The 68802-nt window shown below is 48.2% G+C and overlaps 1 protein-coding gene across 1 annotated transcript; it reads left to right on the forward strand.

Moving 5' to 3' along the window:
- Positions 1-5347: 5347 nt before the first annotated feature.
- On the forward strand, positions 5348-48347 carry EIF1AX (eukaryotic translation initiation factor 1A X-linked). The gene is given in 8 exon segments (XM_075335417.1): positions 5348-5581; positions 14739-14822; positions 18032-18069; positions 18071-18134; positions 26064-26116; positions 44781-44862; positions 44946-45037; positions 47677-48347. Coding segments are annotated over 8 exon segments (435 nt in total). The 5' UTR covers positions 5348-5565; the 3' UTR covers positions 47683-48347.
- The last annotated feature ends 20455 nt before the right edge of the window (positions 48348-68802 follow it).

Here is a 68802-nt window from a genome sequence, read left to right on the forward strand (position 1 = left end):
AACGGATCCAGTGCAAATGCGTTTTCATTTCAATGCATTTGCAATGGACTCGCGTTAACATGCGTTCACCTGCGTTTGCGTGCGTTATAGTGAGGATCCAGCGACTTGCAGTTTTTTAACATCTTTCAAAAACGCTACTTGTAGCGTTTTTGAGCTGCGTCCAACTTCTGCAAATTGCTGGATCCTGACTAAACAGCACGCAAACGCATGTGAACGCTGGCATGCTGATAGACAGGATCCTGCTTGCTCTACTGAGCATGCCCAGAAGCCAGCCTCCGTGATCAGTCTATCTCTCTCCTACCTCTCTGTCTCTCTCCCCCTCTCTCCCCCTCCCTCTCCCCCACCTGAGAGCTGCGGACACTCGTAACCAAGGTAAATATCGGGTAACCACTTCTCTTAGTTACCCGATGTTTACGTTGGTAATGTGTGCAGGGAGCCCGGCTCCTAGCAGCTGCAGACGCTTGTAACCAAAGTAAATATCGGGTATCCAAGCAAGTATACCTGATGTTTACTTTGGTTACGAGCCTCGCAGCTGTCAGATGCCGGCTCCCAGTCTGGCACGTTTAGTTCCCCTCACTCCCGATCACATGACTCCAATGCCCGCCCCTAAACATCCAGTGACAGGATCCTGCAAAATAAGACATGCGTTTGCATGCTTTTTTTGCTGTAAAAGCAGGATCCGCTTTTGCAGCAAAAAACCGTTCAGGACGCATGTTAAAAAGACGTAGTGTGAAAGCAGCCTAAGACATATGTGTGTACTATTTAAAGGGTAAAATGCTAAATAGACAATATGAATCACCTGTGTGAGCAGCAAGGAGGTAGGACCCAGCATGCAATCTAGTAACAGAAAGAAGTGAAGGAGCGTTGCTAACAAATACCAACAACGCTGAAACAAACCACTCATGCGTTTAGGCCCACGGTCAAACGCATGCATGGAAAGTATGGGGAGCGCTCGTCATGGCCAGCCGAAAAGGGGGGGGGGATGAAGGTTCTCAATAAAGAGCGGTGTCTGTGGGAACAGAGGGCCGACTTGTAAAAAGGGATACGCTAATGTTAGGACTCATGAGCAGACTAAAGAGAAATGCCGAATAAAATTAACTACAACAATATATAGTCTGCACATGTGTCAGAAATAGGTAATGCCATGCAGGCAGCATATCAGGTTTCACATAACCTTATTTGAATGTTCCCAAGCAGTAGAATGGAGTACTACCCTTGGTTCGGGAATGATTAATCGAACTTTGATCCAATTTCTTGAAGAATTTCATAAGACTGCACATCAAGCCACCATGGTCGCCTTTTGAATGGCTTCATTGCTCTACTCACAGGACTTTTTTGCTGTCGCCTACCAATGTCTATTGGTGCCCTGCATCTCTGTGTATAATGGATCCGCCATTTGCAGGATTTTAATAGGGTACCTTCCCTTTTTCCATTCTCAGCATGTACCAGTGTGGTACACTCCTAAAATATTGTGGCCTGCCTTATTTTTCTCCCAACAGGTTGTACAAAATACAAAAAACCAGCAGAAAGCAAAAATTATTTTATTTTAAAAAATATAATTTTTTTTTTTTTTTTGTTGCCCACTAATGTCTATTAGTGCCGTGCCCTGCATCTCTGTCCATAATGGATGCGCCATTTGCAGGATCTTAAAATGGGGCACCTCCATTCTTTCACTCTCAGCATATACCAGTGCCAGTACCAATTTCTTTTTTTTTTTTTTTTTTTTCTGCGATAAATTTGCTGTATTTTTTGTGATCAACCTTTTGTCCCTCTCTTGGGTCTCCAAATATACTCTGCTGAATCTATATATGCCTGAATCTATATATACCTGGCTTCATGGGCGTGAAATTTGTGAGAAAAATGTGTGTGTTTTTTGGGGGGGGCCCTCCATTTTGGAAGTTGTGCGTTTGTTGTGACTCTGAATGGGATCATTGATATATGACAATTTCTGGTGCATCCACTTACCAACACAGTGTTTACTGCTTGTGAACATTCAAATAAGGTTATGTGAAACCTGATATGCTGCCTGCATGGCATTACCTATTTCTGACACATGTGCAGACTATATATTGTTGTAGTTAATTTTATTCGGCATTTCTCTTTAGTCTGCTCATGAGTCCTAACATTAGCGTATCCCTTTTTACAAGTCGGCCCTCTGTTCCCACAGACACCGCTCTTTATTGAGAACCTTCATCCCCCCCCCCTTTCGGCCGGCCATGACGAGCGCTCCCCATACTTTCCACGCATGCGTTTGACCGTGGGCCTAAACGCATGAGTGGTTTGTTTCAGCGTTGTTGGTATTTGTTAGCAACGCTCCTTCACTTCTTTCTGTTTCTAGACTGCATGCTGGGTCCTACCTCCTTGCTGCTCACACAGGTGATTCATATTGTCTATTTAGCATTTTACCCTTTAAATAGTACACACATATGTCTTAGTGGTGTTAATGTCTGCCCTTGAGAAAGCTACCAAGAGGTAGCGATACGCGTGGGGCCACCCATATCTGGTCCACCACCCTTCCTTTGCCCTGCCCCGGATGGTTTTTTAGCATTTTTTGCTGCACCCTCCTTGAGGTTTTGGTATGTCATCCTGAGGGATTTTCCTTAGTTGCTCTCTGGGCTTTTTTTATTATTCCAGCCCGCTTGCTTGATTATCTAAAACCTGTTTGAAATGCCTGCTGGGTGTCCTGTTCAGGTCTTTGTGAATTTGTGAACTGTACAATTTTTGATTTTTGATCTTGTTCATTTATTTTCTGCTGCTCACTTTCCCATGGGCCAGCCAGTTAATTTAATTTGAGTACCTGTGGGATCCTCGGCATAAGCTGCTATTCTATTTTGTGGAAAGTCCTCTCCTTGTGGCACAAATATAGGGGTATTTCAGGGTTTGTTCAATATTGATTACAGCCTATTGGCATTGGACCAAGTATATATATTTTTCAATGTGGGTATCTCTCAAGTGCATTAGTGATTTTAGATGTCCGTATTTGTCTGTGTGTTTTCGTTTATTGTTTTTTTTCACTTTCACTGTGTTTTTATGTGTGTTCTATTGATAATAAAACATTGATGATTCTTATTAATACTTCATAAGTGGTGATCCCATTTTTTAGGTATGTCTTTTTCTTGTTCTTGCCAAGCGATACAGCACACAACACAGTAACAGCTGCACTTGGGACCTATTAACTAGCAACGTATAGACCACGTTGCTCAGGCACCTCCCTTAAGGGGAAGGTGCCTTAAGTACTTGATGCCTCTCAGCCATAGCCTGAGATGCACTTCTGGGTTAGGGTGTACTGATCCTTTTAAGACAAAGTTCACGTGCGCTCTACGGCTATGTGCCCACGGGCGCTCGTACCTGCGGATGTATCCGCAGGTACGAGCGCATGTTTCCCGCAGCTCCCCGCCGGCGTCTGCAGCTATTTTTAGCTGCTAGATTACAGCGGAATAGCTGCGGGAAACATGCGAAGATTCATGCGGCTTACCTGCGGACGTCCCGGCCTCTTATCTCCATAGCGGAGGGCCTGGACATCCGCAGGTAATTCCGCATGAATAATTGACCTGCAATTATACATGCGGATGCCTACATCCGCAGCATGGTCGGCAGCCGCACTTTCCGCAGCGTGGACACAGCACTCCCCATGTCCCATAGGATAACATGGGGAGTGACTTGTACATGCTAAAACCTGCGGATTTATCTGGAAAATCCAGAAAAATCTGCAGGTTTTCCGCGGCAAAATCCGCAGAAACAAGGTCCCGTGGGCACATAGCCTAAGGCTATGTGCCCACGCTGCGGAAAATGCGCAGATTTTGCCGCGGATTCTCGCGGAAATGCCGCGGATTTTTCAGAAATCTGCAGCACAGCTACTCCCCAGCCATTTCTATGGCATTTGGGAAATGCTGTGCCCACGCTGTGAATTTTTCCGCAGCGGAAATCATGCGTATTTCCGTGTGGAAAAATCTGCAGCATGTCAATTATTGTTGCGGATTTACCTGCGGATTTTGCCTATTCAATTGAATGTTAAAAAAAAAAAAATTTGCGAAATCCGCACAAAATCAGCACCTATGAAAAGGTGCGGATCCCGGGGGAATGCTGCGGATTTAGCTGCAGAAAAATCCGCTGATACCGAGTCCCGTGGGCACATAGCCTATGATTCCTAGGAGGCCTGTGCAACCAGATGAGAGATGGCACCTCCACACCAGGCAGCACTTATCCACCTCCTCCATATTCTTATCAATAGATATCTTCCTTTCCTCAACAGTAGCAATGCCATTTTTTGTATCAAATGTCATACTGGACGGCTCCCTGTGAACCACAAATGAACAATTTATGCCAGAAACATTATGGCTGCAGTGCATTTGGCAAAAGTATCACACTCCCTGCATTGTAAGCAACATACAAAAAAAGCGGGAACAATAAATATAATGGAATCAACTCACTAAATACCTAGGCTTAAAAAAGAAGTACGGTAATTGCTTCCATGATTATTGATTTACTATCTTTCTCATTTTTGGTAAAAATGAGCATTTTGTGGGGATTGACAGGTGAGAATTCCTCTGTGCAGGATTAGTCCCCTGCGCAGAGGACACACACACACACACACACACACACACACACAGCAGAGGACACGTGCACACGCAGCAGGGGACACACATCCCAGAAGACACACACACGCAGCAGAGGACGCACACAGCAGAAGATGCACATCCCAGAAGACACACACACAGCAGAAGACACGCACACTCACACAGCAGAGGACCCACACACACAGCAGAGGATAGATACACACACACACCAGAAGAGACACACGCAGCAGGGGACGCACACACACCAGAAGACACACACAGCAGAGGATGCGCATCCCATAAGACACACACACAGCAGAAGACACGCACACACACACAGCAGAGGATGCGCACACACACACACACCAGAAGAGACACACGCAGCAGGGGACGCACACACACACACACACACACACACCAGAAGACACACACAGCAGAGGATGCGCACGCGCACACACACACACACACAGCAGGGGACGCACACACAGCAGAGGATACGTACACACACACAGCAGAAGACGCACACACCAGAAGACGCACACACCAGAAGACACACACACACAGCAGGGGACACACACACAGCAGAGGACGTGCACACACATACAGCAGAAAATACACACAGCAGACACATCTGTTTTCCACCACCACAGAGCCCACATCTCCTCCAATGATCCATCAGTTCCAATTGTTGTTTTGTATGAAATTGATCCTACAAATAAAGTTATCTTGGAAAAAAAACAGCGCTCATCTCATTGGCTGGAAGCGGCGTGATGCTTCCTCTGACGTCAGCTTGTTCTTCATCGTTGCTTCCGGCGTGAGGACGTTCCCTTTTACGCCTGTACACGCCGGTTACTTACGCACGCGGGAGACAGAGTAGAAAAATAAAATAATCCGTGTGTGTCCGCCGCGGTATCGTTGTCGCCCGAGCCCCGGAAAGCGGAGTCCTCGCTGCCGTCCCCGCTGGAAGCTCTGAACTCTCCAACCCGGACGGAACCAGCCGGTATACACCATGCCTAAGAATAAAGGTGAGGCCCAGGGCAGGCTCCGGTGTTATCAGGGTGTAGATGTGCCGCTGATCGGTAGCTCCGGGCCGGCCGTGTGTGTCCCGCGCAGAGGCCTGTACACGGACATGTGCCAGCTCAGGCCGCCGTGCTGCTGTGTTCCAGTATGCTCTCAGGGCTAACGGCTGATAACAGGGAGCAGTAACCTACACAACATACACTTACTGGCTGCCCAGGACGATAACAACAACGTGGGTGAAGGCAGGAGGTGTACCTCACCACTGAGCACGTACACAAAGTGCAGCACAGATTCATCTCAACTACAAGCCGAGATCAGGCCTAGAGCAGACATTTATAGGACATTTCAGATATGGACACAATCTCCAGCCCATTGGGCAGTGCCCGGCTGCACCCTCTGTATGATATATTGGAGGAGTCGGTCCGTTTTGTGCAGCCCCATAGAGTGGATATTGGAGGAGTCGGTCTGCTTTGTGCAGCCCCATAGAGTGGATATTGGAGGAGTCGGTCTGTTTTGTGCAGCCCCATAGAGTGGATATTGGAGGAGTCGGTCTGTTTTGTGCAGCCCCATAGAGTGGATATTGGAGGAGTCGGTCTGTTTTGTGCAGCCCCATAGAGTGGATATTGGAGGAGTCGGTCTGTTTTGTGCAGCCCCATAGAGTGGATATTGGAGGAGTCGGTCTGTTTTGTGCAGCCCCATAGAGTGGATATTGGAGGAGTCGGTCTGTTTTGTGCAGCCCCATAGAGTGGATATTGGAGGAGTCGGTCTGTTTTGTGCAGCCCCATAGAGTGGATATTGGAGGAGTCGGTCTGCTTTGTGCAGCCCCATAGAGTGGATATTGGAGGAGTCGGTCTGTTTTGTGCAGCCTCATAGGGCGGACGGAGCCGCAGCACCTCCTGCACTCTGCCACTTCACACTAATGGGGATGAAAAGCTTCCGTTATATGGAGGAGTGGGGGTCCCAGCATTAACCCTGTGCCGATCAGCACTTAACCTCTATCCTGCCGATTGGCATATTTGTTTTCACCGATGACCCCTTTAAAGTGAACCCTTGAGCCAGGTTGAGCACCTCTGAACCCTCATAGAGGACACTCTGCAATGCCGTATGTACGTCCCCAATCCACTCTGCAAGGCAAAAAACAAAATGAGCCTTTCTTACCCATCAGACTTGACTGGGGTATATCACTGGTCTTGACCTGACGTGTCCCCTCTTCTTGCTTCACGTGGATGATGTGTCCTATGTCATCCACATGGCCTCCATTGTGGTCCTGCGCAAGCGCACCTCTCTGTTCTGGGCAGAGCAAAGCACTGTAGTGTGGGAAGAGGCCAGAGTGCCGAGGCATGCACACTCCAATACTTTGCTCTTCCCTCAACAGGCAGTTATTCAACTGCGCAGGAGCGCGATGGGGGGGGGGGACTGTGGACGACGTAGGACGCATCATGCACATAAAGGAGGATGCAAGGAGAGGAGGCACCGGATCAAGACCAGATCTGTTCCTTTTATCACCATCCTCCTTCCCAACTCTGTGTGGCTCTGGATGATGCGTCCTACGTCATCCACACAGAGGTCTTCGTTGTGCTCCTGCGCACGCGCACTTCTTTCTGACCTGCTGAGGGCAGAGCAAAGTACTGTATCGTGCATGCAGAGGCGGGCTTTGACCTTTCCCCACTCCTGCACCTTACGATACTTTGATCTGCCCTCAGCATAGCTGAAAGTGCACAGGAGCGCAATGAAGACCTCTGTGTGGATGACATAGAAAGCGTCATCCACATGGATCTGGGAACAAGGAGAGGAGGCGCTGGACCAAGACCAGAAACGTCCATCAGACCCAACCATCCCGCAGTATAATAGTATAATAAAAGGTCTTTTTTACGTTATACAGCATGGCTTGGAAACATATATACAGTATGCTAGCATCCTGTATATAAGGGCTCACTGCTGGTGGCTGTGTGGCGCCCCTGGGGCTTCAGGACCACAGGGTACTGCACCCCCATTAGGGTGTAGTACATATCCTGGGTCCAGGGAAGGTCTGTACCGGTTTCCACCAACATCCACACACAGTAACAGTGGGTTGCCCTCCCCAATGGGGAACTGGGCAGGGTCGGGTCACAGTAGGGGGGCACTGCATCAGTGGGTTTACAGGACGCCACCGCACCAGGGGCTCCCCGATCCACTGGAACCAGGACCCAGGGTCAGGGAGAAGCAACCACCAGGAGGAGTCAGGAGCACACAGTGGGAAGGGCAGGTTGACCTAGTGAGAGTAGTGAACCAGCCGGTGGCAGCGATGGGGGCAACAGCTTGGAACACACAACTACAACAAGAAGAGGGGGAGAACAGCTACAGACGCAGAGCGGACGTGCCGCGGGCAGCTCTGTGGGCCAAAGCGTTCAACACTGTTGCTAGGGAGAAGCAGGCAGCTGCTTCCACAGGACCGACGCTGTCTGGGTACAAACCCCTAGGGCAGACATACTTCACATTGTCTACCAACTCTGCAAGGGTCACGGGGAACGGCTAGAAAAGTCCCCGGACCTGTCCCATCGAGTCTGCAGCCAAATAGCATGTAGGATCTGGGGCTAAGGTCCATGACCGGCCCCACATCAGAATCGCGCTATCAGCATACAGAACGGGACACTGTACTGACACCGGGATCCCCAAGAGCTTCACGCCACGGGGATCCGATACTTAGTGCACAAAAGGAGGAAGGGCCCATAGGCTGACACACACCGAACTTGACCTTTCACGGATCCAGGATCGTCTGGAGCCCATCGTGGTGGAGATCGGTACTCTGGGGCAGCGCCTGAACAACCTGTGAGTAAAAAGACCTGGAACTGCAGCCCGTCTCTGCCTCTCCTTTACTGGACCCGTCACCCAGTGCTGCAGCGCTAGCTGAGACTACCACCCCCCCCCCGTCCATCCTCCATTATCCTCCCTAGGGTAATCCTGTTCCGCCTGTGGGAGTCACACCATCCCGGCTGCGACTTTCACCATCAGCCCCGGAGAACAGCACCCGCAGCGGTGGCCATATCTGGCCGTGTACCACAGGTGGCGTCACGATTAGTGTTGAGCGAGTATGCTTGTCACTACTCGGTACTCGCACGAGTATCACTGTACTCGGGCTACTCGGCGGGGACCGAGTAATTTCACGATACTCGTGCTGTACTCGTGGTCTTCATGTTGGCGCTCTTTTTAGAGCCAGCCCTTATGCAGGGATTGGCTGGCAGACCGCAATGCCACAGCCCTGTTACTTGTGGAATTGCAGTGATTGGCCGGCCCTCACAGAATGACCGTGCCTTTAGCCCGACACTTCCCCGCTCGGCTACGGCCCCTCCCGCACTCCACTCCGCGTGTATATATATATGCACGCTTACACACACACGCACGTTTTTTTTTTTAATTTACAGTTTTATGGTTTCTACATGCTGCCGGTGGTCATTTCACAAAAATACTCGGGTCTCCCATAGGATAACATTGGGCTCGGTGCTCGGGCCGAGTACACGAGTATCTTGGGATGCTCGGCCCGAGCCTCGAGCACCCGAGCTTTTTAGTACTCGCTCATCACTAGTCACGATCTAAAAAGACTTTACTCACCATCACTACCATCCCCATCCTTCATCCTTCCTCCCATTCACCGCATTCCCTCCCTCCTGTACGTCTCAGGGTCACGAAACCGGGCCAGGCCACCCCGTGACATCGCAGAGGAATCTGCACCGCCGGCAGCGAGTAGGGTAAAACACCTGCCCCATGGGGCGCTGCAGGTTATAGGGAACAAATCTGGTGACAGGGTCCCTTTTAGGTGTTTAGATTTAGTGCTCTTTGCACACTGTCAGGATTGGGCAGGCTGCAGTCACGTCCAGTGAGTGCGGAGGTTTCATTTCAGTCCAAAAATCCCCTTTCAGCTGTTTTCAGTGCATTCCATGGTTGTTCCTGATTTCACAGGGTGGGGGGCTGAGAAGACAATGCCAGTCAGATAAGGGTGTTGCACATTCAGCTTTTAATATAAGTGACTGAGCGTTTTCCAGAGTAAATTGACAATGGAGGCCACAGAGATCCTTTGTGTCCTTCACTATATCAGGGCTTCAGTCCATCATTTCCACTAAGGTTAGTTCGTTCCTTATTATGTAGCTGCTTTTTGATGGCATCAATAATTTATCCCTCTTTGATTTTCATACTGTCCTGGTGTTTTCCAGTATATGGAGAAATGACATCAGTGAATATTCAGCCACTTTCTTGTGATGACCTAGTCTTGATCATGTTTAGGCCCTGTGCGCACTGGAAAATGGAATTTTCTCAAGAAAATTCCGCAGGCACTGAAAGATTACCGCACCCGCGGTAAAAAAACGCGGCAAACCGCACCTGAAAACCGCATGCAGTTTGCCGCGGTTTTATCGCGGTATTGTTCGCGGTATTGCCGCGGTTTTGCCGCGTGCGGGTTGGTACATGTGCTTATTGCATTCAATGCAATAAAGCACATTGAACAAAAAGAAAAAAAAAATCATTTCTTTCTTAGATAGTAGATAGATAAAGAGACAGAAGAATAGATAGAGGGATAGATAGAGGACAGATCGCTGCATTTCCCACGGTCAGCAGTGAGTTCACATTACCGGCCGTGGGAAATGACCGGTAATTACCTCTGCTGTCTGCTGAGAGGCTGCATTCATTCAGCGCTGTGTCAGTCGCGGCTGGATGTAAGCAGCGCAGGACCTGTGGATTACGCTGGACCTGTGGATTACGCCGGAGCTTTGTTTCAGGAGGGGTTAATAAAATGGTGAACGAGGCTTGTTTGTGTTTTATTTAAAATAAAGGATTTTTCTGTGTGTTTTATTCACTTTACTTACGGCTTGATCATGTCAGCTGTCACATAGACGCTGCCATGATCAAGCCTGGAGTTAATGGCGGTGATCCACCACCATTAACCCCTTGTATTACCCTGACTGCCACTGCTACACGGCTGCAGGAAGAGCCAGGGACATTCCGGTACTGCCGCATAATGCATGTGACAGTGCCGGGGCAGCTGCGGCTGATATTCTCGGCTGCGGGAGGGGGAGTGAGGCGGGGGACATTAACCCTGCCCCTCTCCCTCCCCAGCCTGAGAATACCGGGCCGCCGCTGTGTGCTTACCTCGGCTGGACGGTAAATATACAGCGGAGCCCACGTGTTTTTTGTTTTCTATATTTCCGTTTGCTTTCTATGTGTGTTCTATGTGTCTGTGTCTATGTGTTCTATGTCTGTGTGTGTGTGTGATCTGTGTGTTTGTTTACTCTCTGCACGGCTTCCTCTTCCTGTAATGACATCACTTCCCTGCAAAACCGCAGGCAAGTAATGTACATTACCGGAGGTAAACCGCGAAATACCGCAGGGAATAACGCAGGAAAACGCAGTAAACCGCACAGAATTTGCTGCCTGCGTTATTCCCTGCGGGATTTCACGATTACATTGGAGTCAATGGAGTGAAATCCCGCAGCGATGTGCGGAAAAGAATTGACATGCAATTGTTTTTGCTGCGGGAATCCCGCAGCAAAACATGCAGCTGTCAAAATCCGCCTAGTGCGCACAGGATTTTTTTTTCCCATAGGTTTTGCTGGTGATTCACTGCAGAGATGTTATGAACATTTTCTGCAGCGAAACATGCAGCGAAACCGCAAAAAATCCGCGGCAAAATCCGGTAAGTGCGCACATAGCCTTAAAGTGTTATTTCCAAAATAATAACTTGAGGATATCCATGGGATGGGGGAGAACCAGATGATTGCCGGGGATACAACTGGTAGGACCCCCAATGATTGAGCATGGGGCTTTGCAGGCCTGTTTTGAAAATAGTTGGTGTGCATGCTCGACCTTCGCTCAAAATGGGTCTGTAGAGCCCCAGTCTGGGGTTAATGAGGTTATTGGCTATCCTTTGTTTTGAGAATAACTCTTTAAGTATAGATTGATGGAAATATGAACATAGTGGAGGAATATTGGACCACAAGATAGGCCAGGACAATCTCTTAGAGGGTGTTTTTGATTATAGGCTTTGGTTGAGCACAAATGGGTCACTTGTGATAAGTGAACATCATTGACATGGGTATAAATCAGACCTAGGCAAAGTGCTGGCCACGTGTGGCCATTTTTGCCATTCCAGTGCCGCTCGTGGACCAGGACAGCCAAAGGGCAGGATACAATGGTGTCCTGATCCACGCATCTGCTCCCAGCTCGGCATCTTACGTTCATTGAAATCTGCATTCTCAGGATGCAAATATTGGTCAAAGTAATCAAGGACCAGCAACCTTTCAGCTCCCTCTTATGTCTGAGAGCGCAGCAGGCGTAATGACGTCAATACATCATGCCTGCTGTGCTTCAGTGCTCGCTTCAGACTGAAGCAACGGGGCAATGCAGTTAGGTTACATCAATGTGGGGGGGAGCACTCTGTGTGTGTGTGTGGGGGGAGAGCGCTGGTGTGTGTGTGTGTGTGTTGTGTGTTGTGTGTGTGTGTGGGGAGCGCGCTGTGTGTGTGTGTGTGGGGGGGAGCGCGCTGTGTGTGTGTGTGTGTGTGTGTGTGTGTGTGTGTGTGTGTGTGTGTGTGTGTGTGTGTGTGTGTGTGTGTGTGTGTGTGTGGGGACGCGCTGTGGTGTGTGTGTGGGGAGCGCGCTGTGTGTGTGTGGGGGGGAGCGCGCTGTGTGTGTGGGGGGGGAGCGCGCTGTGTGTGTGTGGGGGGGGAGCGCGGCTGTGTGTGTGTGTGGGGGGGGGGAGCGCGCTGTGTGTGTGTGTGGGGGGGGAGCGCGCTGTGTGTGTGTGTGTGTGTGGGGGGGGGAGCGCGCTGTGTGGTGTGGGGGGGGAGCGCGCTGTGTGTGTGTGTGGGGGGGGGAGCGCGCTGTGTGTGTGTGGGGAGGGGGGGGGGAGCGCTGTGTGTGTGTGTGTGTGGGGGGGGGGAGCGCGCTGTGTGTGTGTGTGGGGGGGGGAGCGCGCTGTGTGTGTGTGAGTGGGGGGGGAGCGCGTGTGTGGGGGGGGGAGCGCGCTGTGTGTGTGTGTGGGGGGGGGGAGCGCGCTGTGTGTGTGTGTGTGGGGGGGGGGGAGCGCGCTGTGTGTGTGTGTGTGTGGGGGGGGAGCGCGCTGTGTGTGTGTGTGTGTGGGGGGGGAGCGCGCTGTGTGTGTGTGTGTGGGGGGGGAGCGCGCTGTGTGTGTGTGTGTGTGGGGGGGGAGCGCGCTGTGTGTGTGTGTGTGGGGGGGGGGGGAGCGCGCTGTGTGTGTGTGTGTGGGGGGGGGGGGGGAGCGCGCTGTGTGTGTGTGTGGGGGGGGGGGGGAGCGCGCTGTGTGTGTGTGTGGGGGGGGGGAGCGCGCTGTGTGTGTGTGTGGGGGGGGGAGCGCGCTGTGTGTGTGTGTGGGGGGGGGGAGCGCGCTGTGTGTGTGTGTGTGGGGGGGGGAGCGCGCTGTGTGTGTGTGTGTGTGTGTGGGGGGGGGGGGAGCGCGCTGTGTGTGTGTGGGGGGGGAGAACGCGCTGTGTGTGTGTGTAGGGGGAGAGCGCACTGTGGGGGGGGGGGAAGCGCTGTGGGTGTGTGGGCAAAAAGGTGTCAAAGTAGTGGTTTTCTCTCTGCAATACTGCAGTGTTGTAGGGAAATACATACTTAATGCAATGAAATAATAATCCCACACTATTTTTTTCCCACGTTCCTAGGGAATACAACCAAGAGAAACCTCCGTATAACATTAGAGGCACGTGGGTGATACAAGCGAGTTCCCAAAGACCCCTATGGCAATCAGCACTATGCAGAATCAGGCAATAGTTCTGCATATTGCACAAACCGACTCACCCTACTAAGTCAGAGGAGTCTGCGGGGGGCAAATAGGGTCTTTTCATTGATCTAGTAGTGCTTTAATGTTAATGTGAAGGAAACATTACAGAATCTATATAAGCTAAAAGGAAACCCAGGAGCTTGACTTCTGCCAACAAGCGGAGTTAAAGGGTTTGTCTACTACTAGGACACTAATTGGGGAAACATGTCGAATGAGAGGGGTTGTCCTAGCAGTGGACAGCCCCTTTAAAGAAAATTTGTCAGTAGGAAAAGCCCTCCTAAGTAGTCTATATGGGCACGCAAGCCATAGGAAGCTGAATGATACCTTCATATGTCATCTAATTTCTTATTACCAAGAAATCCACATTTTCTTAATATGTCGATGATATATTAAGATCTAATGGCTGGATATCTGAGAATCTGCCAGCCAGGGTGTCAGCAGTGTGAGACATGTAATGACAGACAGTCTGCTTTTCAGATATACATGTCACACTGTTAATGCTCCTTATTCTCGAGAATTAGACATTGTATGTCAAGGTATCATTTTATTCATCTGATCTGCATGCCCATGTAGGTGATAGGTTTTTTTCCTTTTGGAGGGTGGTATATTTTACATTCAGGCTCTGTGCGGTCGGTTAGTCCAACTTTTGACATATTGTATAAAGTATGTGTAGTGTAATTTTAATGTATCCATAGGGCTTTGTTCACATGTGAGAGGTCAGTTTTGGCCTCTTGTCTGGCCAGTATACATTGGTATTCCTTTTTCAACTGTAAGGGAAAGGGCCGCAGCCTGTTGTTTGCGGTACAGTGTGCCGACGCTGCAGTCTGTTGTTTGCGGTACAGTGTGCCGGCGCAGCAGCCTGATGTTTGCGGTACAGTGTGCCGGCGCAGCAGCCTGTTGTTTGCGGTACAGTGTGCCGGCGCAGCAGCCTGTTGTTTGCGGTACAGTGTGCCGACGCCGCAGCCTGTTGTTTGCGGTACAGTGTGCCGACGCAGCAGCCTGATGTTTGCGGTACAGTGTGCCGACGCAGCAGCCTGATGTTTGCGGTACAGTGTGCCGGCGCAGCAGCCTGATGTTTGCGGTACAGTGTGCCGGCGCAGCAGCCTGATGTTTGCGGTACAGTGTGCCACTACTAACAAAATGTGCTGTGCTATGTTTTATTACAGGTGATGTCCAAGCCTTGCATTGAGGCCTACACCGGGAGATCTTCCCAGCATACACCGCCGACTAAAGGCTCCGCATGCTATTTATGCAATCTAGCAGTCAAAATTGTCACTTTCTAGTTCTGAAAGACCACTTTGTCCATTATCTATGGGCCATTGTGGCTACATATCTACCTGCTATGTGATAATTTCTCACTGCCTAACTTCCTTTTTTTATTTCCTCCGTCTTTAGGTAAGGGAGGTAAAAACAGACGACGTGGTAAGAATGAAAACGAATCTGAGAAGCGAGAGTTGGTATTTAAAGAGGATGGGCAAGGTGAGAGGTTCTACAAGGAGGTCATTGGTCTGAATAGGCCTTATAATGGGGAGCCTGTGATACCCTAATTCCCATCCCACTGGAATAACCCCTATGCAATGGTATATGATGTACAAATTGGATTTCTCACACACAGGAGCGTAACCTGAGTGTTCATTCCCACATTGGACGGTGTACTTCCACAGTGTGAAATCCACATAGATGTATGCTGTAGAGAAGTTCTGATTTTCTGTCCATGTCTCCTTACTCTTGGCAGAAGCTGAGATGCACTTTGTCCTGTAGAATTCACCCAGCTATACGGGGCAGGTTGTGCTATTGATTTTTTTTCTCCACAGTTTGGGAATGAGGTTTAGTTAAATCTCATTCATAATTCTGGTAAAGTAATATGCACCGGTTATTCATATAAGTGAATGGGCAGCAGCACGTCCGCTCAGTGTAGCTTTTCATACATGCCATGAAACCCTTTATGCTTCTCAGATTGCAGGTGTAAAATCTAACATCTAATATTCCTGTGGAAAATGATATAGCTGTTAGGCCTCCTTCAGACATCTGTATCTCCAGTACTTGTGATGTCCATTTTCTCACGTAGACCCATTAAAGTCAATGGGCTTGGTCACGCATTTGTTCCCACAGACCGTATGTCCTTGTGCTTTACACACTGCAGCATGTCCATTTTCTGCCTGCAGAACAGATGTCACACGGACCGCACACTGATGTGATCAGTGTGACATGTACCGGAGGAAACACAGGTCACATAAAAATAAAGAATTTTTGTACTTCCCTATGTCCGGCGCTGCTGATGCTTCTGAGTCCCACTCATTATACCTCATGCATATTCACTGCACTGACTGCGGACCCAGAAGCGACAGCAGGGACAGGTAAGTATACCTGCTCATGTTATCCGAATGTCACACAGATAGCACAGGGAACACGCACATACACACCTTCACCAGGAACCATGCAAAACGTTTGGATTTTGCACAGATGTGTGAAGTAAGCCTAAAGCTATGTTCACACAGGACGTTTTTGCAGCGTTTTTTCCTGACCAAAATCTGACCTTGTGGCAGGTTGTCTCCTGGGAGTCATCTACGGTTTTTGTTGCGTTTTACAGCGTTTTTTCTCTGATCTCAAGACCTGCAAGGGTTCAAGAGTACCAGTGCTGGACCGGGCCGGTATTGACCTGGATCTGGCACTCGGGTAGTAAAAGAGAAATACATAAATAAGGTAGTCAGAAAAAAAAGGAAAGCAAGCACGCTATACTTACCAATCTCCGGTAGATGCTAGAGTGTATGGGCTCCTTCCAGGTATGACGTCTTCAACAGGCCCCTATCACATGGGGGGCAGGGGGCGAAGTATGATTGTGGTAGAAGGGAGAAAACCTGGACAAGCTCACTAACCCACCTTGTCGCACCCACTAACCTGGAAGGGGCCCATACATTCTAGGATCATCTGTACCTGCTCCCGCGGCCCCTCCTACTTCCGGTGCCGCTCACTAACCTCATACATATTCACTGCTTCCCCCCCGCCCCCCCCACACTGGAGTCTGCGGATCTGTTGTACAGTATAAAATAAATAAATTAAATTACATTGGGTCTCCCCATATTATGATACCCAGCACAGATAAAGCATACAGGCTGCAACCCCCAGCTGTGGGCTTTATCTTGGCCGGGTACCAAAATAAGAGGCACCCCATGCTGTTTTCTTTTGTTTTTGTTTTTTTTTTTTTTTAAATTATTTAAATAATTAAAAAAAAACATGTGCAGTCTCCCCGAATATTGAAACCCAGCCAAGATAAAGCCCACAGCTGGGGGCTGGTATTCTCAGGATGGAGAGACCCAACCTAAAAATATCAGCCTGCAGCTTCCCAGGATTGTTGCATCCATTAAATGCGACAATCCCAGCACTTTACCCGGCTCTTCCCGAATTGCCCTGGTGCAGAAGCAATTGGGGTAATAAGGGGTTAATCGCAGCTCCTAGCTGTGACTAAGCCCTAGATTAGTAATGGCAGGCATCTGAGATGCCCCCATCACTAAACATGGAAAAAATACTTTATTTGAAATAAAATATAAAAAAAACCTCTTTCACCACTTTATTAACCTCATAATCGCCCCTGCAGGTCCGACGTAATCCACATGAGGTCCCACGGCGATTCAGCTCTGCTACATCTAAAGATCACAGTGAGCGGCCATAGAACTGGACTGCCCGCTGTGAGCTCCAGAGAATGAATGAGCCACACAATCAGCGGTCACTTCACTCGGGTGATTTCCGATCACAGCTGATGATACCTGTGACTGGGAATAGACTGAGTGAAGTCACCGCTGAATGAGCGGCTCACTGATTCTCTGTATAGACCCGCAGACTAGGTCTGTGATTGGTTGCAGTCAGATGCTGGGGGCGCGTCTGACTGCAACCAATCACAGATGAAAGCAGTGAATATGGAATGAGCGGGGAAGTTTTGGAGCCGTGGGAGGTACAGCTGCGCCAGGGATTCGGTAAATATACCGCACCTGCTCCAATCACCCTAACCCCACCACCATTTAAGTGCTGGCCCTATACCCTGGATCATGTCCAGGTATCTAGTGACAGGTGGACTCACAGGGTATCTGCGAGTCCAGCTGTCACTAGGGTGAAAAAACATAGCAAAAGCGCTGAAAAGAATTGACATGTTAATTCTTTTCAGAACGCAGCAAAAACGGAGGTGGTTCACAAAACCTCAGGAAAAATCCTGACTTGTTTGTCTGTGCATGAGATTTCAGAAATCTGATAATCTGAGACTTTGCTGGGACTATAAAAACCAGCGTTTTATTAGCATGGATTTACATAAAACCAAGGCAAATCCATAGCTAAAAAACGCCCAGTGTGAACATAGCCTAAGTGTGACTAGGGATTTTGTTTTTGTTTTACGATCTCCCTTCAGCATTTCCTAGACCTTGTCTACCTTGGAAACTTGTCAAGTTTCAGCTAGATATTGTCTTGATTTCATCAGGCTGATATGACCAGGGACAGGTGTGACAGGGTTATCTAACCATTGTGATTGGGCCTTGGGACTGCAGTGCACAGTTTACCTTTCTAGCCCTAATCTGCTCCTTGTACCAGTTTGTGTATACCTCGGATATGTTGATTATTTTCTGTATAAATGTCAGCTATATAATGTGTGGTCTCGCTTTTTCCAATGCTTAAGCATGTTTTGTATCTTTCTATCCCCACAGAGTATGCACAAGTCATAAAGATGTTGGGTAACGGCAGGACTGGAGGCTATGTGCTTTGATGGTGTTAAGAGGTTATGTCACATTAGAGGAAAACTGCGAAAAAAAGGTAAGAATCACCTTACAGAATGGAGTGTTGGCCACCATAAGCCTCTTGTGCACTGAAGCTGTACAGCAGTGGGCTCCGATCTGTAAGTCTCCAGCTGTTGTGAAATGACGACCTCCGGAAACATGACTATGCTCTGTACACATGCGCTCACACCACAATATGGCTCAGACGAGAGCAATGCGATGTTTTATCGAAGATAGCACTTGGCCCAACGTTATACTGTGGAGCAGTGCCAATCAGCGCTTTGTTTCTCGTGCTGGTTCGGCATGAGAAAAAAAAAAATCTCAGCATGCTGTACAGGGCAGTCTATATCGGGCGGCACTCACCCGTAACAGTGAATTTAGCAGACTGCTCTTGGATAATATAGAATGAAGAAGATGGAGAACTTTTGTTCGCCTCCTTCTCCTGACCGTGTTCCCTGGCTCTCGCATGCCAGAGAACTGGATCACACTAAGGTCTTGTCAGAGTTTTCTCCAAGTGTTATTTGCATAATCATTGCAATTCCCCCACATGAGTATCTATGATAGTGTGAGTGCAGCCTTAACCCCTTTACCTCCGGGCAATTTTTCCATTTTTCGTTTTGTTTTTTTTCTCCTTTTCTTCCGAGAGCTGTAATTTTATTTAATTTTTTTCTCCGTCAATGTAGCCATATGAGGGCTTATTTTTTTGTGGGACGAGTTTGTACTTTTCAATGAAGAAATTAGTTTTACCATATAGTGTACTGGAAAACATGGGAAAAAAATTCAAGTGCAGTGAAAGTGTGTTGGTGTGATGCCTCAGGTTGGTACGAGTTCGTAGATACCAATCGTGTATATATACTTTTATCTAAGGGTTAAAAAAAAAAAACCTGTCTTTTTGCGCTATTATGAGACCCGTAGCGTTCTCATTTTTGGGATCTGCGATCAGTGACTGCTTTACTTTTCTTTATCGTTCCTATGGGAGACCCAGACCATGGGTGTTTAGCTTCTGCCCTCCGGAGGACACACAAAGTACTACACTTAAAAGTGTAGCTCCTCCCTCTGAGCTTATACACCCCCTGGAGAGCCAGATCTAGCCAGTTTATCGCTTTGTGTTCAGGAGGCATACATCCACACATGCATTCTCATCTGATTTTGTTTGATTTTTGGAAAGAGTTTGAAGAAAAGCGGGTCCAAGTCTGGACTCCCAGCATGTCCTTCTCACCCCACTGTGTCGGCGGTGTTGTTGAGGTTGATTTCCAAGGCTGGAGCCTTACATGCCGCGCTCCTTCACCAGCCCTCCTGGGCTCTGGCTTGAAGTGGGAGCCAGCACGGTCTCAATGCCTGGCAGGAGACAGGTCTCCATCCACAGCCCCTTGAGGATCCTGTTGGACCGGAGCACTCATCCCCAGGGACCTGGCCCTGCGTCTCAGCAGCTAAGTACCTGAGACGTTTATGTGTTGGGGGGTCCCGGTTCTTTATTGTATGGGAGAGTATGCTGTATATGATTATTTTGCCTTTTCCGGCGGGTTCTCTAGCTTTTGCCTGAGAACCGCGCCGATGGTGCCTGCTTGTCGGCCTCGCCGCTTAAATTTAGGCCCCGGCTTTGCCGGATGCCTAGTTTCGTTTTCCTGCCCTCGCATGTCACTCATGCAGAGGGACAGGCTCGGCTCCTCCCAGCGGCCGTTCTACACAGGGGAGGGACACTCCCCACTGCTGGGGCGTCCCTCCTCCCCTGCAGGTCTCTATAGCCCTCCAGTTCCCGCTCTCCTATAGGAACGCCCCTAGTCCCGCCCCATCTCCTCGCTCCGGTGGCCAATTCTCACGCAGAGTTCACTCTGCTCTGGGACATTCTGCACTCTGCATCTCTGCTGAGGTGCTGTGCACTGGGGGACCGGGCTTCGGGATCTGGAGGGCACACAACACCGCGCCCAGCGGTCTGGTAAGCCACAGCCGGTCTCCGGTTGTGACCTCTGTATATTCTCCCTGGGGTTCATTCTCTGCAAAGCCCCCACTCCAGCAGCATGTCTCACACAAGGAGCAAGGCTCCAAAGCTTTATTCAGTATGCACTGCGTATAAGCTCCCTGCTGCCTGAGCCGAGAACTTATCCACACTGTGATGGTTGCTCTAACTTGGCGGTGCCATAGCCTGGAGTCTCACCCCCCAGTGGTCTCTCAGGCTGCTGCTGCACCTGTGGCTGACCCCCGGCCTGGGTAGAGTCCTTTTCTAGGTTCATATCCCAAGTCAATTTGCGGAGTCCATGGGACTTTTGTCCAGGACTTTGAATATGCATCAGCCCTCCTCACAGGGTGCCTCTAATACTCTTGACAGAGGATTCCTATCCTCTGACCTCCGTCCATCAGAGCTCACAGAGGATTCATCATCAGGTCCCAGACCCCGTCCTTCTAAGAGAAGGCGCAGGGTTTCCTCCCCCTCCTCATCCCACGGCTCTGTCTCAAGAGCTGACTCGCAAGATGAGGAGGATGCCCTCACGGGTGGCTCGGAGGCTATGTATCCCATCGATTTCTCTGAGGGTGACTCAGATCTTAGTGACTTGATTGCTTCTATTAATTCTGTGCCGGATCTCAATCCGCCAGTGTTAAAGGAGCAACCCTCTTTGGCAGAAAAACATCAGTTTACCTCGCCTAAGAGAGTGAAGAGTGTGTTCTTTAACCACTCCAGTTTTCAGACCGCTGTGACCAAGCCCAGGGCCTGCCCTGACAAACGCTTTCCAAAGCGTGGTTCTGATGATCGGTTTCCATTTCCACCTGAGGTGGTCAAGGAGTGGTCTCACTCCCCAAAGGTAGACCCTCCGGTGTCTAGGCTCTCAGCCCGGACCGTTGTCGGTGGCTGACGGCACCTCACTTAAGGATTCCACTGACCGTCAGATTGACCTTTTGGCCAAATCTGTGTATGAAGCTGCGGGGGCCGCGTTTTCCCCGACTTTTGCAGCATTGTGGGCTCTCAAAGCCATCTCTGCTTCTCTGGAGGAGATGCATTCCCTCACCAAGGAATCTATGCCTGAGATGGTTACCTTAACCTCTCAGGCTTCAGCTTTTTCATCTTATGCCATGTCTGCAATGCTCAAGAGGCTGCTCACCGCACTGCGGTGGCTTCAGCTAATTCTCTTGTTATCCGCAGGATTTTGTGGCTTCGAGAGTGGAAGGCAGATGCTTCTTCCAAGAAGTTTCTTGCTGGGCTCCCTTTTGCTGGTTCACGGCTGTTTGGTGAACAGCTGGATGAAATCATTAAGGAAGCTACTGGCGGGAAGATTTCTTCCATGCCACAAACCAAGACAAGGAAACCCGCCCAGGGTAGGAATCAATCGAGGTTTTATTCCTCCAACTGGTCATCCTCTAAGCCTTCCGCCTCGTCCGCTAACTCAGCTAAGGATCAGAAATCCAACTGGCGCACAAAAGCGTGTCCGCAGAAGTCCGCAGGAGGTTCTGCCACTAAGGCAGCCTCCTCATGACTCTCGGCCCGCTCCAGCCACGTCCTCAGTCGGTGGCAGGCTCTCCCACTTTGGCGACGCTTGGTTAAAGCAAGTCTCAGATCAGTGGGTGAGAGACATCATATCTCACGGCTACAGGATAGAATTCTCTTCCAGCCCGCCAAACAGATTTTTTCTCTCAACGCCCCCCTGCTCCAAGGCCGCCGCCTTCTCACAGGCCGTGGCATCCTTGCAGGCAAACGGTGTGATTGTACCAGTTCCTGCTCGAGAACGGTTCAGAGGTTTTTACTCAAACCTTTTCCTAGTTCCAAAAAGGACGGTACCTTCCGGCCCATCCTGGATCTCAAGCTTCTCAACAAGCATGTCCGGGTGCGGCATTTTCGCATGGAGTCTCTGCGATCATTCATTGCCTCTATGACCCAAGGGGATTTCCTGGCGTCCTTCGACATCAGAGATGCCTATCTACATGTGCCAATCGCAGTGTCACACCAGTGTTGGTTACGTTTTGCGATAGGAGAGGATAATTTCCAATTCGTGGCTCTCCCCTTCGGGTTAGCCACGGCCCCTCGGGTATTCACCAAGGTCATGGCGGTAGTGATTGCGGTCCTGCACCTCCAGGGGTTGGCAGTGCTTCCTTATCTGGACGACCTTCTGGTCAAGGCTCCATCCAGCGCAGACTGTCAGCGGAGTGTCTCGCTCACTCTCGCCACTCTAGCCCAATTCGGGTGGCTTGTCAATCTTCCCAAGTCCACCCTGACTCTGACCCAGAGTCTCACGTACCTAGGGATTCAGTTCGAGACTTTGCCGGCACTTGTGAAGTTGCCCTTAGTCAAACAGCAGTCTCTCCGGCTAGCGGTGCGCTCTCTGCTGCGGCCCCGCCGTTATACCCTCAGGCGCCTGATGCAGGTGCTGGGTCAAATGGTGGCGTCCATGGAGGCGGTTCCCTTTGCCCTGTTCCATCTGTGCCCCCTGCAGCTGGACATTCTCCGCTGTTGGGGCAAGCGGCCTTCCTCCTTACACAGGTTAGTGGCTCTGTCGCCACGGACCAGTAGCTCTCTTCAGTGGTGGCTTCGACCCCTCTCCCTGTCCCAAGGGCGCTCCTTTCTGACTCCGTCCTCGGTGATTCTCACCACGGATGCCAGCCTATCCGGCTGGGGAGCGGTATATCTCCACCACAGAGCACAGGGCACTTGGACTCCGTCCGAGTCAGCCCTTTCAATCAATGTGCTGGAAACCAGAGCTGTGCTTCTAGCTCTCCTAGCCTTTCACCACCTGTTGGCGGGCAGGCACATTCGAGTCCAGTCAGACAACGCGACAGCGTTTGCCTACATCAATCACCAAGGCGACACACGCAGCCGCCTGGCAATGTTGGAGGTCCAACGCATTCTTCAATGGGCGGAGGACTCCAAGTCCACCATATCCGCAGTCCACATCCCAGGCATAGAAAACTGGGAGGCAGATTATCTCAGCCGTCAATCCGTGGACGGTGGCGAGTGGTCCCTGCACCCGGCAGTGTTTCAGTCAATCTGCCGCAAGTGGGGCACTCTGGACGTGGACCTAATGGCATCCCGTCTCAACAACAAGGTTCCGGTTTACGTGGCTCGCTCCCACGATCCTCAGGCCTTCGCCGCTGACGCTCTGGTTCAGGATTGGTCCTAGTTTCGTCCATCCTACGTGTTTCCCCCTCTAGCTCTCTTGCCCAGAGTCCTGTGCAAGATCAGAATGGAGGGCCGTTGAGTCATCCTCATTGCACCGGACTGGCCCAGGCGAGCTTGGTATCCGGACCTGCTCCAACTGTCCGTAGAGATGCCGTGGCATCTTCCGGATCGTCCAGACCTACTCTCGCAAGGTCCGTTTTTCCGCCCGAATTCTGCGGCACTCAATTTGACGGCGTGGCTCTTGAGTCCTGGATTTTGACGGCTTCTGGTATTCCTCCTGAAGTCAGCTCCACTATGACTCTGGCCCGTAAGTCTTCCTCCGTCAAGATCTATCACAGGACTTGGAAAATCTTCCTCTCCTGGTGTCGCTCTTCCGGCCATCCTCCTTGGCCATTCTCGTTGCCGACCCTTCTGTCTTTTTTACAGTCCAGTCTGCAGCTAGGACTGTCCCTCAACTCTCTCAAGGGACAAGTCTCAGCTCTATCAGTGCTGTTCCAGCGGCATCTTGCTCGGCTGTCTCAGGTCCGCACCTTCATGCAAGGCGCGTCTCACATCATTCCGCCTTACCGGCGGCCCTTGGATCCCTGGGACCTTAACTTGGTCCTCACGGTATTGCAGAAACCCCCTTTTGAGCCCCTTAGGGAGGTTTCTTTGTATCGTCTTTCTCAAAGGGTGGCCTTTCTAGTTGCCATAACTTCTCTCAGGAGAGTCTCTGATTTGGCTGCGCTCTCCTCGGAGTCACCTTTTTTGGTTTTTCACCAAGACAAGGTAGTTCTCCGTCCGACTCCGGACTTTCTTCCTAAGGTGGTCTCTCCTTTCCACCTTAACCAGGACATTTCCTTGCCTTCCTTCTGTCCGGCCCCTGTTCATCGCTTTGAGAAAGCGCTGCATTCTCTGGATCTGGTGCGTGCTCTCCGGATTTATGTGTCTCGCTCCGCTGCGCTTAGGCGGTGCACCTCTCAAGCTTTTCAAAGCACACGCGACCAGAGCTGTCGGTGCCTCTTGGGCTTTTAGGCACCAGGCTCAACAAGTCTGTCAGGCTGCCACTTGGACTAGCCTGCATACCTTTTCGAAGCACTACCAAGTGCATGCTCATGCTTCGGCAGATGCGAGCTTGGGCAGACGCATCCTTCAGGCGGCTGTCGCCCACTTCTGAAGTTAGGCTCCACCTACTTCTTAGTTTTTTCTGTTTATTCCCACCGAGGGACAGCTTTGAAACGTCCCATGGTCTGGGTCTCCCAAAGGAACGATAAAGAAAAAGAGAATTTTGTTTACTTACCGTAAATTCTTTTTCGTATAGTTCCGTATTGGGAGACCCAGCTCCCTCCCTGTTGCCTGTTGGCAATTTTCTTGTTCCGTGTGTTATCACCGGCTGTTGTCGTGGACAGAGTCTCCGGTTGTTCCGGTTCTTGCTCGGTTCTACTTGTGGGTGGCTATTCTCCTTCAGCTTTTGCACTAAACTGGCTAGATCTGGTTCTCCAGGGGGTGTATAAGCTCAGAGGGAGGAGCTACACTTTTAAGTGTAGTACTTTGTGTGTCCTCCGGAGGCAGAAGCTAAACACCCATGGTCTGGGTCTCCCAATACGGAACTATATAAGAAAAAGAATTTACGGTAAGTAAACAAAATTCTCTTTTTTGCGTCTTTAGCTGATGTTTTTTATTATACCATTTTTGTGCGGATGCTATGTTTTGATTGCCTGTCATTGCATTTTTTTTTAAAAAAAATTGCAGCGACCAAAAACCGCAATTTTGGCGTTTGGAATTATTATTTTTTTTTCGCCGTGTACTGATCAGATTAATTGATTTTATATTTTGATTGGGCATTTCTAAACGCAGTGATACCAAATGTGTATATTTGTTATTAACCGTTTTATTTTCAATGAGGCGAATGGGTTGTGATTTGAAATGTTAAGTTTTTTGTTGTTTTTTTTTTTTTGTGTGTGTGTTTTACTAATCACTGCACGGTCTGATCACTTGTTCATTTCTGCTGATCAGAGCTGCACAGCTCGGATCAGCAGAAATGTAGCATTTCTGTTAGAGCCGACGCTATGTAAACTCTTACAGGAACTACGTCATGATTGTGACAGGAGTTATCATATGACCAGTTGCTACCATGGCAACCATTAGCTTTTCGTGATCGAGATGGCAGCAGGGAACATCGGCCATTTAAATTGCTCTGTCACATTTTGACACTGCGATCTAAGGGGTCAACTGGTAGCTCCACATGTCTGCTGCTCAAATCGGCAGAGATCACGGCTGTCTCACGGCAGCAGCCGGCAGTGATTTACCCCGACATGACCAAGGACATATTGTTACGTCCTTGGTCGTAAAGGAGTTAAAGGGAATTTGTAATCAGGCTTTTGCTTCCCCCATCTGAGATCAGCGTAATGTAAAGACAGAGACCCTGATTCCAGCGATGTAACTTACTGAGCGATTTGCTGTCATGTTGATAAAATCAATGTTTTCTCTGCTGCAGATCTAGCAGTTATACAGAGCTCATGAATATGTTGGACTACCTGGCAGCAGGGCAAGTAGTCCTCTAATGATGATCTACTGCTGATTAAACAGTGACTTTATCAAAACTACACTAAGCCCAGTAAGTGACACATTGCTGGAATGAGGATCTCTGCCCCTACATTATACTGCTCTCAGATTAGGTGGCAAAAACCTGGTTACAAATTCCCTTTGTCATCTGAACATCATAAAGGGGTTCACACACTGAGTCTGAATGGAGCCTCTCTGGTGAGCCCAGCGTGTCCAATTAAATGGGCAGCCATTCATTTTAATTTGGGGATTAAAAAGCCATTGTCAGTTTTCTACTAGTTCTGATACAAATGTCTTTTTTTTTTTCCTTCTATTAGGTCTGGATAAACACATCGGACATTATATTGGTTGGCTTACGAGACTATCAAGTATGTATCTTGCTTTCTTCTTTTTTTTTTTTCCTTCTTACCTGTTTTAGAAAAGAAAAATATCATGTGCCCATCCTAGTACTGCTTATAAGAGTAAATGTATAAGCCAGCAGCATTCATCACGTTGTGCCAAGTTTTATCTGCGATATCAAAAAAAATCCAACCCTGTTCTGCAAAAAGCATAACCTTTGTTGAATAAGTCCCCAGCTCTGAGTCTACTCTGGGCAGGAGCTGTGTCCCGAGCTACGCCCTTCTTACGGAGGTCTTATGATCGATCAGTGGCATCTTAAGACCTGGATCCCCACTGATCTGCAGGCAATTGAAGGGACATATAAAGCTACATGCGCACGCTGCTTTTTTTTTTTTTTTTTTTTTTTTTTTTTTTTTTTTGCTGCTTTTTTGGCTGCAGTTTTGTCAGCAGAACTTTCTGACATTTGACTTCCCAGCAAAGTCTATGAGAAGTCAGATTTGTCATGCGCACATTGCAGTTTATTTGTCAGCGTTTTTTTTTGTCAAAAGTTTGTGACAAAAAAATGCAGCATGTTCATTCTTCCTGCGTTTTTGTCAACATTTGTCACCCATTGAAATCAATGAGGGCATCAAAAACGCAGGAAAAATGCATGCTATCAAAAGTGGTGCATTTTACCTGCCTTCTACCTGCGTTTTTGGTACCAAAAACGCAGGTGATTTGTCAGGAAGTGAGGTAACAGGCAAGTGGTCCCGTCCCGTCCCGTCCTCCACGTGTTCCCCGAAGTACCGCTGTCCCCAGGGGAGATGATGTGGAGGATGGGGGACTATCAGCGGCAGCGAGAGGGAAAAATCAATGTTTTCAGCTGCCAATGTCCATCCCCCTCTCACCGCCGCTGATAGTCCCGTCCTTCACGTGTTCCCCGAAGTACCGCTGTCCCCAGCGTGCACGCACAGGGGAGATGATGGACCCCTCTCGCTGCCACCGCCGCCGCTGATAGTCCCGTCCTTCACGCTCCTGTCAGCTCCACGCAGTAGTGCGATCAGCTGAGCTGTCACTGAGGTTACTCGCGGCCACCGCTGGATTCAGCGGTGGCCGCGGGTAACCTCCGTGACAGCTCAGCTGATCGTGCGGCACTCTTCAGTTGCTGCGTGGAGCTGACCGGAGCGGCGGTGTCTGCTTCTTCTCCGGTCACCTCCATGCAGCAGAGCTGGATGCGACGCTGGACCATCCTGGATTACGCCGGACATGGAGGGCTTTGTCGGGCTTATTAAATGGGAGAACGAGGGAATTTGTTAGTGTTTTTTATTTCTAATAAAGGATTTTTTCAGGTGGGTGTTTATTTACTGTAACTTACTGATTAATCATGGAAGGTATCTCGGGGAGACGCCTTACATGATTAATCTAGGACTTATTGGCAGCTATGGGCTGCCAATAACTCCTTATTACCCCAATATGCCAACGCACCAGGGCAAATCGGGAAGAGCCGGGTACTGTCCCAGAACAGCCGTATCTAATGGATGCGGCCATTCTGGGCGGCTGCTGACTGATATTGTTAGGCTGGGGGGCTCCCCATAACGTGGAGCTCCCCATCCTGAGAATACCAGCCTTCAGCCGTATGGCTTTATCTGGCTGGCATTAAAATTGGGGGGGACCGCACGCCAGTTTTTTTTTTTTAATTTATTTCTATTTTTTTTTTTATTTTTTTTTCAATTCAACAAGCTTTATGGGCTTGTTTGAACTGGAAAAATACATGAAACAATTGACAAAACTGCAGCCAAAAACGCACCAAAAAAGCAGCTACATTTTTTTGACATTTCCAGGCTCTCTGACAAGGTGCAGTTTTGGCTGCAGTTTGTGAACACGAAAAAGAAGCAGCGTGCGCGTGTACCCTAAAGCTATGTGCGCATGTTGCGTTTTTTCATGCGTTTACGCAGCGTTTTAAACTGCAGTGTAAATGCATGCGTCCTACATCCTCCACGAAGTCTGAGAATTTAGCAAATTCCATGCGCACGTTGCGTTTTTAAACTCAGCATTTTGGGTGCCAAATTTTTTTAGATAATTGATGCGTGCAAAAAAGCAACATGTCCCCTTATTTTGTGCATTTTGGATGCTTTTCCCTCTGTCTATGGCAGAGCAATCATCCAGAACGCATCAATTCTGCAGTCAAAATACATCCAAAACTCAGCGTTTTGGATGCGTTTTGAAACGCACATGCAGTGACAACGCTTGCAGAATATTTGTTACGGCAGAACGCACATACCCTAAGTATAAAATGTTGTTTTTCTTTAACCATTTGGAATAGTACCTTGCTATTCTGAACAAAGGTATCCAAAGGGGAAAAACAGTAGGTTAACTAGTTCTAAAACGCCAATGTCGACTCAGCTGCTGCATCGAGGAGCTGGCTGTTGGATGGTTTATGACTTTGTCTGCCTTTCCAATCGCTGTACACATAGCGCTGAACAAGCAGTATTACCGTATTTTTCGGACTATTAAGACACATCGGACCATAAGACGCACCCTGGTTTTAGAGAAGGAAAATAAAATTTTGAGCAAAAAATGTGGTCATGACACTCTTATGGGGCGAGGATCTGCTGCTGACACTATTATGGGGGTAATGTCCCCAAATTCTCTACTAAGGTACCCCATCCTTGTAATGACCCTCCTGCTGTGTGTGTGTGTCCCTCATCCTGGTATAGCCCCATCTTGCTATATACCGCTATCCTGGTATGTACTCCCATCCTGCTATATACCACATCCTGGTATATGGCTGCATCCTGCTATATATGCCCCCATCCTGCTATATGTCCGGCATCCTGTAGCACACACAGAAAAAAAAAAATAAACATTTATATTCACCTTTCCTCGCTCCATGCAGCGTCGCTCCTCCTCAGTCTGTGCCAGCAGCACTGTGTGGAGCCGGCTACGATCCCTGCAGCATCGCGATGTCGTCCTGTCTGTATCGGCTACGTGTGGACACATGCGCACAGCGATGACGTAATCACTGTGAGCACCACTAGTCTCCACACAGCACGGCCGGCACAGATAGGAGGACATCGCGATGCTAGAGGGGAACGGTGAGTATACTAATTCACTGCCCCCCGCTCTGATGATGATGTGCGGGGGGGCAGTGAATACAGCCGCACATGATCACTCCAGGCTGTAGTTGCCAGGGGTGATCATGCGGGCTGGCTGTTTAGTATGCGCGCACACCCCCCCCCCCCCCCGCCCATCACTCCGCCCACCTATCAGCGCCGGTATCAGCGCTGAGAGATGGGCGGGAGGATGGGCATGCATATGTAATGAGTGGGCCCACGTGGTCACGGCAGGCGCTGCTGCAGCCTGCTCGTGCCCCCGATGACCTGCAGCACCCTCATTCTTCGCAGCCCTACATTTAGACTATAAGACGCACCCCCCACTTTTCCCCAACATTTGGGGGGAAAAAAAAGTGTGTCTTATACTCCGGAAAAATACGGTATACTATATTGGAAACACTGACATTTCCTCCTTCTCGGGACCCAGAAGTCATGTGATCGTTGGGTGTAGATAGAACCCATCAGCTCTGACTCTAACACTCTGATTAGGTCTGCTATGCCACCTTGGTTGTTGGGAAATTGGCAATAAAATATATGTATTACCGTATGTTAGAATGTACAGTGTATGAAGACATCACTGGCCCACTACTGTCTCTAGCTCTGCCCCAGTCAAAAAATACATTTCCAATATATAAAAATTAATGCAGGAAGTGTAGCAATCCTCTGTGGCTCTATTAAAAAATAATAATTTGAAAAGCCATGCAACTCCTAGATAGATATTATATATATATATATTTTATATATCCAACAGTGCCTTGCGAAAGTTTTCAGCCCCTTTGAATTTTTCAACCTTTTCCCACATTTCAGGCATCAAACAAAGATAAAAATTTAAATTTTATGGTGAAGAATCAACAAGTGGGACACAATTGTGAAGTTGAACGAAATTTATTGATTAAACGTTTAAAAAAAAAACAAAATTGAAAAGTGGGGCGTGCAATATTATTCGTCCCCTTTAAATTAATACTTTGTAGCGCCACCTTTTGCTGCGATTACAGCTGCAGTCGCTTGGGGTATGTGTGTATCAGTTTTGCACATCGAGAGACTGAAATTCTTGCCCATTCTTCCTTTGCAAACAGCTGGAGCTGAGTGAGGTTGGATGAAGAGCGTTTGAACAGCAGTTTTCAGCTCTTTCCACAGATTCTTGATTGGATTCAGGTCTGGACTTTGACTTGCCCATTCTAACACCTGGATACGTTTATTTGTGAACCATTCCATTGTAGATTTTGCTTTATGTTTAAGATCATTGTCTTGTTGGAAGACAAATCTCCGTCCCAGTCTCAGGTCTTTTGCAGACTCCAAAAGGTTTTCTTCAAAAATGGTCCTGTATTTGGCTCCATCCATCTTCCCATCAATTTTAACCATCTTCCCTGTCCGTGCAGAAGAAAAGGAGGCCCAAACCATGATGCTGTCACCACCTTGTTTGACAGTGGGGATGGTGTGTTCAGGGTGATGAGCTGTTTCTTTTACGCCAAACATATCTTTTGGCATTGTGACCAAAAAGTTTGATTTTGGTTTCATCTGACCAGAACAACTCCTGCATTTGTGGAATCGTTTTGCAACAAAATCTGGCTTTAAACGTCTCCAAAACAGTATCACTGACCTGCTTGTTGTTTTCCTTGGTCTTCATGATGCTCTCTGTGCTTTAAAGGGAAAGTATTCTCAAAAAAAAAAAAAAAACAATAACTGAAAAAATGTAAAGTAATAATGTTTTAATGTTTTGTTTAAAGATTTGTTTTTAATTGAGCAAAATATAAAAAATAAATTAAAGTTTGATATTTTCCACTGTTAAACACTAGGGGGAGCAGCTGCTGAAATCTTACAGAAATCCCACTGTAAAAAAAGCTCACATTACAGCCTGCAGTAAAGTGGGCGGAGTCTGCTCTCCTGTGTGTGAGGGCACGCCTCCCCCTCCTAATCTGAGTTTTTACAACAGATAACAGAGAATGACATGTAGCGACATAATGCAGAGCCATTTTGTTGATGACCACAAATGTCTAAAGTGTCACCAAGGACAGCAGGAGTATCACACAGGATAGCATTAGATACGCAACTCAGCAGACAATATCACATAGGATAGGATTAGATACACAGCTGTGCAGACAGTATCACACAGGATAGGATTAGATACACGGCTCAGTAGACAGTATCACCGGTACACAAACAGGTACTCGCATGCAGTGGCGCACACACACACACACTGCGGCGGGCAGAGCGGGGGGAGCTGCGGCGGGCAGAGAACGGAGGGAGGGGGGTGTCATTGGAGATGGTAACGGCGGGGTGGAGGGGCGGCGGCAGTAGCGGGGGCAGAGCAGGGGCTGGGGAGAACGGAGGGATGGGATGTCATCGGAGACAGTAACGGGAGGGGAGGCAGCCCGTACTCACACATCCCGGCGGTTGACAGGGGTAAAGTGGAGCAAACAGCATATGCTGTGAGCTCCACAATATTGGCGCTGATCTCCTCCCTCTGCTGTGATCTGGACAGCCCAGGGGGCGCGTCCAGGTCACAGCAGACGCCCACTGTAACGTACTGCATGGGGTCGCATACCGACCATTGTTCTCTATGCACAGGGGCTGCCATAAACTAATGAGTTACTGTCATTACACACACGGCAAATCCAGCATGGCAGCCCCCAGTGCCTCCAGTAAAATAAGAATTAAATAAAAACTAAATAAGCTGCGATTTTCATTTTGTATTAGAAATAATTGATTTCATAATCACTATTTTTAATACAAAAATAAAAAAACCGCAACACCTTCCCTTTAAACATAACCCTGAGACTATAACAGAGCAGGGAGACTTGATTACACACTGGTGGATTATATTTATTACTAGAAGGTGGCCCGATTCTACGCATTGGGTATTCTAGAATTTACGTATTGTGTAGTTCATGTATGATTTTTGTTATATATATATATATATATATATATATATATATATATAGATAGATAGATGGATGTTGTTGTGTGTAGTTACCAAGTGTTTGTGTAGGCGCTGTACATGTTCTGGGTGTTGTCTGGGTGTGACGGGGGGTGAGAGCGGTGTTGTATGTTTGTGGAGCGCTGTGTGTCTGTAGCGTTGTGTGTGTGTGTGTGTTGCGCGGTTTGTGTGTCTGTGGTGTGTTTTGGGGGGAGGTATGTTTTGTGCAATGTGTGTGGTGTGCGGTATGTGCGTATATTTGTGTGTGCCGCGGTGTTTGTGTGTTGGGTGTTGTGTGTGTGCAGCGTTGTCTGTGTGTGTGGGTGTCTGTGTAGGGCAGTTGTTTGTGGTTCCCAGTGTGTGTGTGTGTGTGTGTGGTGTGTGGTGTGTTGTGCAGTGCGCGCGTGTGTGTGTGTGTGCATCAGCCTCTCTTCTCTCAGCCTACCTCTCCCAGCCTCCCTCCTCCCAGCCTCCCTCAGCATCAGCCTCCCTCTCCCAGCCTCCCCAAGCATCAGCCTCCACCAGCATCAGCCTCTCTCCTTCCAGCCTCCCCCAGCATCAGCCTCCGCCAGCATCAGCCTCTCTCCTTCCAGCCTCCTCCAGCATCAGCCTCCCTCTCCCAGCCTTCCCCAGGATCAGCCTCTCTCCTCCCAGCCTCCGTCCTCCCAGCCTTCCCCAGCATCAGCTTTCCCCTCCCAGCCTCCCTCAGCATCAGCCTTCCCCAGCATCAGCCTCTCTCCTCCCAGCCTCAGCCTCTCTCCTTCCAGCCTCCCCCAGCATCAGCCTCTCTCCTTCCAGCCTCCCCCAGCATCAGCCTCCCTTTCCCAGCCTTCCCCAGGATTAGCCTCTCTCCTCCCAGCCTCCTTCCTCCCAGCCTCCCCCTCCCAGCCTCCCTCAGCATCAACCTTCCGCTCCCAGTCTCCCCCAGCATCAGCCTCCCCAAGCATCAGCCTCTCTCCTTCCAGCCTCCCCCAGCATCAGTCTCTCTCCTTCCAGCCTCCCTCAGCATCAGCCTCCCGTTCCCAGCCTTCCCCAGGATCAGCCTCTCTCCTCCCAGCCTCCTTCCTCCCAGCCTCCCCCTCCCAGCCTCCCTCAGCATCAGCCTTCCTCTCCCAGTCTCTCCCAGCATCAGCCTCCCCAAGCATCAGCCTCCACCAGCATTAGCCTCTCTCCTTCCAGCCTCCCCCAGCATCAGCCTCCCCAAGCATCAGCCTCCCCCTCCCAGCCTCCCCCAGCATCAGCCTCTCTCCTCCCAGCATCAGCCTCTCTCATCCCAGCATCAGCCTCTCTCCTCCCAGCATCAGCCTCTCCTCTCTGTCCCCAGCATCAGCCTCTCTCCTCCCAGCCTTCCCCAGCATCAGCCTCTCTTCCCAGCCTCCCCCAGCATCAGCCTCCCCCAGCATCAGCCTCTCTTCTTCCAGCCTCCCCCAGCATCAGCCTCTCTCCTTCCAGCCTCCCCCAGCGTCAGCCTCCCTCTCCCAGCCTTCCCCAGGATCAGCCTCTCTCCTCCCAGCCTCCGTCCTCCCAGCCTTCCCCAGCATCAGCTTTCCCCTCCCAGCCTCCCTCAGCATCAGCCTTCCCCAGCATCAGCCTCTCTCCTCCCAGCCTCAGCCTCTCTCCTTCCAGCCTCCCCCAGCATCAGCCTCTCTCCTTCCAGCCTCCCTCAGCATCAGCCTCCCCTTCCCAGCCTCCCCCTCCCAGCCTCCTTCAGCATCAGCCTTCCCCTCCCAGTCTCCCTCAGCATCAGCCTCCCCCATGATCAGCCTCTCCGCTCCCAGCCTCCTCCAGCACGCCGTGCTCCTCTGCCGACACTCACACACCCGATCGCATCCACTCGCACACACCCGATCGCATCCACTCACACACACCCGATCGCATCCACTCACACACACCCGATCGCATCCACTCACACACACCCGATCGCATCCACTCACACACACCCGATCGCATCCACTCACACACACCCGATCGCATCCACTCACACACACAGACACTGACGATATCGCACATACGCGCTCACACTCACAACATCCGGAGATACCACATGCCTCTGGCCATGTGATCCTCCGTCAGGTCCTGGAAGGTCACAACAGCATAGTATCGAGGCCGAGAAGCAAGCGATATCGCCGGATGCTGTGAGTATGTGAATGCGATGTGAGGTGTGTGTGTGTGTGAGGTGTGTGTGTGTGTGAGGTGTGTGTGTGTGTGAGGTGTGTGTGTGTGTGTGAGGTGTGTGTGTGTGTGTGAGGTGTGTGTGTGAGGTGTGTGTGGGTGTGTGTGTGAGGTGTGTGGTGTGTGTGTGGTGTGTGGGTGTGTGTGGTGTGTGTGTGTGGTGTGTGTGTGGTGTGTGGTGTGTGTGTGTGTGTGTGTGGTGTGTGTGTGTGGTGTGTGTGTGGTGTGTGTGTGTGTGTGTGTGGTGTGTGTGGTGTGTGTGGTGTGTGTGGTGTGTGTGGTGTGTGTGGGTGTGTGTGTGGGTGTGTGTGTGGGTGTGTGGGTGTGTGTGTGGGTGTGTGGGTGTGTGTGTGGGTGTGTGTGAGGTGTGTGTGAGGTGTGTGTGAGGTGTGTGTGAGGTGTGTGTGAGGTGTGTATGTTTTCTTCCGCCGCAGCAGGACCTTGATGCGCTTGTAACCATGCGAGCATGGTTACCAACGTATCCACACCACTCCCGTGCGAGCGGAGGCCGGGGGGGGGTGAGGGTGGGGGGGGAGTACAGTACTCACCTCCGTGACAGCCGTGTCAGTTCGGGGAATGCGCGGGGGGGGGGGGGTGGGGGGAAGTACAGTACTCACCTCGGTGACAGCCGTGTCAGTTCGGGGAATGCGCGGGGGGAGGGAGGGGGCGGGGCCAGAGCTAGCGTGCATTGCGTGAGGGGGGCGGGGCGTGGCCGAATTGCCAATGCCTGCAGGGTGCCGGGGCGAGAGGCCAATCTGTGGGGGGGGGGCGGAGCCTGGGCGAGCGGCTGGCCAATCCGTGTGGGGGCGCAGCCTGGGCGAGCGGCCAATCGGTGTGGGGGGGCGGGGCCATGGCGAGCCCAGCGGCCAATCAGCTTTGTGTCACCGTAAGAACACAATTTTGGAGCATGACAGACAGACAGACAGACAGACAGACAGACAGACAGACAGACAGACAGACAGACAGACAGACAGACAGACAGACAGACAGACAGACAGACAGACAGACAGACAGACAGACAGACAGACTAAGGCAATTATATATATATAGATCGTCAGTCATTTAGGACAACATTGGATCATTCAGAGATCCTCAATGAACTTCTGGAGTGAGTTTGCTGCACTGAAAGTAAAGGGGATGAATAATATTGCACGCCCCAATTTTCAGTTTATTTTTTACAAAAATGTAAAATAAGCAATAAATATTGTTCACCTTCACAATTGTGTCCCACTTGTTGTTGATTCTTCACCATAACATAAAAATGTTAATCTTTGTTTGAAGCCTGAAATGTGGGAACAGGTTGAAAAATTCAAAGGGCCCAAATACTTTCGCAAGGCACTGTATATATGATTTATTTTTTTCATTTAATTTATTTATTTATTTTACAACCTTTACCTATACCTCCATTCTGTTATTGGCCCAAAATATAAAAATGAAGCCCCATGAGTTAAATAAAGAAAAATAAAATAAATTAATAATGTGTATATGTGTGTCCAAATGGTAACATTATTTAGGCTGCTTTCACACAACTGTTTTTTGCTGAGCGGCACAATACGGCACTTTGCAGAAAAACCTCAACTGTCTTTTTTTTTTTTTTTTTTTCCCTCGCCGGTTGCATTTTTTTCTGCATAGACTTGCATTAGCGGCGTATTTTGCCGTATGGCCTTGCGTTGCGTCCGGTTTTTGTCGCATGCGGCATATTTAGCCCATGCGGCGGTCGGATGGAACGTTGCCTGGCACTTTTTTTGTGCGCGCGATTTACAATGCGAGGCTATGGATGCTGGATGTGGCGTCCTGCGGCAAAAACCGTATCAAGCGGCCGGATGCGTTTTTTGCACTGCGCTTGCTCAGTATCAAGCCGCATCCGTCAAACGGACGGGCTGCATGGAAAAACGTATGCAACGGATCCGTTTTTTTCGACGCATCCGTTGCATAGGTTTTTGAGCCGGATTGAGCCGCACTGCAAAAACCGGATGTGTGAAAGCAGCCTTAGAGCCAATAATAGTGCAATCTCGAAAAATCCTGAAAATGTGCTTGGTCAGTAAGGGAAAATATGGCAAGTATGGAACTGGTAAATATGCAGTATGCTTTTTCTTTTGTTAGTAATCCATTGCAAATAATACTAGCTTGACAGATGTCATTGGGGCATTTGTCTGAAGCATCTTAACGTATACAACTGATCATATGCATTAATAATCCATTCTTTTCTTCATCGTTCCTTATGGGAGACCCAGACCATGGGTGTATAGCTTCTGCCTCCGGAGGACACACAAAGTACTACACTAAAAGTGTAGCTCCTCCCTCCGAGCATATACACCCCCCGGATGACAAATCCACCCAGTTCAATGCTTTGTGTTCAGGAGGTCACACACACACATGCATCCTCTGAATTTTGATTTTTGATTTCAAAGATTTGGAAGAAAAGCGGGTCCAATCTGGACTCCCGGCATGTCCCTTCTCACCCCACTGTGTCGGCGGTGCTGTTAAGGTTGATTTTACAAGGCTGGAGCCTTCACATGCCGCGCTCCTTCACCATCCCCTGAGGCTCTGGCTTGAAGTGGGAGCCATCACGGTACTCACTGCTTTGCAGGAGACCGGTCTCCATCCACAGCCCTTTCAGGATCCTGCCGGACGGAGCGCTCATCCCCCAGGGACCTGGCACCTGCGTCTCACAAGCTAAGTACTGAGACGTTATTACCACAGAAAGTGGTCTTTCCATTTCCGTTCTCCAGTTTTCACTGGAGAACCGCGCCGATGGTGCCTGCATGCTGGCCGCATGTTTAAATCTAGGCCCCGGCTTCGCCTGAGGGCTAGTTTCGATTCACCGCCCCTGCATGTCAGTCATGCAGAGGGACAGTGCGGCTCCGCCCAGCGGCTGTTCAGCACAGGGAACGGACACTCCTCACTGAGGAAAGATTCCCTCCCCTGTATACCTCATTTGCCCTCCGGAGCCCGCTCAGAGTAGGCCCCGCCCCCTCTCCTCGCTCCGGCGCCATTTTATCGGCGTTCTCAATGTCTGCATAACCACATTGTGACAAATGGGGGCCTGGGCTGGGGGATCTGGAGGGCACAGAGATGTCTTATGTTAAACGGTCTGGCAGGCCACAACCTCCGGTTGTGCAGCTGCTTATATACTCTGTTTATATACTCTGCTGGGGGTCATTCTGGACAGAGCCCCCACTTCTGCAGCATGTCTCACATCAGAGCAAGGCTGCAAGGCTGTACTTAATATGCACTGCATGTAGACTCGTACTGCCTGTACCGAGCACATAACCACATTGTGATGCTTGCTCTAACATAGTGGTCCCTCAGCCTGGAAGCTCATCGGTAGTCCCTCCAGCTGCTCCGGCTCCGGTGGCTGAACCCCCGGTTTGGGTAGAATCCCTCTCTCCAGGGGACAGCTGTCCCGGACACTGCTGAGCATGCATCAGCCCCCTTCTCAGGGCGCTTCTGCTGCTACGGCTCGCTCAGCAAAGCTCACAGAGGATTCTTCATCTGGTCTCAGACCCCGTCCTCCTAAAATGGAGACGCAGGGTCCCCCTTCCTTCCTCGTCCCGCAGCTCTGATTTACGAGCTGACTCGCAGGACGAGGAGGATGCCTTTACTAGGGGCTCGGACGCTACTTCATGTACCCCATTGATCTGTCCGAAGGTGACGCAGATGCTAATGATTTGATTGCGTCCATTATATTTGTACTGGACCTCAATCCGCCTGTATCAGGGGAGCATCCCCCTCTGGCAGAAGGGCATCAGTATACCTTAAGAGAACAAGGAGTGTGTTCCTTAACCACTCCAGTTTTTCAGCCCACTGTGACCAAGCCCAGAGCCTGTCCTGACACACGCTTCCCAAAGCGTGGTTCTGATGACTGTTTCCCCCTTCCACCAGAGGTGGTCAAGGAGTGGGCTCATTCACAAAGGGTGGACCCTCCGGTGTCTAGACTTTCAGCCCGGACAGTTGTATCAGTGGCTGACGGCACCTCTCTAAGGATCCCACTGTCCGCCATGTTGACCTTCTGGCCAAATCTATATATGAGGCGGCAGGGGCCTCGTTCTCCCCATCTTTTGCAGCAGTGCGGGCTCTCAAAGCCATCTCTGCTTCTCTGGAGGAGATGCATTCCCTCACCAGGGACTTTATGCCCGAAATGGTTGCCTTAACTTCCAGGCTTCAGTCTTTTCATCCTATGCATGTCTGCCATGCTGGAGACTGTCACCGCACTGCTGTGGCCTCGGCTACTTCCCTCGCTATCCGCAGGCTCCTGTGGCTTCGAGAGTGGAAGGCAGATGCTTCTTAAGAAGTTCCTTGCTGGGCTCCCTTTTGCTGGGACCAGTCTATTCGGTGAACAACTGGATGAAATTATTAAGGAAGCTTTTGGCAGGAAGAGTACTTCCATGCCACAAACCCAGGAAACCTGTCCAGGGCAGGAACCAGTCGAGGTTTCGTTCCTTTCGTTCCTCTAACTGGTCGTCCTCTAAGCCCTCGGCCTCGTCCACTAACTCAGCCAAGGTCCGTAAACCAACTGGCGCATGAAGCCGCGTCCTCAGAAGTCCGCAGGAGCTGCTGCCACCAAGGCAGCCTCCTCTTGATTATCTGGCCGCGCCAGCAACGTCCTTGGTCGGTGGCAGGCTCTCCCACTTGGGCGACGTGTGGTTTCAACACGTCTTCGATCAGTGGGTGTGGGTTACCATCTCCTACGGCTACAGAATAGAATTCTATCCAGCCCGCCAAACAGATTTTTTTCTGTCAACTCCCCCCTGCTCCAAGGCCGCCGCCTTCTCACAGGCCGTGGCATTCTTGCAGGCCAGTGGAGTAATTGTACCAGTTCCCGACTGTGAACGGTTCTGAGATTTCTACTCAAATCTCTTCCTAGTCCCCGAAAAGGACGGTGCCTTCCGACCTGGATCTCAAGCTTCTCAACAAGCATGTTCAGGTGCGGCATTTTTGCATGGAATCTCTGCGATCAGTCAATGACCCAAGGAGATTTCTTAGCATCCATCGACATCAGAGATGTCTATCCGCATGTGCCAATCGCAGTTTCACACCAGCGTTGGCTACGTTTTGTAATCGGAGAGGAACATTTCCAATTCGTGGCTCTCCCCTTCGGGTTAGCCACGGCCCCTCGTGTATTCACCAAGGTCATGGCAGCAGTGGCTGCGGTTCTGCACCTCCAGGGGTTGGCAGTGATTCCTTACCTGGACGACCTTCTAGTCAAGGCTTCATCCAGTGCAGACTGTCAGCGGAGTGTCTCGCTCACTCTCGCCACGCTTGCAAGTCCACTCTGACCTCAACCCAGGAACTTACGTACCTAGGGATGCAATTCAAGACTCTGCTGGACTTGCAGCCGCCTAGCAATGTTGGAAGTTCAACGTATCCTTCAGTGGACGGAGGACTCCAAGTCCACCATATCCGCAGTCCACATCCCAGGCGTAGAAAACTGGGAGGCAGATTATCTCAGCCGTCAAACCGTGGACAGCGGCGAGTGGGCCCTACATCCGGCAGTGTTCCGGTCAATCTGTTGCAAGTGGGGCACTCCGGTAGTGGATCTAATGGCATCCCGGCACGACAACAAGGTCCCGGTTTACGTGGCTCGCTCTCACGATCCTCAGGCCTTGGCGGCGGACGTGCTGGTTCAGGATTGGTCCCAGTTCCGTCTGGCCTACGTGTTTCCCCCCTAACTCTCTTGCCCAGAGTCCTGCGCAAGATCAGAATGGAGGGCCGTCGGGTCGTACTCATCGCCCCAGACTGGCCCAGGCGAGCTTGGTTCCCAGACCTGCTCCGTCTGTCCGTAGAGGTGCCGTGGCATCTCCCGGACCGCCCATACCTTCTCTCACAGGGTCCGTTTTCCGCCAGAATTCTGCGGCTCTCAGATTGACGGCGTGGCTCTTGAGTCCTAGATCCTGACGGCTTCAGGCATTCCTTCCGAGGTCATCTCCACTATGACTCAGGCTCGGAAGTCTTCCTCGGCCAGGATTTACCACAGGACTTGGAGAGTTTTCCTGTCCTGGTGTCGTTCTTCCGGCCATGCTCCTTGGCCGTTTTCCTTGCCGACCATCCTGTCCTTTCTACAGTCCGGTCTGCAGCTAGGACTGTCCCTCAATTCCCTCAAAGGACAGGTCTCGGCTCTGTCAGTGTTGTTCCAGCGGCGTATCGCCCGACTGGCCCAAGTGCGCACCTTCATGCAGGGCGCATCTCACATCATTCCGCCTTACCGGCGGCCTCTGGATCCCTGGGACCTTAATCTGGTCCTCACGGCCTTACAGAAACCCCCCGTTGAGCCTCTTAGGGAGGTTTCGTTGTTTCGTCTTTCACAGAAAGTGGTCTTTCTGGTGGCCATAACTTCTCTCAGGAGAGTCTCTGATTTGACTAGGCCCTCTTCGGAGTCACCCTTTTTGGTTTTTTCACCAAGACAAGGTGGTTCTCCGTCCAACTCCGGGCTTTCTCCCTAAGGTGGTGTCTCCTTTCCACCTTATCCAGGACATTTCATTGTCTTCCCTTTGTTCGGCCCCCTGTGCATCGCTTTGAGAAAGCGTTGCATGCTTTAGATTTGGTGCGGATGCTCCGGATCTATGTGTCACGCACCGCTGTTCTTAGGCGGTGCACCTCTCTTTTTGTGCTGACCACAGGTCAGCGCAAGGGTCTCTCGGCTTCTAAACCGACCCTAGCTCGTTGGATTAGGTCGGCCATATCCGATGCCTACCAATGTTCAGGTGCCTCCCCCACCGGGGATTAAGGCGCACTCGACCAGAGCTGTCGGTGCCTCTTAGGTTTTCAGGCACCAGGCTACGGCTCAGCAGGTCGGTCAGGCTGCCACTTGGTCTAGTCTGCACACCTTTTCGAAGCACTACCAAGTGCATGCTCATGCTTCGGCAGATGCGAGCTTGGGCAGACGCATCCTTCGGGCGGCTGTCGCCCATTTGTGAAGTTAGGTTTTGCCTACTTCTCAGTTTCTGTTTATTTCCCACCCATGGACTGCTTTGAGACGTCCCATGGTCTGGGTCTCCCATAAGGAACGATGAAGAAAAAGAGAATTTTGTTTACTTACCGTAAATTCTTTTTCTTATAGTTCCGACATGGGAGACCCAGCACCCTCCCTGTTGCCTGTTGGCAGTTTTCTTGTTCCGTGTGTTTTTCACCGGCTGTTATTGTAGACAGAGGTTCCGGTTATTCCGGGTTTTACTCTATCTCTACTTATGGGTGGATGTCCTCCTTCAGCTTTTGCACTAAACTGGGTGGATTTGTCATCCGGGGGGTGTATATGCTCGGAGGGAGGAGCTACACTTTTAGTGTAGTACTTTGTGTGTCCTCCGGAGGCAGAAGCTATACACCCATGGTCTGGGTCTCCCATGTCGGAACTATAAGAAAAAGAATTTACGGTAAGTAAACAAAATTCTCTTTATTCGTATGAACATGGCCTCAGAGTTTGTACTAAGTTTTAGTTCTCTTCCAGTCATAGGTAGGGGAGTAATGTGCTAACCACTGGGCTTATAGGATCCATACTATGGATAATGAGTGACTTAATCTTTGATATAGTGTTCAGAACCGGCTTTCTGGAGGAGATTGTTATTCTGCTTCCTTGATGTCTTTGTGAGCGCCCACTCCTCTGCCTCCTGGCTTCTGCTTGCCGGCGGTGCTGCCCCTGATGACTGACAGTTCGGGCAGGCAGCATGGCTGAGCCAGTGGCCTGAACGATCTGCTCCCCAATGCTGCAAGCAGAGTCAGCTTTGCATCTGCTGCATTGAAGAAGCGCTGGAGCACTGATATGGTCGGCTTCACAGGCGCATTAGCAAAGATCATGTTATCGTGCAATGCCTAGGAGACCAGCCACCACTGAGACACTGCAGGAGGAGCAGGTAACCTAGGCAACAAAATTCTAAATGGCTGCAATCTTGAATGAAGATCTCTACACAAATTGCTAAGTACTTGGCACGTTTAACCCCTTAACGATATACGATATAATAGTACGTTATTCAGCCGTCATCTGCCTCTAACAGCTGCGGATGGTGAAGAGATTTGGACGTAGGCATTAACCTGTGAAGTGCCGCTGTCAATCTCTGACAACTGTAATTTGAACATTCGACCAAGGTGTGCGGTTCTAAAACATCACACCACCACCACCCATTCCTCCACGACTGTGTCTGATGGGATGCTATGACAGCAGACCCCTGTCATAAGGGTACTCCTATGTACTAGCTTCGGCTGGCGTTCATTTTTGCTATATACAGAAATATTTTATTTCTGTATATAGTATAAGCAATTGGCAAATCAAGGATCTAGTGCCCAAGTGAAGTACAAGATACAGTGATAAAAAGCTTGTCAAAAGGTTTTTGCTACCTCGTCTGAGAGCAACATAATGTAGAAGAGACCCTGATTCCAGCGATGTGTCACTTAGATTACTGGCTGCAGCAGTGTGACACAGTTCTATGATGTAGCAGAGCTGAGAAAGCTGTTCCTGCCCACACCAGGTTCTGTGTACAATGTATAGTAACAGTGAGTGGCTTATCAGAGGAGGGGTGTGGTGTGAGTAGTGATGATCACCAGGTAATGAAACAATCATTTGAAGTAAACAGCACAGGCCTAAAAAGTGACACATCCCTGAAATCAGTGACTTAGCCTCTATCTCTTGCTGTCCTCAGATGACATACCAAAAACCTGCTGACAGATTCCCCTTAAAAGTATGAAAAAGAATCTAAAAACTGGGATCACCTTTTTCTTTCCTTCCATCATAACATAAATATTAATGTACACAGAATACACATACGGTGTTACTACATCCATAAAAGTGCAATCTATCAAAATGTATTAAAAACTGACTCTGTTAATACTGAGAAATCAAAACATTAGAATTGCATTTGTCTGGTCTCCGCAGCACTTTCTTCAGGGTCACAAGAATGTGATCCCAGCTGTATAATGAAAGCACTAAAAAAAAAAAAAAAAAAGTTATGTACTCCAAAATGTTACCAAAAAACGATATTTCCCACACAAAACCAGCCCCCACTCAAGTCCGTCATCTGTCACTGGAAATATCAGGGCTCCCATATTACTCTTAATTACTGTTCCCACACCTCTCAAAAAATCCAGTGACATCTGCGCTCCAAAATCCAAATGCCTCCTTCTTTTGAACCTCCTCGTGCCTAAACCGAAGTAAGCGGCAATGTGTGGCATTATTGCAGTGGGGAGAGTGCACTTAGATTTTTTTTGGGGGGGTGTGCCCAGCTTCTGGAGACCCAATGTATGGGCACTATGCTGGCATGTTTGCAATTCTCCATAAAAAAATGAAGGCATGAATGTTGCAAAATAGTCATTGCAGCCATAAATGAATTCATAGGGAGGTGCAATTTCTACAATGGGGTCACTTTTTTATTTTTTTTTCCTGCTGTTCTGGCCCCTAGGGTCTCAGCAAATGTCACCTACAAGCTATTTTTAGTAAAATCTGTTCTGGAGAAATTGCACAATAAATTATGGGGTCCAGTTTCACTTGTTAACCCTTGTATAACTGAAAAATTTCCACGTCCCAATATTCTAAAATTCTATGAGTCACCCGTGGATTCAAAATATTCACTGCACCCCTAGATGAATTCCTTAAGTAGTGACGTTTCCAAAATGAGGTCACTTCTGGACGGGTTTCTGTAATCTTTTTTTCGAGCGAAATTTCCTTATCAAATGTCGATTCTTCCATTTTGAGCTCTGCCATTTGTCTAAACAGAGCTGTTGACTACATGTGAAGTATTGGCACGCTCAGAAGAAAGTGGGTAGGAAATTGTGAGGTCCACGTTTTCTTGTGACCTGTAAAAATGGATATTTTGGACCTAAAGCAACATGTTTGTGAAAAAATGAAAACTTTGAATATCACAACTTATCAAATTCTGTGAAAGGACCTGTGAGTTCAAAATGCTCTCAATACCCCTGGATAAAATTCTTGAGGGGTCTAGTTTCCAAAATGGGGTCACTTTGGGTGGGTTTCTGCTGTTTAGGCACCTTTAGGGGCCCTGTAAATGCGATAAGGTGCCCGCAATTTATTTCGGCTAAATTTTGTGTTCCAATATTCAAAGTACATTTAAATCTGAATAGATCCCTAAGAAAACAAGTTTTGTAAATTTCTTGAAATAATGAAATATTGCTGCTAATCTTTTAACCCTTCTAACATACTAACAAGTACACCTATTGGAAGTGTAATTTATTATTTTTTTTTTGTTGTTTTTTTTTTGTTCAGCATGACCAAGTGGTTTGATATCAAAGTTGAAAGTTTAAAAATTGCGAGGGTTTTTTTCTCTTTAAAATGTTCACAAATTCCAATATTTTCACAAATCCAAAAATGACCAAATATACCACTAACACAAAGTACAATGTGTCATGAAAGTTATTATAAACATAAAGTGACACTTGTCAGATTTGTAAAACTTGGCCTGGTCAGGAAGGTCAGCAAGAGCGCGGTCACTTAGGAGTTAAATTGTGTTGCAAGATCTTGTAATTTTTTTTTATATTTATGTTGTAATAAAAGCTGCGGTCTTTCTCCAGGACAATAAAGCAGATGTTATCCTAAAGTATAATGCAGATGAAGCCAGAAGTCTGAAGGCGTACGGTGAACTTCCAGAGCACGGTAATGAGGGCTGCAGTACGGGGCTCGTGCATGGGGCGTCGTTCCCAGAATGCAATGCTAAGATTTATTTTCTTCTTTTTTAGCTAAAATTAATGAAACCGACACATTTGGCCCTGGTGATGATGATGAAATCCAATTTGATGACATTGGAGATGATGATGAAGATATTGATGATGTAAGTATCCAGAGGTATTCTAATGGCTCTCATGGAATGTCGAGTGCTGTGAGTCGCTGCTGACCCGGGCAAAGTAGAAAATTACTAAATTGTGATCACTGCTGGTGACTGAGCTCATAAATCTTTTGGAATATTGCAGAGTAAACGACCTTTTCTTAGTTGGTTTAGCTCTAATGAATTGCTGTATGTTATGTCTGGCACAGTAGGCCACACAGAAGGGGAGACACATCAGAGGGTTTTCTAAATATGAAAGGGAACCTGTCCAGTGCTTTATGCACCCAGAACCACGAGCAGTCCTGGGTGAATATTGCTAATCCCTGCCTAACCGTCCCTGTATACACTAGCATAGATAAAGAGATCTTTAGAAAAAGAATTTCTAAAGATCTTTTATCGTATGCTAATGAGTGATGGGACTAGTCCCAAGGGCGTTAGTTCCCCAGCCAGTCGCCCCCATTAGCATGTTAGTACACCCCTGTGGGCATGCGAACATGCTAATGAAGCCAACTAGCAATGAAACTGAAATACTTTTTCTAAAGATCCCTTTATCTATGCTAGTGTATACAGGGACGGTTAGGCAACTGCTGTGGTTTTGGGTGCATATTGAACCTGACAGGTTCCCTTTAATGGACTGCTTTAGAAGTTTAAGAGTTGCAAAGTTTCCGCAGGTCTAAAGGTACCGTCACACATAACGAGATCGCAGCTGAGTCACGGTTTCTGTGACACAGTAGCAATCCCGTTAGCGATCTTATGTGTGACACCTACCAGCGATCAGGCCCCTGCTGTCAGATCGCTAGTCGTTGCAGAATGGTCCAGGCCATTTTCTTCAAAGGCGATGTCCTGCTGGGCAGGACACATCGCTGTGTTTGACACTGTGTGACAGGGTCACAGTGACTGCGGAGATAGTTATACATGTCGCTACTGCGACCTGTATTATTCCTGCATCGCTGGTAAGATCTGACTGTGTGACATCTCACCAGCGACCTCCCAGCGACTTACCTGCAATCCCTATCAGGTCGCATCGTTTTCGGGATCGCTGGTAAGTCGTTGTGTGTGACTGGGCCTTTAGTTTTTGTGCACTTTCTGGTATCCATGTAAATTGGTCTACATACAATCAGTGCCAAAAGGTAAAATCTGAGTGTTGGGTAGGGTATTCTTTCCATCTATGCTGCTAGACTTGAGTCACAGGTATGCTTAAAGGGAACCTGATGGGAAGTACACCCAAACCACGGGCAGCATGTATCCCACACTGGCTGCATGACGTACGCCAGGTATGTTTCCTCTGAAACACCTTTATTTTAAAGATACCTAGTCTCCCGTTTGGCTCGGCCCCTGGTGTCTTCTCTGTGTTTGTGTATAGAGAGACCTGTCACTCCAGGAGAGTGGGATTGGAGAAGTCTGACTACTTACCTTGACATCTTTTAAAGTGTGTTTTCGGTTTTCTTTCTCCGATTTGTTGCAGCATTTGAGTCAAATATTCCTGGCTGAAATCATACAGCCAGTGCCTTATACATGCTGGACCAACTACGGTCAGAATTTATCAGCTGTCAGGTTCCCTTTAAAGGGAGTTTTCTAGTTATCTACAGTACCATATTTTTCGGTTTATAATACACACTGGGTTATAAGCCCCAAATTTAGATGAAAAAAAGTTAAAAAAAACCAAAATGGGGTCCATCTTTAAATCTGGTGATAACCGAGAGCGGGATGCTTTGTTGCTGGAGTGGGGTCACAGGAGGCAGGGGTGGTGATAGCATAGGGTGGGGCTGCTGGGGTTGTACTGGGGCTGTGGGCAATGTGCTGGAGCTGCGCTGTGCCGGGGGCTGTGGGCGCCATTTTGAACATGTCAGCGGTGCGGACTTCAAATAATGGCGTCCGGAGTCAGCGCGTGTGCTAATGGAGCTCTCGGCTCAAGATCTCATTTGCGCGCGCCACCTCCGGCCCACTGGTCTCCCAGCAGCAGACTTAAGGAAAATGACGTCTGGAGGTGTCAAGATGAGATCTTGAGCCGAGAGCTACATCTGCGCACACTCCGACTCCGGACGCCATTGTTTTGAAATCCGCACCACTGACCTCTTCAGGACGGCGCCCGCAGCCCAAGCACAGCGCAACTCCAACACAGCACCCGTGGCATTGCTCCTGCGTCCCCTCTCCACCACCGTCCGGTAAGCAACATCCGGATTATAAGATTATATTCGGATTTTCCTCCCAAAGTTTTGAGGAAAAGTGCGTCTTATAATCTGAAAAATACGGTATATATTTAAAGAAAAGCAACTGTGTTCCGCTTATCACCTACCCACTAGATCAGTGGGGTCTTGCGCTCCCATGTCCTCTGGTCCACCCACAGCCCAGCCACATGATTGCAGTCTGGAGTAGATGAATTAAGCATTTAACAATTATATCCCTGCTGTAGATTGTCAGATTCCTTTCAGAGCAGCGCTCCCAGGGAATCTGCCATTTTCTTGAACAGCTCGGGTGCATCTGTTCAGCTCCCACCGATTCACAGAATGAAGGGACCGAGGCTTTAGCTGCTCTAGACTTTTCTACAGTATATTTTATTATATTTTTATTCTGAAATTCTATCCTGTATGTGTGTGTGTTTTAATGGAACAGTTGCACTAATCCTACTTTGCCTTGTTTTTCAGATCTGATCCCGGGGGCGTCTTTTCCATTCCACTTGCTGCAGATTGTTCTAGTTTTGATGTCTTTGATTTGAGTGAAGTCCTCCCGTTGAGATGATACTCTCGCTCTCCCTTGGCTCCAATAAAATTTATTTTCAGTTTTAAAATATTTATATTCTTTCAGCAGAGATCGACAAAGCTGGATGTTCTGAAACACCTAAACAGAGAAATATCCTTTGGCTATAAAGATGGTAATTTACATCCTTGTTGATGTGTATCATTTTTAAGGATTTTTTTTATTTTTGTAACTTATCATGATTACTTGATTGAACCAAGTTCACCCTTTAGTGTCAGTACAGGGTGGGACGTTCAGCCTCTGACTCCTGCCTTTATTATTGTGGCTGTGGTGTTAAAGGCAACGATCTAGGTGGTGGCTGCCGCTTTTTATTTTTACCATGTGCTGTATACACCTTCTGAGACTCATCAGCTTCACTGCTGCTCTTTACAATGGTTTTAAACTTGTCGGAAATGTATAATGCATCTGCACACTAAGTGCATTGGTGAAATCCCAATAGAGGACTGCCTGCTGAATATCCTCCCAATTTTTCTCTATTTACATTTTTTTTTTTTTTTTTTTATTAAATATCAAATTTGTATTTTTTTTTTTTTTGTCCGCAAATAAATGCCTAACCATATGTTTCTCTTGTGTTTTAAGAGCTATATAAATATTTTTTACTATACAGAAAGTGCTTTTACCATGCATTAGAGGACTTGCACACCAAAAGAAACGTCATTATCTGAATAGTCAGTTTGTATTGAGATGGTGATGTGCGATTGTTTGCCTAATAATGCTTATAAGGAATCTGTGAACACAGCCAGGCTCCCCATTACAGAAAGCCATGTGTTACTCTGAAACCCTGCAGCTTTTCAGAATGAACATAGCCTGAGAAACAAGTCGGAGGTAGGGAGAGAAGTCTGCAGGACAGCTCCCTGACTTCTCCTTGGCTTGATTGACAGATCTCTCCGTATACACACAAGGAATGATCTGTTAGGCCCTGCTGGGTAAGCAAGAAGGCAGATAGTCGCTCAGTGGACTATCCTCCCTGTTGCTAGTTTTTGGGTGGGTTTTTTAAACTATGGCCCCCATTCATCAAGACTGGTGTGAACAATTCTGGTCTTGAGGCGGCACATTGGAGCGAAATGCTCTTAATCAGGCTAATCTGAAAACTGTTGTGCGCCTCACCACAAATCTTACTCCTGTTGGAGACTATAGTAAGATTTTTGGTGTAAGGAACGCACAACTTGTTATGACTTAGATGAGTTGTGGTGTCACAACCCTGTTGTGCCCATTTTAGCATAATTGATCAAAACTGGCCTTAAAGAGGACAAACCACCAGGATTTTCATATATAAACTAAAGCCAGTGCTCTACTGGCGCTATCATGCTGATTCTGTACATACCTTTAGTTGTGAGATCGAATGTATACTTTCTGAAATACAGGCAAGTAAAGTTTGTGAAATGCACTGTTATTTGATGATGCTACAGAATATCTAATATGTGGGTCGGGTATTCCTAGTTATTACTGCCAATGTCTGTCTGCCTGCCTGTCCTTCCTCCCCCTGTCTCTGTTAATTCAGAGGAAGGAAGGACAGGGGAGGGGGAAGGCCAGGCAGGCAGACTTAGGCAGGAATGACTAGCAAAACCTGACCCACCATTAGATATTCCGTTGCACTTATCAAATAAGTGCATTTCACAAACTTTACTTGCCTATATGTCAGAAACTATACATCAGATCTCACAAGTAAAGGTATGTATAGAATCAGTATGATAGCGCCAGTAGAGCACTGGCTTTAGTTCATATAGGAAATTCCTATTGGTTAGTCCTCTTTAAAACACCAAAAGTTGCTACATTTTTACACAACCTCTAGTTGCACAACAATTTTGTGCCTCATCAAAGTGTTTTACGCCCAGTTTATTTCATGGATCGGGGCCTAAGTTTTTGGTTTTTTTTTTATTTTTTTCTGAAATACTAGAACGTTTCATAGTAAAACCTCACTTTCTGTAATGAGGGGCCTGTCAAGATTTCATCCTGCCTGTCTTTCGGGTTGCAAGACACTGCTGACTTGTTCTCTCCTAACATGTTGCACATATTTCAATATTGATATCTTTAAGGCTGAATAAAATGTGAAAAGATTGGACCTTGGTGTGTTTCCCTGATAATACTTCTAATAAACCAACAGCTCAGTTTCCTCCATGTAACCTAACGAAAGTGATTATATTGTAGCATTGTAACACACGCTTGGTCTCAGTCGGCTCACCGTGTAGTAGGAGGGGGATACCTATGTATGTAGTATTTTTCTTCCTCGGCTTGGCCTCCTTGGTGTGCAAGTTCCTCTTAGGCTGCATTATATTGTATAGTGTGTGAACTGAATTGTGTACAGGTTGATATGTGCAACTTCAAAGGGCATATGTTTCCAAATCTCGCTTGATTTACCCAAAATATTATCGAAAGATGCCATGCAACTTATGAATGGGAAATAAAACATCCAACGACGAAATAAAGATTCATGAGTATATTTGGAGCAGACTTGAGTAACTTTGCATTTGCATGTATGTCTTTTCATAAAAATGTCCTAGAACTAAGTGTACAAGCAATTTTTTTTTCTTTACACTTATGTCCTCAGCCATATGATCATGTGCAATTTTAACAGTATCAAGAAGAAATGACAAACCTTACAATGTGTGGAAATATTCCACTAAGGGTGAAAGCAACTTCATTATTCTACATCTGACCTTTTTTTTTTTTTTTCCCATAGTGAGACCTCAAATTTCCTGATTCTCCCCACCTAAACTACTTCTAGGATTTAGACCTCATTTACAAGTGCATCTCAAAAATTAGAATATTATCAAAAAGTTAATTTTTCTTCATCGTTCCTTATGGGAGACCCAGACCATGGGGTGTATAGCTTCTGCCTCCGGAGGACACACAAAGTACTACACTAAAAGTGTAGCTCCTCCCTCCGAGCATATACACTCCCCGGATGACAAATCCAACCAGTTCAATGCTTTGTGTTCAGGAGGTCACACACACACATGCATCCTCTGATTTTTGATTTCAAAGATTTGGAAGAAAAGCGGGTCCAATCTGGACTCCCGGCATGTCCCTTCTCACCCCACTGTGTCGGCGGTGCTGTTAAGGTTGATTTTACAAGGCTGGAGCCTTCACATGCCGCGCTCCTTCACCATCCCCTGGGGCTCTGGCTTGAAGTGGGAGCCATCACGGTTCTCACTGCTTTGCAGGAGACCGGTCTCCATCCGCAGCCCTTTTCAGGATCCTGCCGGACGGAGCGCTCACCAACCAGGGACCTGGCACCTGCGTCTCACAAGCTAAGTACTGAGACGTTATTACCACAGACAGTGGTCTTTCCAGGGGTCCCTTGTACTTTATATGTTGGGGAGAGTGTGTTATATGACTTTGTTAACATTTCCGGCCGGTTCTCCAGTTTTCACTGGAGAACCGCGCCGATGGTGCCTGCACGCTGGCCGCATGTTTAAATCTAGGCCCCGGCTTCGCCTGAGGCCTAGTTTCGATTCTCTACCCCTGCATGTCAGTCAGTGCAGAGGGACAGTGTGGCTCCGCCCAGCGGCTGTTCAGCACAGGGAACGGACACTCCTCACTGAGGAAAGATTCCCTCCCCTGTATACCTCATTTGCCCTCCAGATCCTGCTCTCAGAGTAGGCCCCGCCCCCTCTCCTCGCTCCGGCGCCATTTTCTCAGCGTTCTCAATGTCTCGGACAGTTGTATCAGTGGCTGATAAGAGAACAAGGAGTGTGTTCCTTGCATAACCACATTGTGACAAATGGAGGCCTGGGCTGGGGGATCTGGAGGGCACAGAGATGTCCCTATGTTAAACGGTCTGGCAAGCCACAACCTCCGGTTGTGCAGCTGCTTATATACTCTGTTTATATACTCTGCTGGGGGTCATTCTGGACAGAGCCCCCACTTCTGCAGCATGCCTCACATCAGAGCAAGGCTGCAAGGCTGTTCTTAATATGCACTGCATGTAGACTCGTACTGCCTGTACCGAGCACATAACCACATTGTGATGCTTGCTCTAACATAGTGGTCCCTCAGCCTGGAAGCTCATCAGTGGTCCCTCCAGCTGCTCCGGCTCCGGTGGCTGATCCCCCGGTTTGGGCAGAATCCCTCTCTCCAGGGGACAGCTGTCCCGGACACTGCTGAGCATGCATCAGCCCCCTTCTCAGTGCGCTTCTGCTGCTACGGCTCGCTCAGCAAAGCTCACAGAGGATTCCTCATCTGGTCTCAGTCCCCGTCCTCCTAAAATGGAGTCGCAGGGTCCCCTTTCCTTCCTCGTCCCGCAGCTCTGATTCACGAGCCGACTCGCAGGACGAGGAGGATGTTTTTACTAGGGGCTCGGACGCTACGTCATGTACATTGATCTGTCCGAAGGTGACGCAGATGCTAATGATTTGATTGCGTCCATTATATTTGTACTGGACCTCAATCAGCCTGTATCAGGGGTGCATTCCACTCTGGCAGAAAGGCATTAGTATACCTTAAGAGAACAAGGAGTGTGTTCCTTAACCACTCCAGTTTGTCAGCCCACTGTGTCCAAGCCCAGAGCCTGTCCTGACAGACGCTTCCCAAAGTGTGGTTCTGATGACTGTTTCCCCCTCCCACCAGTGGTGGTCAAGGAGTGGGCTCGTTCACCAAGGGTGGACCCTCCGGTGTCTAGGCTTTCAGCCCGGACAGTTGTATCAGTGGCTGACGGCTCCTCTCTAAGGATCCCACTGTCCGCCAGGTTGTCCTTCTGGCCAAATCTATATATGAGGCGGCAGGGGCCTCGTTCTCCCCATCTTTTGCAGCAGTGCGGGCTCTCAAAGCCATCTCTGCTTCTCTGGAGGAGATGCATCCCCTCACCTAGGGACTTTATGCCCGAAGTGGTTGCCTTAACTTCCAGGCTTCAGTCTTTTCATCCTAGGCCATGTCTGCCATGCTGGAGACTGTCACCGCACTGCGGTGGCCTCGGCTACTTCCCTCGCTATCCGCAGGCTCCTGTGGCTTCGAGAGTGGAAGGCAAATGCTTTTTAAGAAGTTCCTTGCTGGGTCCCCTTTGCTGGGACCAGTCTATTCGGTGAACAACTGGATGAAATTATTACGGAAGTTTTTTGGCAGGAAGAGTACTTCCATGCCACAAACCCAGGAAACCTGTCCAGGGCAGGAACCAGTCGAGGTTTCGTTCCTTTCGTTCCTCTAACTGGTCGTCCTCTAAGCCCTCGGCCTCGTCCACTAACTCAGCCAAGGTCCGTAAACCAACTGGCGCATGAAGACGCTTCCTCAGAAGTCCGCAGGAGCTGCGGCCACTAGGCAGCCTCCTCTTGATTATCTGGCCGCGCCAGCAACGTCCTTGGTCGGTGGCAGGCTCTCCCTCTTGGGCGACTTGTGGTTTCAACACGTCTTCGATCAGTGGGTGTGGGTTACCATCTCCCACGGCTACAGAATAGAATTCTATCCAGCCCGCCAAACAGATTTTTTCTGTCAACTCCCCCCTGCTCCAAGGCCGCCGCCTTCTCACAGGCCGTGGCATTCTTGCAGGCCAATGGAGTAATTGTACCAGTTCCCGACTGGGAACGGTTCTGAGATTTCTACTCAAATCTCTTCCTAGTCCCCGAAAAGGACTGTGCTTTCCGACCTGGATCTCAAGCTTCTCAACAAGCATGTCAGGTGCGGCATTTTTTGCATGGAATCTCTGCGATCAGTCAATGACCCAAGGAGATTTCTTAGCATCCTTCGACATCAGAGATGTCTTTCTGCTTGTGCCAACCGCAGTTTCTCACCAGCGTTGGCTACGTTTTGTAATCGGAGAGGAACATTTCCAATTCGTGGCTCTCCCCTTCGGGTTCGCCCCTGCCCCTCGTGTATTCACAAGGTCATGGCAGCAGTGGTTGCGGTTCTGCACCTCCAGAGGTTGGTAGTGATTCCTTTCCTGGACGACCTTCTAGCAAGGCTTCATCCAGTGCAGACTGTCAGTGGAGTGTCTCGCTCACTCTCAGCGGAGTGTCTCGCTCACTCTCGCCACGCTTGCAAGTCCACTCTGACTCCGACCCAGGACCTTGCGTCCCTAGGGATGCAATTCGAGACTCTGCTGGCACTTGTGAAGCTGCCCTTAGTCAAACAGCAGTCCCTTCATCTGGCGGTTCGCTCTCTGCTGAGGCTCCGCCGTCATTCCATCAGGTGCTGGGTCAGATGGTGGCGTCAATGGAAGCGGTTCCCTTTGCCAGTCCCATCCCTGCAGCTGGACATTCTCCGCTGTTGGGACAAGCGGACCTCTTCCTTGCACAGGCTGGTGGCTCTGTCGCCACAGACCAGGAGCTCTCTTTAGTGGTGGCTTCGGCCCCTCTCTCTGTCCCAGGGACGTTCCTTTCTGGTCCCGTCCTGGGTGATTCTCACCACGGATGCTAGTCTATCCGGCTGGGGAGCAGTGTTTCTCCACCACCGAGCACAGGGCACTTGGACTCCGTCCGAATCAGCCCTCTCAATCAATGTGCTGGAAATCAGGGCTGTACTCCTAGCTCTCGTAGTTTTTCACCACCTGTCAGTGGGCAAGCACATTCGAGTCCAGTCAGACAACGCGACAGCAGTTGCCTACTTCAATCACCAAGGCGGGACTCGCAGCCGCCTAGCAATGTTGGAAGTTCAACGTATTCCTTCAGTGGACGGAGGACTCCAAGTCCACCATATCCGCAGTCCACGTCCCAGGCGTTGAAAACTGGGAGGCAGATTATCTCAGCCGTCAAACCGTGGACAGCGGCGAGTGGGCCCTGCATCCGGCAGTGTTCCGGTCAATCTGCCGCAGGCGGGGCACTCCGGAAGTGGATCTAATGGCATCCCGGCACAACAACAAGGTCCCGGTTTACGTGGCTCGCTCCCACGATCCTCAGGCCTTGGCAGCGGACGCGCTGGTTCAAGATTGGTCCCAGTTCCGTCTGGCCTACGTGTTTCCCCCCTAACTCTCTTGCCCAGAGTCCTGCGCAAGATCAGAATGGAGGGCCGTCGGGTCGTACTCATCGCCCCAGACTGGCCCAGGCGAGCTTGGTTCCCAGACCTGCTCCGTCTGTCCGTAGAGGTGCCGTGGCATCTCCTGGACCGCCCATACCTTCTCTCACAGGGTCCGTTTTTCCGCCAGAATTCTGCGGCTCTCAGATTGACGGCGTGGCTCTTGAGTCCTGGATCCTGACGGCTTCAGGCATTCCTTCCGAGGTCATCTCCACTATGACTCAGGCTCGGAAGTCTTCCTCGGCCAGGATTTACCACAGGACTTGGAGAATTTTCCTGTCCTGGTGTCGATCTTCCGGCCATGCCCCTTGGCCGTTTTTCCTTGCCGACCATCCTGTCCTTTCTACAGTCCGGTCTGCAGCTAGGACTGTCCCTCAATTCCCTCAAGGGACAGGTCTCGGCTCTGTCAGCGTTGCTCCAGCGGCGTATCGCCCGGCTGGCCCAGGTGCGCACCTTCATGCAGGGCGCATCTCACATCATTCCGCCTTACCGGCGGCCTCTGGATCCCTGAGACCTTAATCTGGTCCTCACGGCCTTACAGAAACCCCCCTTTGAGCCTCTTAGGGAGGTTTCGTTGTTTCATCTTTCACAGAAAAGTGGTTTTTCTGGTGGCCATAATTTCTCTCAGGAGAGTCTCTGATTTGACTGTGCTCTCTTCGGAGTCACCCTTTTTGTTTTTTTTCACCAAGACAAGGTGGTTCTCCGTCCGACTTCGGGCCTTCTCCTTAAGGTGGTGTCTCCTTTCCACCTTAACCAGGACATTTCATTGTCTTCCCTTTGTTCAGCCCCTGTGCATCGCTTTGAGAAAGCGTTGCATGCTTTACATTTGGTGCGGACGCTCCGGATCTATGTGTCACGCACCGCTGTTCTTAGGCGGTGCACCTCTTTTTGTGCTGACCACAGGTCAGCGCAAGGGTCTCTCGGCTTCTAAACCGACCCTAGCTCGTTGGATTAGGTCGGCCACATCCGATGCCTACCAATGTTCTCAGGTGCCTCCCCCGCCGGGGATTAAGGCGCACTCGACCAGAGCTGTCGGTGCCTCTTCGGCTACGGCTCAGCAGGTCTGTCAGGCTGCCACTTGGTCTAGTCTGCACACCCTTTCGAAGCACTACCAAGTGCATGCTCATGCTTCGGCAGATGCGAGCTTGGGCAGACGCATCCTTCGGACGGCTATCGCCCATTTGTGAAGTTAGGTTTGCCTACTTCTCAGTTTCTGTTTATTCCCACCCATGGACTGCTTTGAGACGTCCCATGGTCTGGGTCTCCCATAAGGAACGATGAAGAAAAAGAGAATTTTGTTTACTTAACGTAAATTCTTTTTCTTATAGTTCCGACATGGGAGACCCAGCACCCTCCCTGTTGCCTGTTGGCAGCTTTCTTGTTCCGTGTGTTTTCACCGGCTGTTGTAGACAGAGGTTCCGGTTATTCCGGGTTTTACTCTATCTCTACTTATGGGTGGATGTCCTCCTTCAGCTTTTGCACTAAACTGGTTGGATTTGTCATCCGGGGAGTGTATATGCTCGAAGGGAGGAGCTACACTTTTAGTGTAGTACTTTGTGTGTCCTCCGGAGGCAGAAGCTATACACCCCATGGTCTGGGTCTCCCATTTTGGAACTATAAGAAAAAGAATTTACGGTAAGTAAACAAAATTCTCTTTATTTCAGTAATTCAATACAAAAAGGGAAACTCATATATTATATAGTCATTACACACAGAGGGATCTATTTCAAGTGTTTATTTCTGTTAATGTTGATGATTTGGGTTTTCATTGGCTGTAAGCCATAAAGTCGTTAGCTCATAAAATTAGAAAAACTACTGCAAAACACCTGTAAAGGCTTCCTAATCGTTTAAAATGGTCCCTTAGTCTGGTTCAGTAGACTATACACTCATGTGGAAGACTGCTGACTTGACAGATGTCCAGAAGGCAGTCATTGACACACTCCACAAGGAGGGTAAGACACAAAAGGGCATTGCTAAAGAAGCTGGCTGTTCAGAGTGCTGTATCCAAGCATATTAATGGAAAGTTGAGTGGAAGAAAAAAGTGGGGTAGAAAAAGGTTCACAATCAACCAGGATACCCACATCCTTGTTAAGAAAAGGCCATTGAGAGGGGGCGTGGCCTGCACGCTGATGGCGACGGCTGCTTGAAGGAGAGCTCTGTGCTGACAGCAGGATAAACCGGCTCTTATCAGCTCACAGATAACAGGATTACCAGCTACAGGAAGTGTGAGTAACCCCAGCCCCCAGCTATGCCTAAGGGGAGACCTAAAAAGACTGGCACTCCAGCCAAACTGACAGACTTCTACCCCCTGGATAGGGATCTCTGCTCACCAAGCAAGATGGCTTCACACTCAGCTTCTTCCCACTCCTCACAGGGAGAAACAGGCTTTGGAAAAGGAGGTGGAGGCACTAAAACTTAAAATCAGTGATATAGAGGACAGATCCCGAAGAAATAACCTAAAAATCAGAGGGATTCCCTCATCAGTAGCAGATAAAGACCTCCATGAATACTTCCACAAGTTTCTGCAGCTTATACTCCCTGGATGGGACACCAGAGACCTGATAGTGGACAGGATTCATAGAGTCCCTAAAGCCAAAGGCATAGATCCAGCTCTGCCTAAAGATGTCCTGGCTAGACTTCATTTCTATAAAACAAAAGAAGCTGTGCTGCACACACTGAGGGGAAATCCAGCCCTGCCAGACACTTTCATGGGACTAAAAATCTTCCCAGATCTTTCTGCTGCAACTCTTAATAAAAGAAGAGAATTTGCCCACCTTTCTAAACTCCTTAGAGATCAAGACATCAAGTACAAGTGGGGGTTTCCGGTGAAGATGATAATTTTCAAAGATGGAGGCACTCACATATGTCATACTCCTTCTCAGCTGGGCAAATTGCTGGATGACTGGGGAATAGCCCACCCACCAAACCCTGGTGGGCAGGAGAATCATAGAGGCCCCCCAGACAGAATTAACCCTGAATGGTCAGTAGCTTAGCTGGGACTCCTTCCTGCTTATGGCACCTGCTGTCCCTGCTCCTGTGACACGGGATGTCACGTAGCCCCCCTGATGTTCTCGCCTATGGCGAGCGGTTATACACCGGGCACCCTACTCGGGGCAAACCGGTGTTGTTGGAATTTTTTTGTTTTTGTTCCTCTTCTCACAAATGTTCCTTAATTTTTTCTGGAAATTTCTCTCAATTCCTTGCTGGTCTAGCCCCTCTCATCCCTGATGGCGTTCCTGGGAATTCAACCCCCCCTGCGGCTCCAATATGAGAATTAAGATATTGTCTATTAATGTGAACGGACTCAACTCCCCAGCAAAAAGGTCAATGATGTGGAGAGAGGTCAAGGCATCTAACTGTGATATAGCGTGCATTCAGGAGACCCACCTTCTTTCCACAGATAATAAACGGCTACTTCATCCAAGCTTCCAACACACCTTTTTTGCTAATGACTCAAAAAAAAGAGGAGGAGTGGCCATTTTAATAAAGAACTCAGTGGCCTTTAAATTGATAAATGTCAGTTATGGAGCGGATGGAAGATATATTATTTTGTCTTGTTATATCAACAGCGTCCCTTATACCTTGGCAACGGTCTACTCCCCAAATTCATCACAATTGAACTTTGCTAGGAAATTTTTCCAAGCATTCAAAGATACTGCCACAGGGGCGGAAATCATCTGTGGAGACTTTAATATACCTGTAATACGCTCCATGGATTGCTCCAACACCAGCATCCCACATGCTAAGGAACTTAAGCATCTCATCAATGAATTCCATTTTCATGACATCTGGAGATATTTGCACGCATCAGAAAGAGACTATACGTTCTTCTCTTCCAGGCACCGCTCATACAGTAGAATTGATTTTTTTTTTGGTCGACAGCAAATCTATAAGTAATTGTGTGGCAGCTGATATTGGTTTAATTACTTGGACAGATCATGCGCCGATCTCTTTGTCTGTTCAGGGTAGCTTTAATGTTCAAAATTCCCCTAGGTGGAGACTGAATACCAGCTTGCTTGGTAGGCAGAAGGTACATGATGAAGTAGAGTCAGTGTTAACAGAATATTTTAAACTTAATAATAATGGGGAAATTTCTGACGAGACCCTGTGGGCTGCTCATAAAGCCGTAGTCAGAGGGCAGCTCATAAAAATAGCCTCCATCCAAAAACGGAAAAAAGACGCAGATATTAAATATATATTAACCCGTATTCATCACCTTGAATCCCTGAATAAAGCCAAAGCATCCCCTAACTTGACTAAAGAAATTGTAACCCATAGATTCCAACTAAGATCCCTACTCCTGCAAAAATACGAACATAATCTTAAAAAAAATAGATCGACATTTTATGCTATGGGGGATAGAGCGGGGTCCTTATTGGCAAGAAGGACGAAAAAACGTGAGATCCAATCTAAAATAGAATTCCTGAGGGACCCGAACGGAACAATCACTAGACATCCCATTGAAATAGCAGAAGCATTTGCGAAATACTATGAGGCCCTGTATAATCTAAAATATGATTCCAATACGTCACAGCCGACTCAAGTGGATATACAGGGTTTCCTAGACACCCTGGATCTTCCCCGGGTCTCAGATGAGCAATTAGAGGAACTTAATCTTCCCTTTACTACACATGAAATCCTAGGTGCCATCAAAATGACTAAGTCTAACTCTGCCCCGGGCCCCGATGGGCTGCCATACGAATATTACAAACAATTTTACATCCACTCTGTCCCCCTTTATGTCAAAAACCTTCAATTTTTGGCAAAATAAAGGGTCAATTTCTCCAGACAACTTAGAAGCGATTATTATCACGCTACCCAAGCCAGGGAAACCTGCAGACACCCCGGGTAATTTTAGGCCCATTTCACTCCTAAATTGTGATGTTAAAATTTATGCCAAACTAGTGGCAGATAGACTTCACAAAGTGATCCCGACCTTAGTGGCTCCAGATCAAGTTGGGTTTGTGACAGGGAGGCAATCTAAGGATGGCACCAGACGGATGCTTGACTTGATTGGACTGGTGGAGATATCGGGTGAACCCAGTGCATTCCTGTCTCTTGATGCTGAAAAAGCTTTTGACAGGGTGCACTGGGGATACCTGGAGAGAGTTCTAACAAAATTCGGGTTTTTGGGGAACATCAAGTCATCCATTCTAGCCCTCTACTCTTACCCAAATGCGTCAGTGTTGGCATCGGGGTTTCTGTCATCTAAATTTCAAATAAGTAATGGCACCCGCCAGGGGTGTCCATTGTCTCCCGCTATTTTTGCTTTAGTGGTAGAACCTCTGGCGGAAGCTATACGAAAAAACATAGCCATTTCTGGTATAAGAGTTGGGGAATTTGAACATAAACTTGGTTTATACGCAGACGATGTGATAATTTCCTGTTCTAACCTTGCAGTGTCGATTCCAGCAGTGGTGAACACATTATCAAACTTTTCTAAAGTGTCGTATTATAAGCTTAATGCGGCAAAGTCTTTGATACTGCCGTTTAATGTACCGGCGGAGGCCAGGAGTGCGCTGGAGGGGGCCTTTCAATTCAAATGGTGCGACAGGGGGATACCTTATTTGGGTATTAAGCTGACACCATCGCAGATGTTAATTAAAGAAAATTTGGAACCTCTGATCCAAAATTTAGAAAAGGAATTGGGAAGATATGAAAAAATATCATTGTCCTGGATGGCCAGGATACAGTCCTTTAAAATGGTTTTCTTACCCAAAATATTGTATGTGCTCAGATGCCTTCCCATCAAAATTTCTCACAAAACCCTGATGAAACTTCAATCGTTGACTAACAAATTTGTCTGGGGTAATAAAAGGGCTAGGGTCGCAGGTAAAGTGTTATACCCCCCATATGACTTAGGGGGATTGGGCACCCCAAACATAACGGCATATTATAAAGCCTTACTAATTGAATCACTAAAGGAATGGTGGCGTCCAGGTAATTCACATAGATGGGCTCAGATTGAAAATTTCCTGTCCCGCCAGGGCTCGGTCAGAAGAATGATGGAAGCAGAATATTTGAGCCGTTCACGGTTCTCCCCGTGTGTTCCCACCATGTCAGCCTCCCTGGAGGTCTGGCGAAATGACTTGATTCATAAGATTCAGATTCCTCTTTCAGAGATTTCCCTCAAGTCGTTGGAATCTCAAATCCCCTTTTTGAATCTGGCCAGGTGGGAGGGATCGGGCATTACAGTGCTGGCGGATCTATACTCTGATTTGGGTGTTAACCCCTTTAATGAAATAGTACGGGAACACCCCTCTTTAAAGGGCTGTTTCTATCAACACATCCAAATTAGTCATTTTCTGGCCTCTAAATTTCCTCCAAAGTCAAAGCCTCTGTTACCTACAACAAAAGCTTTGGTATTTAAAAAGATAATTAAATCCAAAGGTATCTCCTCGACATACAAATGGCTCAATAACCCCCCCGAAGAGCAAAAATCTCCTTATATGAATAAATGGGACGTGGAGTTGAGTGTCTCTACCTCACCTTCAAACTGGCACTCGGCATCAGCAAATATCCAAAAATATTCCAAGTGTATAAATCATCTGGAGCAACTGAAAAAAGTACACCTGCGATGGTATCGGTCCCCAGCCAACTTAGCACAGTTCCTCCCAAATTATTCGCCACATTGTTGGAAGGGCTGCCTCCAAAGGGGTACTCTTGGTCACTGCTGGTGGGCTTGTCCCAAGGTTTTCTCGTTCTGGTTGGAGGTGTTTGGCCTGATGGGTGAGCTGACAGGCAATCCTATTAATCCGAATCCGGCTCTGGCAGTGCTAAACGTTGGTATAGAGGAGTTCTCTTGGGAATCCAGGGGTTTATTAGTTCACATTCTAGTAGCTGCCAGATATTGCATACGTTTGCACTGGAAATCCCCAAAGACGCCTACATTAGTTGAACTATATAACCGAATTAATCTCCAATGCCAATACGAGTTCTGTCTGTCTCACTCCATCCGCGCCAAAAACAAAATACTTCAGATTTGGGACACGTGGTTAAACTCTGTATATGCATCCCCTGTCAGGCATCTGTTTCCAGGGCAAACTGTTGATAATTAAAAACGGGTCAAATAGGCTCAAAGTGTGTGTTACGCAGGGTGTTCACCCATACCACATGTCAATAGTCAAGGTGTTTAAATCTCTGTTGTTGTTACTGCTCGGGCTACCCCAAAACGCCATCCAATTCCCTCCCTCCCCCCCCCTCCCCCTCCCTGGTTGCCTCCTTGCAACCATCCATGGTTCTCCCCCTCTCCCCCACCTCTCTCTCCCCTCCCTTTTCTTATCTTCCTTTCTTACTCTCTGGTTCTGGTTGTTTGGATCCCTCATTTTGAGGATTAAAGAGTAAATTGGTAGGTTGATTCTATACGTATTGGGTATTGATTAACCTAAAAAAAGTTGCAACTTGCATCAGACATGATTGGTGGTGGTGTGACAGGAAATGTGAATCATAATCAAAGGTGACACTACCACATGTTACAGCGTTGTTTTCTTTGTGTATTATTGCCAATGATACCTGAATTTCTCCTTTTTTTTTGTAATGTAACTTCCTACAATAAAAATTGATTGGAATAAAAAAAAAAGAAAAGGCCATTGAAAAATTTGGGGTAGATTCACAAGGAGTGGACTGCTGCTGGAGTCAGTGCTTCAAGAGCCACCATACACAGACGTATCCAGGACATGGGCTACAACTGTCGCATTCCTTGTGTCAAGCCACTCATGACCAATAGACAACGCTACAAATGTCTTACCTGGGCCAAGGAGAAAAAGAGCTGGACTGTTGCTCAGTGGTCCAAGGTGTTGTTTTCAGGTCTCAGAGTCTGGAGGAAGAGTGGAGAGGCCACAATCCAAGCTGCTGGAGGTCTAGTGTGAAGTGTCCACAATCAGTGATGGTTTGGAAAGCCATGTCATCTGCTGGTGTAGGCCCACTGTGTTTTATCAAGACCAAAGTCAGCCTAGCCGTCTACAAGGAAATTTTGCCGACAACCTTTTTGGAGATGGAAATTTCATTGGCACCTGTCCACACTGCCAAAAGTACCAATACCTGGTTTAATAACCACAGTATCACTGTGCTTGATTGGCCAGCAAACTCGCCTGACCTAAACGCCATAGAGAATCTATAGTGTATTGTCAAGAGGAAGATGAGACACCAGACCCAAAAATGCAGATGAGCTGAAGGCTGCTATCAAAGTAACCTGGGCTTCCATAACACCTCAGCAGTGCCACAGGCTGATCGCCTCCATGCCACGCCACATTGATGCAGTAATTCATGCAAAAGTAGCCCCGACCAAGTATTGAGGCATTTACTGTACAGACTTTTCAGTTGGCGCCAACATTTCTGAGTGTAAAATCATTTCAGTTTGTCTTATATAATATTCTAATTTTCTGAGATAATGACTTTTGGGTTTTCATTGGCTGTAAGCCATAATCAACATTAACAGAAATACACTTGAAATAGATCCATCTATGTGTAATGACTCTCTATAATATATGCGTTTACATTTTTGTAAACTGTACTGAAATTAAATTTTTTGATATTCTAATTTATTGAGATGCACTTGTATATATGCTTGAAACACGGTAAGAGTACGGTTGCGCGGAGTGGCTGTTGGTCTCTTGGCACACTTGACCTCCTCATTGGCAAATAGGCTACGTTCGGATTGGTAAAGCCACGACCGTCTCCGTACACAGACCATGTTTCATGGATGGCTGAATGTATGCTGGCATGCATCCACATATTGCAGCAGCGATTTGTTTGCTAAAGTAGCAGCAAAAAAAGGGGGTGGTCTTTGCTGCAATCAAATTTGCCATAAAAACACTACCTTTAAAGAGGTTCTCACCTTCTGTAGGTGTACCACTTCCCATACTTGCTGGGGGCAGTGCAGTCTTCCCTGAAAGCTCAGCCTATTGGCGTAGCTGCAGTGCTAGATGATCCGTGTTGCAATTGGAGGCAGCTTTGCCTCCACAGCCCTGGAGGAACGCATTGACACAAACTGACTGGATCAGAAGCTAAACGTTCACACTCCAGATACCACACACCTACAGAGCAGCTCTTACAAGCTCTATTGAAAAGAGCTTGTAAAGCACTGAGCATATTAGGCCACCGCTGATAGGCTACAAGTAATTGCTGCAGTTTAAGCACTGAGCAAGAAGTTTAAGAGTTGCAAACTTTCTTGTTTTGACAAGTATTTTGTGGGGGGTATCTGCGTACTCAGGAGAAAATGCACAATACATTTTATGATGCATTTTTCCTGATACCCTTGTGAAAATACTAATTTTTATGGCTAAAGTAACATTTTTGTGTTAAGTAAAATTTTCATTTTTTCGTCTACATTGCTTTGGTTGCTGTGAAGCTCCTAAAGGGTTAATAAACTTCTTGGATGTGGTTTTGAGCAGAGTGAGGGGTGCAGATTTTAAAATGGGGTCACTTTTGGGTATTTTCTGTCGCCTAGGTTTCTCAAATCACTCCAAATGTGATGTGGTACCTTAAAAATTTTTTTTTGTAAATTTTGTTGGAAAAATGAGAAATTGCTGATGAACTTTGAACCCTTCTAACTTCCTAACGGAATTTTTTTTTTTTTCAAAAATTGCGCTGGTGTAAAGCAGACAAGTGGGAAATGTTATTTAGTAACTATTTTGTGTGACATATCTTTTAGATTTATGGGCATAAAAATTTCAAATTTTAAAAATTGCAAAATTTTCAAAATTTTCGCCAAATTTCCGAAATTTTCACAAACGCAAAACATATCGGCCTAAATTTACCACTGACATGAAGTACAATATGTCACGAAAAAACAATCTCAGAATCGCCAGGATCCGTTGAAGTGTTCCAGAGTTATAACCTGTCAACGTGACACTGGTCAGAATTGCAAAAAATGGCCGGGTCTTTAAGGTGAAAACAGGCTGGGGGCTGAAGGGGTTAAAGGCTGTGTGGGCACGTTGCGTCGTGTCACTGCTGATTCTTCTGCAGTGATTTGACAGCACATGTGCGTTTTTAAATCGCTGCAGAAACACTGCAGAAAAAATGCCGATTTCATGCGCTTGGGATGCTGCCTCTCCCATAGACAGAGTGGGAGCAGCAACCAAAGCGCACGAAAGCAGTGACATGCTGCATTTTTGAACGCAGAGATTTTGTCAAATTTTTGACATTCAAATCGCTGCGTTCAAAAAAAGCATTGTGCGCACGGATAATGAACAATCTTCATAGATTGTGCAGGGGACGCAGGACGCATGCATTTACGCTGCAGTGCTAGACGCAGCGTAAATGCATGCAATACGCACATGTGCGCACACAGCCTAGCTTTGGAAAACTGCAACAAAAAGGCGCTGCTTGTCAGCATTGCTGCTCTCCCAAGTGAGTACAGTCATTTGCTCATAGCTGGCTTGGATTTCATGTTCTATGTTAAACAGTCCCAAGTGCCTGATTTATCAAGTGATAAGTCTACGAGTATTAATTACCTTATATTTATTTAGACTATTAAGATAAGCCAGACTTAATGAATATGGGCCATACTTTAAGGAGTTGTCCGACATTAGCTTAAATTTCTTCTTTTTTTTTTGAGTTTCTGTGCTGTACTGTCATATAAAACACCCCTGCATTTTTATTTATTTTTTTGTTTCTGACTTTTGTTCCTCTTGAATTATCACTTTTATTCTCTGCAGTCTCTTTATTTACCTGCAGCTCAACCAAACATGACATCTTCCTGTTCTTGGTTGCCAAACCTGTCAGAGCTGGCACCGCCCGGCCTCAGTGTCCAGCCCCGCCCTCTGCACACTCATAGCAGGGAACATATACGAGGGGCGATCCAAAAGTAATGATAATCAATAATAAACACAATGAATATATTAAAAGAAAAAAAAAATATTTTTCTACATAGTCTCCTAACAATTAAGCCAGAGACAAAAAGTGGTATAACTCCATTTAATAAAACAATGATTTTTATTTCTCATTATTAAAACAGATGCATAACATTATCAAAATACAAAATTCACAGCAGTAAATCCTCAATAGTAGGTGGGCTGGTATCATATAACAATAGGTGTATATTAGACGTTCACAGAAACAAGTCGGCAGCATTTAGCAATAGTGTTCTATACAAATAATGTTAAATTATAAACGAAGGGTACGAACCAAACATCTATTGGGGCTTAAACAGTCAATCAGCCTTCATCTAGAATAGTGTAATCCCTATAAAACGTATAGACATCAGAAAACTGAACCTGTACTGATCAGTAAGGTAGATACCGCAACACCTGCCTGTCCCCAACCTGTCTACCTTACTGGTCAGTACAGGTTCAGTTTTCTGATGTCTATACGTTTTATAGGGATTACACTATTCTAGATGAAGGCTGATTGACTGTTTAAGCCCCAATAGATGTTTGGTTCGTACCCTTCGTTTATAATTTAACATTATTTGTATAGAACACTATTGCTAAATGCTGCCGACTTGTTTCTGTGAACGTCTAATATACACCTATTGTTATATGATACCAGCCCACCTACTATTGAGGATTTACTGCTGTGAATTTTGTATTTTGATAATGTTATGCATCTGTTTTAATAATGAGAAAAATCATTGTTTTATTAAATGGAGTTATACCACTTTTTGTCTCTGGCTTAATATTTATGTAGTGGTTATCCAATACAGGCTGTTTGGATTTGATCTAATTGTCTCCTAACAAGTCTATACATTTAGTCCATCTCTTTTCTAAACTTAGAATTCCCTTCGAAAAAAAATTCTTGATCTTGACCCTCACAAAAATCCCCAACAGCGGTTATCACGTCGCTATTGTCGTCAAATTTCTTGCCCCGGAGGTGTTCCTTGAGGCGAGGAAAGAAGTCACTGGGGGCTAGATCTGGCGAATAGGGAGGGTGTTCCACCAGTTCAAAGCCCGCTTCTTGAATGGTTGCCATGGCAACTGCAGCTTTGTGAACCGGCGCGTTATCTTGGTGAACCAGCACTCCAGCCCGCAGTTTGCCGCACCTTTTCTCCTTGATAGCCTCCCGCAATCTTCTTATTTGTTCTGCGTAGTAGGAGCCCGTAATAGTGGCTCCCTTCTCCAAACAGTCCGCCATAATAATTCCTTCAGCGTCCCAAAAAACGGACGCCATAACCTTCCCTGCTGAGCTTGACACTTTGAATTTCTTTGGCGTCGGCTCGTTTCCATGTCATCGATTATTGTTTAGTTTCGGGATCAAAGTGGTGGATCCAGGTCTCGTCCATGGTCAAAAAAACGTGACAAATTCTCCTTGTCTGCTTGGAACTTTTTGAAATTTGCTATTAAAATGTCAACTCGTTTCTTCTTTTGCTCGTCGGTTAACATTTTTGGCACCCAACGCACGGAGACCTTTTTCATATGCAATTCTTTTGCAAGGATTCTTTGAATACTGCCATATGAGATCCCTGGGACCTCAGCTACATGCCTGATGGTCACTCTTCGATCTGCCAATACAACTTCAACTTTTTTCACGTTTTCTTCATTGAGGGACGTGGATGGGTGACCTTCACAATGTTCATCTTCCGTCTGTTCTTCCCAGCTTAAATTCCTTGGCCCAGCGTGCAACTGTGGAATATGGAGAAGACTCCCCCAATGTTTCCACCAAGTCGCTGTGTATGTCTTTGGTAGTCATTTTTTTTCAAGCAAAGGTATTTGATGACAGCTCTGAGCTAGTTTTTTTCCATTTTGATGTTCACTCCTCGGCAGTTCATATTCAAATGAACGTAGCTCCCGCGAATCGTGGTCTACTTAAGTGATTTTTTTTTTTTCCCCTGGACTAGTGGGTACCTAAGAGAAGAAAACATTTTATTTTAATTTCTGTGTGCAATAGAAATAACCTTTTATCATTACTTTTGGATCGCCCCTCGTAATGTACCCCATCCTTGTGCCCATCTATATATAATTGCCTCTGTCTGTCTGTCTGTCTTGCTCCAAAATTGTGTCCTTACGGTGACACAAAGCTGATTGGCCGCTGGGCTCGCCATGGCCCCGCCCCCCCCGCACGGATTGGCCGCTCGCCCAGGCTGCGCCCCCACACGGATTGGCCGGCCACTCGCCCAGGCTCCGCCCCCCCCCCCACAGATTGGCCTCTCGCCCCGCAACCCTGCAGGCATTGGCAACTCGGCCACGCCCCGCCCCCCTCACGCAATGTTCGCTAGCTCTGGCCCCGCCTCCCCCCCACGCATTCCCCGAACCGACACGGTCACAGAGCCACGACTACCAGGTGAGTACTGTACCCCTCGGAGCCCACATCAGCGTACGCCGCCAAACCAGCCGACACATACCCCCGCATTGCTGGGGCTGGCCGGCGTATGCTGGTGTGGGCTCCCGTACGAGCGGGGGACGAGATACGCTGGTAACCATGGTAGCATAGTTACCAGCGCATCAAGGTCCTGCAGCGGCGGAAAATACACACACGCACACACATAACAGCACACACACACACACACACACACACACACATACATACATACACATCAGATCACACTCACTCTCACACACACACATCACATCGCATCCACACATCAAGGTCCTGCAGCGGCGGAACATACCCACACGCACACACATAACAGCACACATACACACACACACACACATCAGATCACACTCACTCTCACACACACCTCACACACACATCGCATCCACACACTCACAACATCCTGGGATATCGCTTGCTTCTCGGCGGCGATACTGTGCTGTGAGCTTCCAGGACCTGCCGGAGGATCACATGGCCAGAAGCATGTGGTATCTCCGGATGTTGAGTATGAGCGCGTATGTGCAATATCGTCAATGTGTGTGTGCGTGAGTGTATGCGATCGGGTGTGTGTGTATGCGATCGGGTGTGTGTTAGTGTATGCGATCGGATCTGTGAGTGTCAGCAGAGGAGCACAGCGTGCTGGAGGAGTCTGGGAGGAGAGAGGCTGATCCTGGGGAAGGCTGGGATGGGGAGGCTGAGAGAAGAGAGGCTGATGCTGGGGGGAGGCTGGGGTAGGGTGGGAGGAGAGAGGCTGATGCTGGGGACCGAAAAGGCTGATGCTGGGAGGAGAGAGGCTGATGCTGGGAGAAGAGAGGCTGATG

This window comes from Anomaloglossus baeobatrachus, chromosome 2 (genome assembly GCF_048569485.1).
Source record: "Anomaloglossus baeobatrachus isolate aAnoBae1 chromosome 2, aAnoBae1.hap1, whole genome shotgun sequence".
Classification (NCBI taxonomy): Eukaryota; Metazoa; Chordata; class Amphibia; order Anura; family Aromobatidae; genus Anomaloglossus; species Anomaloglossus baeobatrachus.